Genomic DNA, 72,089 nt, shown 5'->3' on the forward strand with positions numbered 1-72,089 from the left:
GTGGATCAAGGAATCACCAGCAGCGAGAGCGACATCATTGATGTATACAGAGAAGAGAGTCGGCCCGAGAATTGAACCCTGTAGCACCCCCATAGAGACTGCCAGAGGTCTGGACAACAGGCCCTCCGATTTGACATAGTGATATTTACTTAGTGATATTTTGTGTTTTGTAGCACTTGCAGCCTTAACAAAGGCTTCTAAATTTACAGTGACTACAGGGAAAAACAGATCAAAAGGACACACAACGAGTAAAAGGTTTGCAACTTGCGGCCACTCTGATCTGTTTCCTACATACAAATAATTGTTAAGGAACCACTACAACATATCACTTAAACTGTTACAGGACTCTCACTAACGGGTGCAACAAGTATAGGCTCTTACAATACACGCCTAAAATTATGTTAATGAGCAAGACACAACATTTTTGGTACTCAAAAAATGTGTTATGGTTCTGTATTCTGAAAACAGTCTATTACTGGCAGCAATAAGTTATTGTAGAGTTTCAGGATAAGGTTTGTATTTCTTTTTTAATACAGTTTTCCATATTCTGTGGGGGTACAGCATTCTCACGGGTGCAACAAAAATAGCCTCTTACAAAGCATGCCTTAAAATATGTAAATGAGTCAAAAACTCTATCCCCACCCAAAACATTTTCCTTCAATACACCATAATTAATACTGTAAAACACATTTAAAGTATTTTACTGTGCATTCTACAGTGTTTTACTGTTGAAATTACAGAAGGTCTTACCAATGTGCTGGAAAACAAATGTACGGTGTTTACTTTACATTCTATGGTAATCTACTGTATTTAGTTTATACAGTATCTTACTGTTGATTAATACAGTATGTTACTGACAAAATTACAAAACGGCCAGCATTGCACTTTTAAAAAGATGTCAGTAGTGCTAGTATGGTTATCCAAAATGGTTATCCAGATGTGCAATGTTACTGTATTAATCTGTACTATATCACAATGTACTATTTTAACAGGGCTAGATGTTCAGTGGGATACACACCTGCTGGTTTCGTCACTGTCTGACAAAAACCTTTTCTCCAAAACAGAAACTTTTCAGGCAATTGAAAATATGACCATATTTTCCTTTTAAAGAAACATACAATTATGATCTTTAGAAGATGTTCTGAATAAATGTTATTTGTCCTAGAGTCATTAAATGTTAAGAGCACATTGAGGGGAGTTTCCGCTTTCAATAACTGTAAAACAAAAGGAATATTGGCAAAAAATGTAGTTACAATGTTTATCAGACAGCCACGATTTGTATTTTTTCTGAATTTGTGATTAGCGCATTTGCCTACATTTGAGATTAGTTTAGCGTCTAGTCTAGCCCACTTCCAAGGCCTTAGTGAGGGTCTTAAAGAGGGTGTGTCTTCTGTTCTGTCAAGAGACTGCATTCCACAGATGTGTAATTACATGCAGATTTAGGTTCATTTGCATAGAAGACACTTCTTGTTTTAATCACTTGGAGTCTCTCTCAGTTGGGGCTGATTTAAATTGCTTTCCCCATGTATTTATCTATGCAATGAATCAGTGAGAGATGTGAAAGATACTTCCTGATCCCCTTAATGTGTTCTGGTAGAGGCCAGGAGGCCATGGCCGCGATGACATGGAGGTTAAGGGCGGTAGCACAGTTTCTCTGGACACCACACAAAAATCAGAGCTTTTTTTATGCGTCAGCCTCTCAGTACAGACTACCGATCACTGTCCATGGTTCTGAAATTGCGATATCTATGCGGCTGCCTATCGATAGGCTGTCAGATTATGTAGTGCTAGTAGTGCTTGTAGTATCCTATAGCTTTGCTTTACTGAATATATGTTTACTTGGTCATCATGTTAAGCCTAATGGTTACGTTTCACTAAGCTGTAGGCCAACGGTGAAGCAATGCTGATATTTAGAATGCTGGCTGGCTGCAATAATGTATCTCTATTTACTTGTTTAGTAATTAAACTGGGACATTCAAACATTGCAGATTGTTAAAATGAATGTTCATTGCAACAGCATACTAATCAGTAACCAATTGATTAAACATAAATAGCATACAACTGTCCTGTAGGCCTATAGCTTACCTTAGCCGTCCTTGTGCTCTCCAGCTTGGTTAGAAAGTCTGTGACAAATAATAAAATCATTCCACAGTCAAAACAATAGATTAGTAGGGATTGTTTAATTATGCAGACAATATGCAGTCCAGCCTACTAGCTACAGTACCGCTACAGTGCATTCGGAAAGTATTCAGACTCCTTGACTTTTTCCACATTTTGTTACATTACAGCCTTATTTTAAAATGTATAAAACATTTCTTTTCCCCTCATCAATCCACATAATAGCCCATAATGACAAAGCAAAAACAGTTTTTTTGAAAGTATTGCAAATGTATACAACCACCCCCGGAAATATCACATTTACTTAAGTATTCAGACCCTTTACTCAGTACTTTGTTGAAGCACCTTTGGCAGCGATTATAGCCTTGAGTCTTCTTGGGCATGAGGCTACAAGCTTGGCACACCTATCTTTGATGAGTTTCTCCCATTATTCTCTGCAGATCCTCTCAAACTCGGTCAGGTTGGATGGGATGTTGCTGCACAGCTATTTACAGGTCTCTCCAGAATGTTCTATCAGGTTCAAGTCCGGGCTCTAGCTGGCCAACACAAGGACATTAAGAGACTTGTCCCGATGCCACTCCTGCATTGTCTTGACTGTGTGCTTAGGGTCACTGTCCTGTTGGAAGGTGAACTTTCACACCCATTCTGAGGTCCTGAGCACTCTGGAACTGGTTTTCATCAAGGATCTCTTTGCACCGTTAATCTTTCCCTCAATCCTTACTAGTCTCCCAGTCCCTGCTGCTGAAAAACATCCCCACAGCATGATGCTGCCATCACCATGCTTTGCCATAGAGATGGTGCCAGGTTTTCTCTAGACATGACACTTAACATTCAGGCCAAAGAGTTCAATCTTGGTTTTATCTGACCAGAGAATCTTGTTTCTCATGGTCTGAGAGTCCTTTAGGTGCCTTTCGGCAAAGTCCAAGTGGGCTGTCATGTGTCTTTTACTGAGGAGTGGCTTCCATCTGGCAACTCTACGATAAAGATCTGATTGGTGGAGTGCTGCAGAGATGGTTGTCCTTCTGGAAAGTTCTCCCATCTCCACAGAGGAACTCTGGAGCTCTGTCAGAGTGACCGTCGGGTTCCTGGTCACCTCCATGACCAAGGCCCTTCAACCCCCGATTGCTCAGTTTGGCCGGGCGGCCAGCTCTAGGAAGAGTCTTGGTGGTTCCAATCTTCTTCCATTTAAGAATGATGGAGGTCACTGTGTTCTTGGAGACGTTCAATGCTTCAGACATTTTTTGGAACCCTTCCCCAGATCTGTGCCTCGACACAATCCTGTCTCGGAGCTAAACGCACAATTCCTTCGACTTTATGGCTCGTTTTTTGCTCTAACATGCACTGTCAACTGTGAGACCTTATATGGACAGGTGTGTGCCTTTTTCAAATCATGTCCAATCAATTGAATTTACCTCAGGTGGATTCCAATCAAGTTGTAGAAACATCTCAAGGATTATCAATGGATACTGGATGCACCTGAGCTCAATTTTGAGTCTCATAGCAAAGGGTTGGAATATTTACACTACCGGTCAAAAGTTTTAGAACACCTACTCATTCAAGGTTTTTTAAAAATGTTTCCTATTTTCTACATTGAAGAATAATAGTGAAGACATCAACGCTATGAAATAACACATACGGAATCATGTAGTAACCAAAAAAGTGTTAAACAAATCAAAACATAAGGAATGACAAGAATGCGCAAAGCTGTCATCAAGGCAAAATATGGCTATTTGAACAATCTCAAATATTAAAATATATTTTGATTTGTTGAACACTTTTTTGATTACTTCATGATTCCATATGTGTTATTTCATAGTTGTGATGTCTTCACTATTATTCTACAATGTAGAAAATAGTAAAAATAAAGAAAAAACGTTGAATGAGTAGTTCTAAAACCTTTGACCGGTAGTGTATGTAAATAAGGTATTTTTGTTTTTTTATTTTCAATACATTTGCAAAAATTTCTAAAAACCTGTTTTAGCTTTGTAATTATGGGGTAGTGTTTGTAGATGGATGAGATGTCTGAATGGAAAAAGTCAACGGGTCTGAATACTTTCAGGATGCACTGTATATAGCCTATTTATATTACACATTGAAACTCGGACTCCACGCTGTCCGTTTCATCACTCCTAGGCTTTCCAGTGTTCACAGAGGAGGTCCGCTGCGTCTCTGGCAGTACTTGTCAGATTGGTTTTCTGGGAGAGATGGAGGCCAGGCACTAAAAGAACTGTCACGTTCTCAAGGAAAGGAAAAAGAGAAGGAGAAAAGCCACTGTCAATCCCGGACCGGGCAATGAAGTCTCTGTCGGGACTCAGAAGCTGCTAGGACTAGCTGCTGCATAAGGCCTACTAACTTCCACCTGCGATGGTTTGTCGTCAGTCGAGTACGAGGTGGTAGCTTTGCTGATGTGGTAATTTGGCATGAGCTTAGTCAGATAAAGCTTTTTTTGCTGCATTTATCAATCTTGAACAATACACTCACTCTCCATCCGAGTCAGACTTGATTCATTTAACTTTTTTGAACTTGATAGCCATTTAGGTGAGGAGGCCGAGGCAGTCTGCCGCCGGCGTCGCTGAGAAATAGGCTAATTAGATGCATGAAAACCATATCATCAGTCTGAGTCACCTACTAGCCATGTAGATTGGACTTGCTACGTGTGGAAATTACATGTATAATCATATTTTGACAGGTGTGAGATGACTGGTGCATGGGCACCCAGAGCCTTGCAGGGGCTGTGGGGGTATTCCGCTATGCCAGTGGAGGGGTATGGGTGGGGATGATAGTGAGGTGAAAGATTAAAGGGGGGTATGGGTGGGGGGTGATGGAGTTGGCCAGGGGTCAGGGGTTATTGAACCCAATTTCCCCCAGTTAGACCCACTTTGGAGAGGAGCAACTGTCCAATTTCCAGCTGTCATTTGACTGGACTTATTTGGAGGGTTTTTGACACCTCAACAGCAATAACATTTTTATGGAAGCCCAACGGCCATTTTTTAAGAAATCGAACGGTAAATTCACTCCAAACTGTGTTCAAAAAAGTTTGAAGGTGTTTCTTGATGCTCTGAATACCATCTTAGGAATGTTTCTACCAACACAAAGTTTAGAGGAAAAAAGGTGATCTGGTTGACTGATTCTGACTAAACCAAAACTGCTCCAATTATAAAGCCATGATAGCTGTAAAGCAGATTAACAAGTCGTTGATGGGTTCCTAATAGGTTGGCCCTGTAAAATCATTTCAATAAAATTACAAGACTCATAAAAAAACTTCCTGATTCTGTTTTCTGTTAAGGCCCAGAGGGAGATATTCAGAAGGTCAAATACTCTTAGTCTAAAGTATGCTAAATATAACCTCATACTGTATGTGTGTCTTCCTTCAGGAACTGAATCATAGATCCTGTCACGTCCTGGCCAGTATAAGGGTTAATTGGAATTTTAGTTTGGTCAGGACGTGGCAGAGGGTATTTGTTTTATGTGGTTCGGGGTGGTGTTTTGGTAAAAGGGCGTTTGATTTAGTATTTCCGGGTTTTGGTTTATGATCTATGTTTATGTAATTCTATGTTGAGTCTAGTGTGTCTGTTTCTATGTTTGGGTTCATTGGGGTTGGGACTCTCAATTGAAGGCAGGTGTTGTCTATTTGCCTTTGATTGAGAGTCCCATATATGAGGGTGTGTTTGTGTTTGTCTGTTGTGGGAGGTTGTTTTTGCACTGCGTTAGGATAGCCTGCAAAACTGTTGCACTGTCATTGTTTATTGTTTTTTGTATAGTGTTCACGTGAGCGATTAATTAAATAAAAAATGAACACGACATCTGCTGCGTATTGGTCTACATTTTCAGACGACGATTTCGCTATATCGTCAGAAGACGAAGACAGCCGTGACAGATCCTCATGTCCTCATGGGATCAAGTGTAAGGCAAATGGTCAAATCAATCAGAGTTTTATCTCCCACCATTAAAAACTTAAACAGATTCTATGAATCATTTTCCATAATGGTAATGATGTTGGTTATTGAAGTGGTTGGCTGAAGACAAAAGAGATGAGCAATATTACTGTACTATAGGCTCTTCGGAATGTACGTACTTATCTTACAATTAGGGTTGAGGGCACAACCTTATTATGTTTGAAATCTTTTCAAGGCGTTCATTACACATTGCTGCATCATTACTCTCGATTTCAGTGTCATTTAGTAATGTAATGACAGTTATTTGGCACTTACAGAGTTCAAATAACGTCCACGTTTTGCCGCTCCCATTAAGGTATGACATGTCATTTTCAGTTTTTATTATTTAAAGCTTATGATGTTCCTTCTCAAATATGCCAAGTTAGTTCCAACTCCATCACTAGCTCGTTGAAATACACGCCCGGATGCTGGCTTGTGACTGAAATGAATAATGATGGAAAGCAAATAAAAGTGAAAAACCTCTTTGTTCTTCAATATACTCCTTGGAATGGTCCACCACTGAAATGGCTAGCTCGCTGGTCAGTCTGAAGTTTGAATTAAGTGAAATAAAGAAAGACTGTCGGAGTTCTGTCTCAAATCAAAGAGCTTGTTGTTTTCACTTTCGAATCACTCTGTCTGGTTGTCAGACCATCTGTCGACGAGCCTTGAGGCAGGGCTCAGTTGTGATTCTGTGGAGATGAAAGCAGAAATCACTCCTATATGAAAACTCAGACCCTGAGTTAGTTTGGGATCAAAGTTTCAAGCTTTTGAGCATGGTGGTACTTTGTGTGTCAAGTCAAAACAAGGTTTGAGTTTCAACATTCAACTTTAATTTTGAGAGAAACAGCAATCTAACCGTGGATTAGTTGAACAGGCAGTCTGACAAGCTGACCACACCACTCGAGTCGCAAAATAAATGTACAAATACATGTCATTCAATCATTGCACCCACACTGCTCGCGAGCGTCTGTGTGGCCTGGCTTTAAAATAGAACTTAGTTCTATTTGTGACGCTCAACGCACTGCAAGTCCTGCCTCTACCATCTCATGGGTTTTTAGGAGCATATACCGATGTGGGTAATTGAAAGTTGAACTGAAGTCCACACTTAGTTCATCTTTGTGGTATTGCACCGTAAAGTTGGTTGCCAACCGCCATATAAAGTCCAAAGAAGAAAAAGAAGCCTGAAGGAAGGAGGAAAGATGACGAGAAACTAATTCAATTTATTGTTTTATCTGTGGATTAATTGTCGGAGTAGAGGACCTTGTGCATTTCAGGTAAAATAACAACCCAATGTTTATATCCCAGGACAAATTAGCTAGCAACAGCAAGCTATCTAGCTAAATTGCTATAAATGTTGCCAAATTAATATAATTGTTTCAGAGTTTGTTTTGATATTTCAATCTGTGTGTCCTAATCGCGTCTGGTGTTTGTGAACAAAATCAACTTGCGCGCGATGGAGTACTAACGCTCGAGTGCGGTTTGGTCAGCATGTAACCTTGGGGCAGTCGAGCTGGCAGTCTAACCGTGGGGTAGTCGAGCTGCCAGTCTAACTGTGGTGAGCGTGAGATGGATAGATATTCCATGTCATCTTGAGGAAATAAGATAAATGCCTCCAATGCTTTAACCAGACAAGTAGATCCAGGTGTTTTTTGGAAAATATGTGCACTGATCTAAAAATGTCTGAGTACGTGTAGGGCCGTCAGGGGCCAACCCTCCTACCAAGCCAGATGGTCAGCCTGGAACGCAGCCATCAGCTTGAAACCTTGGGATAGGTCATTGTTGGTCCCTCATGAGAAGAAGGGAGTGTGGTGCCTTGAGGGACGGACAATTAATGTCCACACCCTCACCAGCACCACAAGCAATGTAGCCCTCCGGGAACGCGCCCACTGGCTTGAAGATGAACAGGCAAGGATGACTTCAATAGTCTCATTAAGGGTGTGGCTGGCTACTCAATCAGGCACCACACTTATCAACTACTGGTTTCCCCTCACGTTGGAGGAGAGGACTGAGAGAGCAGGTAGCTCTAGCAGCAAGTTTTATTTTATTCTTGAATAGATCATTTAGGTTGGAACCTTATAGGCAATTAAAGCTATTTTGTTAGGAATTTAACCTGTCTCTTGAGCCTCTGTATTATAAACCTAGCCTAGCTCTGGTCAGTGGCAGCACACCTCCCCACTGGCTGTGGTCTACTGACAAAACAGCAGTGTGTTAGTAATTCAGATGATTTGGACAGATTGAATCCCGACAGTTGCTAGTTGGAACAGGTTTGTGCTTGCCATATTAGAACCGATGTAAAACAGTTTGAATGATGTTGATTTAAATGTTGTTGGTTTGAAAAGTTTTCATTTCCTCGGCTCCTTTCCTACCTCTGATTTTAATGTCATTGAATATGTTAAAGCGCCCACCGTTACTTGCACATGAATAAACAATCCATTGACATCAGCGACGGATTTCAGTTGCATTTTGAGACACTGAAGCATACCTTATCTCTAGTTAGTATTTGTCCCAATGTCCTTAAATGGCTATGTGTATTGTTTCCTAGACAGATTAGATTCTGAACAGTGGTTCTACCCTGCTGCACAATGCCTTTTAGATAGAATGCTGTCTTATCCACTCAACGGACTGGATGGGAAATACTGCAGAATGAAACAGGAAATGTATGAAAAACTGAGAGTGACTAGAACACTATTTCAGTAACATCACAGTGGAGATGGACATCCTGCTTACACTGCCAGAACAAATGAATTTTGGCACTCAGCCAGACCTGAATGAGGGAGCTTGGTTGTTGTGATCTTTCTTGTTGCTTCATGTGATTGACTGAGTTCAAACCTGGGTTTTTTGTCTGCGCTTCAAACTGAGTTACTCATCATGCTAGCATACAGTTGAAGTCGGAAGTTTACATACATTCAGGTTGGAGTCATTAAAACTCGTTTTTCAACCACTCCACAAATTTCTTGTTAACAAACTATAGTTTTGGCTAGTCGGTTAGGACATCTACTTTGTGCATGACACAAGTCATTTTCCCAATAATTGTTTACAGACAGGTTATTTCACTTATAATTCACTGTATCACAATTCCAGTGGGTCAGAAGTTTACATACACTAATTTGACTGTGCCTTTAAACAGCTAGGAAAATTCCAGAAATTATGTCATGGCTTTAGAAGCTTCTGATAGGCTAATTGACATAATTTGAGTCAATTGGAGGTGTACCTATGGATGTATTTCAAGGCCTACCTTCAAACTCAGTCCCTATGCTAGACATCATGGGAAAATCAAAAGAAATCAGCCAAGACCTCAGAAAAATTCAATTGTAGACCTCCACAAGTCTGGTTCATCCTTGGGAGAAATTTCCAAGCGCCTGAAGGTACCACGTTCATCTGTACAAACAATAGTACCCAAGTATAAACACCATGGGACCACGCAGCCGTCATACCGCTCAGGAAGGAGATGCGTTCTGTTTCCTAGAGATTAATGTACTTTGGTGCGAAAAGTGCAAATCAATCCCAGAACAACAGCAAAGGACCTTGTAAAGATGCTGGAGGAAACAGGCACAGAAGTATCTATATCCACAGTAAAACTAGTCCTATATTGACATAACCTGAAGCCACTTCTCCAAAACCGCCATAAAAAAGCCAGACTACGGTTTGCAACAGCACATGGGGACAAAGATCGTACTTTTTGGAGAAATGTCCTCTGGTCTGATGAAACAAAAATAGAACTGTTTGGCCATAATGACCATCGAGGAAAAGGGGGAGGCTTGCAAGCCGAAGAAGACCATCCCAACCGTGAAGCTCGGGCGTGGCAGCATCATGTTGTGGGGGTGCTTTGCTGCAGGAGGGACAGGTGCACTTAACAAAATAGATGGCATCATGAGGAAGGACAATTATGAGGATATGTTGTAGGAACATCTCAAGACATCAGTCAGGAAGTTAACGCTTGGTCACAAATGGCTCTTCCAAATGGACAATGACCCCAAGTATACTTCCAAAGTTGTGGCAAAATGGCTTAAGGACAACAAGGTCCAGGTATTGGAGTGGCCATCACATCTATATGCATCTATAATTATCTATATGCATCTATAATTATCTATACCATCTTTAATTATCTATACCCATCTATAATAATCTATAATTAACTAAACCCATCTATAATTATCTATAATTATCTATACCATCTATAATTATCTATACACATCTATAATTATCTATACCCATCTATAATTATTTATAACCCTCTATAATTATCTATACACATCTATAATAATCTATAATTATCTATACCCATCTATAATTATCTATAATTATCTATACCACCTATAATTATCTATAGACATCTAGAATTATCTATACCATCTATAATTCTCTATACACATCTAGAATTATCTATACCCATCTGTAATTATCTATACCAATCTATAATTATCTATAATTATCAATACCCATCTATAATTATCTATACCAATCTATAATTCTCTATACACATCTATAATTATCTATACCCATCTTTAATTATCTATACCAATCTATAATTGTCTATACCCATCTATAATTATCAATACCCATCTATAATTATCTGTATTTTTCTATACCCAGCTTTAATTATCTATACGCATCTATAAGTACCTATAACCATCTATTATTATCTATAATTATATATAATGATCTATAACATCTATAATAATCTATTCACATCTATAATTATCTATACCCATCTATAAGTTTCTATAATTATCGATACCTATCTATAATTATCTATAATTATCTATCCCCATCTATACCTATCTAGAATTATCTATACCTGTCTATAAATATCTATATGCATCTATAACTATCTATACGCATCTATAATTATCTATACACATCTATAATTATCTATACCATCTTTAATTATCTATACCCATCTATAATTATCTTACCCATCTATAATTATCTATAATTATCTATAATAATTTATACCCATCTATAATTAACAATACCCATCTATAGTTTTCTATAATTATCTATGCCCATCTATAGTTATCTTTAAGTATCTATATAATATCTATATCTATCTATAATTATCTATACCTGTCTATAATTATCTATACCTATATATACCCATATATTATTATCTATACCCATCTATAATTATCTATAGCCATCTATAATTATCTATACGCATCTATAATTATCTATACCATCTATAATTATCTATACTTATCTATAATTATCTAAACTCATCTATAATTATCTATAATTGCCTGTACCTTACAGTGAATTGTACAGCACCAATGGGTGAGTAAACATACAAAATTATGTGTTAATCTAAACACTGAAACAAATGGTTCTATATTGTACCACATAAGGTGTCTTTGGCTTGTAACCATAGGGGAACCCTTTTTTAGTACTGTTTAGATTTTTTTTAAAGGTTCTATAAAGAACCATGCTCATAAGTCTCTAAATGTAACCTTTATGGTGCTACAAAGACAACTTTCCTAAGGTTCTACAAAGAACCATTAAAAAAAGGTAATACATACCACTGCTATGGTTCCAACCCTTTTTGGGGCAATATGAAGAATTGTGCTGTAAATAACCTGTCTCAATGGATTAAATGTTAGTCATTTAGCAGACACTCTTAACCCAAATTGCACCTGTAAGTTTCTCTATAAAAGTGCCTTGCTCAAGGGCACATCGGCAGATTTTTTTTTACCTAGCCAGTTCGGGGATTCGAAAAAGCGACCTTTCGGTTACTGGCCGAACGCTCTTAACCTCTATGGGCTAGGTGGGACGCTAGCGTCCCACCTACGTAACAGCCACTTGCAGCCTGTGGCGCGATTTTCAAAACCTTAAAAATCCTATTACTTCAATTTCTCAAACATATGACTATTTTACAGCTATTTAAAGACAAGACTCTCGTTAATCTAACCACACTGTCCGATTTCAAAAAGGCTTTACAACGAAAGCAAAACATTAGATTATGTCAGCAGAGTACCAAGCCAGAAATAATCAGACACCCATTTTTCAAGCCAGCATATAATGTCACCAAAACCCAGAAGACAGCTAAATGCAGCACTCACCTTTGATGATCTTCATCAGATGACACACCTAGGACATTATGTTATACAATACATGCATGTTTTGTTCAATCAAGTTCATATTTATATCAAAAACCAGCTTTTTACATTAGCATGTGACGTTCAGAACTAGCATACCCCCCGCAAACTTCCGGGGAATTCGCTAACATTTTACTAAATTACTCACGATAAACGTTCACAAAAAACATAACAATTATTTTAAGAATTATAGATACAGATCTCCTCTATGCACTCGATATGTCCGATTTTAAAATAGCTTTTTGGTGAAAGCACATTTTGCAATATTCTAAGTACATAGCCCAGGCATCACGGGCTCGCTATTTAGACACCCGGCAAGTTTAGCACTCACCATAATCATATTTACTATTATAAAAGTTTGATTACCTTTTGTTGTCTTCGTCAGAATGCACTCCCAGGTCTGCTACTTCAATAACAAATGTTGGTTTGGTCCAAAATAATCCATCGTTATATCCAAATGGTAAAGAAGTGTCGCGCGCATGGCGCAATGGCGCATGGCGCAATTCGTGACAATAAAATTCTAAATATTCCATTACCGTACTTCGAAGCGTGTCAACCGCTGTTTAAAATCAATTTTTACGCCATTTTTCTCGTAGAAAAGCGATAATATTCCGACAGGGAATCTCCTTTTCGGCAAACAGAGGAAAAAATCACAAAGGCGGGGGCGGTCGGGTCACGCGCATAAGCCCAGAGTCCCTTGATCGGCCACTTGAGAAAGGCGATAATGTGTTTCAGCCTGACTCTGGAATGACGACATTCTGTTTTTTCCCGGGCTCTGAGCGCCTATGGAAGACGTGGGAAGTGTCACGTTAGAGCAGAGATCCTTAGTAAAAGATAGAGATGGAAAAGAAGTTCAAGAAATGGTCAGACAGGCCACTTCCTGTAAAGGAATCTCTCAGGTTTTGACCTGCCATTTGAGTTCTGTTATACTCACAGACACCATTCAAACAGTTTTAGAAACTTTAGGGTGTTTTCTATCCATATGTAATAAGTATATGCATATTCTAGTTACTGGGTAGGAGTGGTAACCAGATTAAATCGGGTATGTTTTTTATCCAGCCGTGTCAATACTGCCCCCTAGGATCCGCCCCTTTTTTTTCAATTTTTGCCTAAAATGTCATACCAGAATCTAACTGCCAGTAACTTAGGCCCTGAAGCAAGGATATGCATATTCTTGATAGCATTTGAAAGGAAACACTTTGAAGTTTGTGGAAATGTGAAAGGAATGTAGGAGAATAACACATTAGATCTGGTAATACCAAGAAAAAACCAACCGTTCTTTTGAATTTTTTGTACCATCATCTTTGAAATGCAAGAGAAAGGCGATAATGTATTATTCCAGCCCAGGTGCAATTTAGATTTTGGCTACTAGATGGCAGCAGTGTATGTGCAAAGTTTTAGACTGATCCAATGAACCATTTCATTTCTGTTCAAAATGTTGTATCAAGACTGCCCAAATGTGCCTATTTTGTTTATTAATAACTTTTCAAGTTCAAAACTGTGCACTCTCCTCAAACAATAGCATGGTATTCGTTCACTGCAATAGCTACTGTAAATTGGACAGTGCAGTTATATTAACAAAAATGTAAGCTTTCTGCCAATATAAGATATGTCTATGTTCTGGGAAATGTTCTTGTTACTTACAACCTCATGCTAATCGCATTAGCCTACGTTAGCTCAACCGTCCCATGGAAGGGACACTGATCCCAAATGAACCACTAGGTTACCTGCTGCCCCTTTTGATGAACCATACAGGGATTTTGATTCTGGTGATATTATATTGTTAAAATTCCATAGGTGCTGACATTGTGTTGGGCTCCTGAGTGGTGCAGCGCTCTAATGCACTGCATCTCAGTGCAAGACGCGTCACTACAGTCCCTGGTTTGAATCCGGGCTGTATCACATCCGGCCGTGATTGGGAGTCCCATAGGGCGGTGCACAATTAGCCCAGGTTTGGCCGGGGTAGGCCATCATTGTAAATAAGAATTTGTTCTTAACTGACTTGCCTAGTTAAATAAAGGTACAATTTAAACATTTTAATAATAATTGACACTCACTCAAGGATGCACAAAAAGAGCTGTGCCCAAACCATGCCTCAAAATATTTGAATGAGACGCCCCTAAATTTGAATTATCACTGAAAGAGGAAATAACCTTTTTTTGAACTGCAAAATACCTTTGAACGGTTCAAAGGGTTCAATGAGTCAGTATGATTTCACAGAGAACCACCGCCCTTTCCAAGAACATAGAACCACCACCCTTCCCAAGAACCCTTGAGGAACCATATTTTCTTAGTGTTTATCGGAAAATGAATTGGAAATTTGATGAATGTAAGAAAGCTGTTTGGCGCTGTCATCAACTACAGTAGTAGTTGGTCAGAAGGGAATGCATATTTAGATTCGTTTTTTTTAGATGCAGATCTTTACTTTCCCGAACCAAAATTAGCTTCTAGACATTCCCTCTCTCCCATTGATGAAAATTCCACAGACAACATTTCAGCCACTTATGTATGATTTGTTGCCTTGATGTACAATGATTCAGATCCAACTGGGGATTTTGCAACACATTACTGTGGCAAACATTCAGCAAACAGCAATTTGAAACCAATTTAATCCCATTTATCAGTTGCCCTCAGATGACCACCAACTGAAAAGAGCAAGTGAGGCAGGCCAAAAACAACATGGCCATGGACAGTGGTGGCTGAGCTGGAAGAGATGGGTCTATCATGGTACAGGGCACAAGCTGTGGCCAAAAACAGACTCAAGTCGCCAGACAGACTAAAGATTGTTGCAGCCTTATGTCCCACCTGGGATGAAGATGACTAAGTAAGTAAGTTATCAACTCTGGGTGTTGATTTAAACGTACATCACGGCAGGGAGCTTTAGCAGACCATAGAGAATAAGCAGTCAATTGAACCCATTCCTCATCAGTGCGCGTGATTGATGGCTATGGGGTAATTTATCCAACATTATGAGTCAGGGGACTAGGACTGTGTTTGCAGACATAGCCCGAAGGCATTGTCATGTTTTGACTGAATTGACAAAAATATTTACCCTAGAAGCGCCAACAGAAGTCATAATTCCTGACCCTTTTTTTTATTATGAATTTGTAGGACTTTATCAAGCAATTAGTTACCCTAAAAAAAGTACCATGATCTCTGTGTTAATATGGAGGAATAAAAAAGAATCTCTATTTTGTATACTAGTAGTGCAGGCTAAAATGAAAATGGTGACTCCATAGTACACGTTGTGATAAAAGCACCACATTTGGCACAGAGGCAGATGTACATTATTTACCATGAAAAGATGGAGACACCTCAGATTTGGCCCCTGGGGGCGTGGCAGCGACTATAACTGAAAAAAAGAAAAATAAAGAATGTAAATACATAGTTTCCAGTCTGTCACGACTTCCGCCGAAGTCGGTTCCTCTCCTTGTTCAGGCGGCGTTCAGAGGTCGACGTCACCGGTCTTCTAGCCATCGCCAATCCACCTTTCATTTTTCCATTTGTTTTGTCTTGTTTTCCCACACACCTGGTTTACATTCCCTCATTATTTGACGTGTATATAACCCTCTGTTCCCCCCATGTCTGTGTGTGGAATTGTTTGTTGTTACGTGTATGTGCACATTAGACTGATTTGCACCAGGTTATGTCAACCCGTATTTTGTTTAGTGTTCTTAGTACCGTGTGTTTGTTCGCTGAATTAAAAGGCTCTGTTTGCTATCCAAATTCTGCTGTCCTGCATCAGTTACGCACACCTTACACAGTCAATATCTCTATACAAAGTTCACAGTTTTATCTTTCTGATGCAATTGGAGCTAAGTTGATAGCCCATAGCGTCCACGTTGCCAATATCGCCCACATCGGTGGCCGTTTTAGGTTGTACCGTTGTGTCCGATTTGCTCAATCGCCTCTGAGTATCACATAAACGTAACACTTTGAATGAAACATTTCATGACAAGTAACTATGTAAGGGAATACCCCCGTGAAATGGACAAAAATGAATGGGATCTTATTGGCACCGTACGAAACATATACACGATGTACAATACCACTCAATTGGACGCCGTTTCATTCAAAATATATTGCAAATGCCATATGGCAAATGCCAAGTGTCACACAGCAACAATCCAATAGATAGCGAGTGCGCTCCACTGTAAATTTTCATATTGCAAATGCACATCAAGTCAAGACCCAAGGGTCAAATTTAGAAAATTTGAAAAACAAATTCAAAAACGTATCACCCCCTTAATAAAAGTGCTTTCAGGACCGTTTTTCAAAATTCTTTCGATTTTTTTGTCAATTATACATGTATATGATCTGTATGAACATACTTTTGTCATATTTTATTGTCATAATATATTTTTTTAACTTGTCCATAAGGCATATGTTTTGTCCATTTGCAAGATGATTTCATAGGAAGTCAAAAGTCAAAGTCAAAAGTCAGTGAACCATTGCCAAATACAATAAGAAATGTCCAAATGCAATATGAAAGTATTGAAAGTGCGAAATCAGGATGTTTTGTCCATTTGCAATATGATTTCATAGGAAGTCAAAAGTCGAAGTCAAAAGTCAGTGAACTATTGCCAAATGCTATAAGAAATGTCCAAATGCAATATGAAAGTATTGAAAGTGCCAAATCAGGATGTTATGTCCATTTGCCATGTACAATCATAGGAAGTCAGTTTCCAAACCCAAAAGTCAGTGAACCATGTCCAAATGGCATTTATACTGCCCAAATGATATATAGCACTATGTTAAGCCATGAATCAACCTAGATGATCTATTTGTCATGAATGATGAGGGAGAAGTGGGACTGTTTTTTAATGATTTTTTTGAAAAACGTCCAAAATGACCAGGGGCGCCCCCTATTGGATGGGCACGGGTGGGGGGTGCCCCTTACCCAAACGTAGACCCCTTGCTCCTAAAGGCATTAAAAACCATTTAAAAAATGTGCTCCTGGTAATCCATTCCAATCACCAGGTGCACGGCTGTCCATTTCCAATATGTTTCAATGGGCATTTACCATCCCGAATTTGACATGCTCAAAAATACTGCAGAAATGCAAAATTTACTGGCCCGATGAACTCGGGATGGCCAGGCAGTGATAGTGGTTCCTCTCCATCGCTCATTGTGTTGATTTCATCATGTCCATTTGGTGATGTTTTTTTCACTGTTGAATCTTATTGCAAATGGACAAAAGTCAGCCTGCAAGTCACCGTCCATCAGGCAATTAGATACCATTCTGACACCAAACTGATACAAACTGACACCACACCCACTTTTTCCAACTCGTTTAGAAGCCAACTATCACATATTTCAGAGTAGGCTCGGAAAATCCACATTTTCCGGGCGTTACTACGGGGTCCTTGAATGAGCTATAGGACAGAATCATTAGGGTCCGTCTCTATGGGACGAGGCAGTTTCAATGCACCTAGTCTTGCGACATTGGGACTTTTCTAAATGTTGTCGTTTTCGTGATGGTCAAAATTAATTGAAGTTATTGCAAATGTACGAGGCTGTTTCTCGGTCTGAGAACCTTCTAGAGCCACATAACTCACCGTGCACTTTTGACTTGAGCTCTAGAACGGGTTTCTCAAGTTTCAGAGCTCTAGGTCTGACAGTTCTTTGATAGTTCGAACAAAGGAAACTATTGCAGGTTCTGTGTGTCTGTTAGCCCCACACTATGTCCTTGCTGTGTTTGTGTGTGAGCTTTTCTTGGAAATCTGAGTGGAGAAATGACTGATTTACAGTTCATGAGTGTTACCTAGTCACACATGTGAAGTTTTGGAAAGATGTGACTTTTTTAACCCTTCGAAACAGCCCCTCTGCCCCCAATTTAAGGCACTTCCGGTTGGCACAGGAAGCTTAAAGTAAACACATATCCTCATTGGGGTAGGCTTTTACAGAATCCTGAGTTTTAAATCTTTACGTTAAGAACTGACAGATTTACACAGGGTTGAATGCAATATTTCTCACAAACTGCAGGTTGGGTATGGCAAAACAATTTAGGGTGATTTTAACCACTTTTGGTTGCTCCAGGAAGCTTAGAATCGACACAGTAGACCTCATAGTGGCCTGATGGATTGTCATTGAAGAAAGTTTCATAAGGCATTCATAACCCACATAGACTTCAGGTTGAATTTAGGGGAGCAGGCAATGTATTCCTATGGGGAGAGATGTCATTGTAATCTGTGAGATGAAAAAAAACTTGTTTTCACTGTTAAGGGTTAATGCCACACGGTCAAGGTTAGGCTTGCACAGATTGGGAGGACCTTAGGAACATTCCTGTGGTTGAATTGTCCTTCTAACCCTAATGGGTCCGCCGCTGTCCCCCAAAAGCACCTGAAATTTAGGGACAGGCTTCATTATGGGCCTACATTTTTTCACGTTCGCTGCGCTCAGACCGAGCCAGCTATGGTCAAGCGGGGCATCTCGTTGAACTTGGCACTGCCTAGAGATTATGGTAATGCCATTGCAGGCTCTGTGTGTCTTTAAGCTCCGCACTGTGTCACTCCGTCCTTGCTGTGTGTGTGTGTGTATGTGAGAGAGTTTTTTCTTTGATCTGTTGGGAGAAATTTCTGATTTACAGTTCATGAGGGTTGCCTAATCACACATATAACGTTTTGGAAAGATGTAACCTTTTTAACCCTTCAAAACAGCCCCTATGACCCCAATTTAAGGCACTTCAGGTTGACACAGGAAGCTGAAAGTGAACACATATCCTACTTGGGGTAGGCTCTTACAGAATTTTGAGTTTTAAGTCTTTACATTAAGAACTCACTTATTTACAGAGGGTTGAATGATTGAGTGTTATTTCAGAAAATCACAGAAAATCACAGAAATCACATAGAGTTCTGAAACCCATCTTAAAACCTGTTAGGGCTAGGGGGCAGCATTTGCACGTCTGGATAAAAAAAATGTACCCGATTTAATCTGGTTACTAATCCTACCCAGTAACTAGAATATGCATATACTTATTATATATGGATAGAAAACACTCTAAAGTTTCTAAAACTGTTTGAATGGTGTCTGTGAGTATAACAGAACTCATTTGGCAGGCAAAACCCTGAGACATTTTCTGACAGGAAGTGGATACCTGATGTGTTGTATTACCTTTAAACCTATCCCATTGAAAAACACAGGGGCTGAGGAATATTTTGGCACTTCCTATTGCTTCCACTAGATGTCACCAGCCTTTACAAAGTGTTTTGAGTCTTCTGGAGGGAGATCTGACCGAACAAGAGCCATGGAACGATGATGTCCCATTAGACACCTGGCGCGCGAGTTCATGTTGGGTACCCTCGTTCCAATACGTTATAAAAGAGTATGCATTCGTCCACCTGGAATATTATTCATGTTCTGGTTAACCTCTTGGGGCTAGGTGGGACGCTAGCGTGCCACCCGTGGTGCACTCCATCAACAGCAGGTGCATTTCAAGAGCGGCAAATTTGAATCCAAATAAATGTCAAAATTCAAATTTTTCAAAAATACAACTATGTTACACCATTTGAAAGATAAACATCTCCTTAATCTAACCACGTTTTACGATTTCAAAAAGGTTTTACGGCGAAAGCATAAATTTAGAGTATGTTAGGACAGTACATTTACAAGAGTTGTGTGTAATGTTTTGTCAAGTCAAAGACAGGGTCACCAAAACCATAAAACCAGCTAAAATGATGCACTAACCTTTTACAATCTCCATCAGATGACACTCCTAGGACATTATGTTAGACAATGCATGCATTTTTAGTTCTATCAAGTTCATATTTATATCCAAAAACAGCGTTTTACTATGGCATTGATGTTGAGGAAATCGTTTCCCTCCAATAACCGGCAGTCAAGTCAGCGTAACAAATTAAATAATTAAAATTAGAAAACATTGGTAAAATATTATATTGTCATTTAAAGAATTATAGATTTACATCTCTTGAACGCAATCAACTTGCCAGATTTAAAAATAACCTTACTGGGAAATCACACTTTGCAATAATCTGAGCACTGCGCCCAGAAAAATACGCGTTGCGATACAGACTAGACGTCATGTTGGGGAGATCTAAAATCGAAAATACTATGTAAATAATCCATTACCTTTGATTCTCTTCATCAGATGTCACTTCCAGGTATCACAGGTCCATAACGAATGTAGTTTTGTTCAAAAAAGCTCATCATTTATGTCCAAAAATCTCCGTCTCGTTAGCACATGATGTAAGCCAGCCGGACTTCTCGTCATGAACGAGGGGAAAAAATATATTTCCGTTCGTTCAAACATGTCAAACGTTGTATAGCATAAATCATTAGGGCCTTTTTTAACCAGAACATGAATAATATTCAAGGTGGACGAATGCATACTCTTTTATAACGTATTGGAACGAGGGTACCCAACATGAACTCGCGCGCAAGGTGTCTAATGGGCCATCATCGTTCCATGGCTCTTGTTCGGTCAGATCTCCCTCCAGAAGACTCAAAACACTTTGTAAAGGCTGGTGACATCTAGTGGAAGCAATAGGAAGTGCCAAAATATTCCTAAACCCCTGTGTTTTTCAATGGGATAGGTTTAAAGTCAATACAACACATCAGGTATCCACTTCCTGTCAGAAAATGTCTCAGGGTTTTGCCTGCCAAATGAGTTCTGTTATACTCACAGACACCATTCAAACAGTTTTGGAAACTTTAGAGTGTTTTCTATCCATATATAATAAGTATATGCATATTCTAGTTACTGGGTAGGATTAGTAACCAGATTAAATCGGGTACATTTTTTTTATCCAGACGTGCAAATGCTGCCCCCTAGACCCAACAGGTTAAAAAAGGCCCTAATGATTTATGCTATACAACGTTTGACATGTTTGAACGAACGTAAATATATTTTTTCCCCTCGTTCATGACGAGAAGTCCGGCTGGCTTAGATCATGTGCTAACAAGACGGAGATTTTTGGACATAAATGATGAGCTTTTTTGAACAAAACTACATTCGTTATGGACCTGTGATACCTGGAAGTGACATCTGATGAAGAGAATCAAAGGTAATGGATTATTTACATAGTATTTTCGATTTTAGATCTCCCCAACATGACGTCTAGTCTGTATCGCAACGCCGTATTTTTCTGGGCGCAGTGCTCAGATTATTGCTAAGTGTGATTTCCCAGTAAGGTTATTTTTAAATCTGGCAAGTTGATTGCGTTCAAGAGATGTAAATCTATAATTCTTTAAATGACAATATAATATTTTACCAATGTTTTCTAATTTTAATTATTTAATTTGTGACGCTGACTTGACTGCCGGTTATTGGAGGGAAACGATTTCCTCAACATCAATGCCATAGTAAAACGCTGTTTTTGGATATAAATATGAACTTGATAGAACTAAAAATGCATGCATTGTCTAACATAATGTCCTAGGAGTGTCATCTGATGGAGATTGTAAAAGGTTAGTGCATCATTTTAGCTGGTTTTATGGTTTTGGTGACCCTGTCTTTGACTTGACAAAACATTACACACAACTCTTGTAAATGTACTGTCCTAACATACTCTAAATTTATGCTTTCGCCGTAAAACCTTTTTGAAATCGTAAAACGTGGTTAGATTAAGGAGATGTTTATCTTTCAAAGGGTGTAAAATAGTTGTATGTTTGAAAAATTTGAATTTTGACATTTATTTGGATTCAAATTTGCCGCTCTTGAAATGCACCTGCTGTTGATGGAGTGCACCACGGGTGGCACGCTAGCGTCCCACCTAGCCCATAGAGGTTAATGGATTCGTCTGAACTTACCACAACTGGATCTGTAAGTTTTTAGAAAAAATAAAAATTCTTTGAGCATCACCAATTGTACATTGTACTATTTCTTTTAAATTACGATAGATAAATGTCTGGTTCATTTTTTCCTGACACCGTAGGTTCATGCACTTTGACGTGAAGTGGTCAAATTAGCACTCTTTTTTCGTTTTTGACCTTTAATCCCAGAAAAATGGCCTTAACTCAAAAAGCATTGAGGCCTCGACGCCATCTTGTTCGGGGCTAACTGCCCATTATGCCAAAACTATCCTCACCAAGTTTTGTCTTCGAAGACTTTTCCATTTAGGAGAAATGGCCATGTCGTGATTGGTGATGTTTTGTACATTTGCAATAAGATTCCATTCGCCATCTGCTGGAATTTACCGGGACAGCGGAAAAATGACCAAAATGTGAACATTTTATAAAACAGAAACCGAATGTCCGAGAGACTTCGTTCGATGACTTCCCGGAAGATCTGGCCCCGGTGCACGGCCCGCCGGCATCGGCGAATTTTACAAACATTCGCGGACATCTAGTAAGGGACCGCACATTTGCAATATGGAGTTTCTCATCGATCATACAGCAAATGCCAAAAATTGCCCTTTATGTATGGAATGCAATTGATGATACTATCTTTGCAAAACATGAAAAACATAAATAAATGTTGATTTTGAAATGTCAAATTGGACTATAAATGTGTGAACACCTAAAAATATATGCTTAGTTTGGGGGAATTTAAACCATTTACTTGTGTTACAAACGGTTAATACAATAAACAGTGTTACTGCTTGAAAGACAGTGCAATCGTTACCAATTTGTGGTAAAAAATTATTGCATGTACACTTTTCATAATGGTTGTTTTTAGAGGGCTGTAATCCAATACTAACCCAGAATAACATAAAATACTGGCACAGAAATATCTTACCTTTACTTATTCAAGGTTTTCTCCCAAATTTTTTCTCATGTCTTATTTTTAATCCTGGTGGGTCTGTCCTCTTACCAGAACCTATTTATCAATACCTTAGTATAACGTCAGAGACGTGGGTGGATGTTTATTTTTTACTTTCACTGGTAAAACCCCAATGCCAGAACCCCTGCAATCTGTTCCGTGGAGAGGTTTTAACGGTAATGACGATGACTGATATGTATCTGGCTGTCACGGAGCTCCGGGGCCGATGTATACGGGGGTCACACACACACAGACACACACCGCTGCCACTCACAGAGAGCCATTCATCGTTCATTATTTATTTGGAGCCAATTCATTAGTGGACATTTCTCCCTGCTGCCCCCACAGTGTGGCAAGCCTGCAATGTTACTTGTTAATATGTGACATTCTGACAAACAGCCCAGATAGTGATACGATTCTGATGAACACCACACACACACACACACACACACACACACACACACACACACACACACACACACACACACACACACACACACACACACACACACACACACACACACACACACACAGAGAGCTAAGGATTTCCTAGGTTTCATAGTAGATTTTAGTATTTTATTCTGCTTATTTGTCTTTGAGTTTGTAGGCAGTTCTGTTAATCTTTCCATCTTCTCTGGTTTTTGAACGTTGGAGGGTGAGGATAAAGTGTGATCGATGACATTCAGGAGATTTTGGGACTCTGAGAAAATTGACTCACTCCACAATCCTGAACCCCTAAGGACAGTTCCCACTGTCTCTCTGCAGGTCTGTGGCTAAGAACTTAATCTACTGAAAATAAAGAAAACAAAATAACAAACTGAAAGAAATGCCAACAGTAAAGTCTCTTTTCAACCTGTCTTTGTTATTATAAACCTACAGCTACTGGAGAAATAAAACAACGATCAATCAATAAATAATTAAATCAATCACGGTTTTCTCCCAAATGTCACTTCCTGTCTTATTTCTCATACCAGATCATCATTGGCAATACTTTACTATGACGTCAGAGACGCACAAACACCCACATGATCACACCCATTATCACAGACACATTATCGCACCCACATTATCACACACACATTATCACACATGTATAGGGCACCTACAACTACAAGAGAAGTACAACACGACACTGGTCTTCTAAATGTTGTGACTAAGCTGTTGAAAACTTGATGCTGTCTGTTTCTCTTAACCCTCTCCCTAAATCTGCACTCTCTCTGTCAACCTGTCCTCTAACCCACTCGCTCTCTCTGCCAACCTGCCCTCTAACCCACTTTCTCTCTCTCTCTCAACCTGTACTCTAACCCACTCTCTCTCTCTCTCTCTCTCTCTCTCTCTCTCTCTCTCTCTCTCTCTGTCAACCTGTTCTCTAATCCACTCTTGTCTCTCAACCTGTCCTCTAACCTGCTCTCTCGCTCTCTCTCTCTGTCAACCTGTCCTCTAAACCACTGTCGTCTCTCAACTTGTCCTCTAACCCACTCTCTCGCTCAACCTGTCCTCTAACCCACTCTCTCTCTCGTTCAACCTGTCCTCTAATCCACTCTCTCTCTCGTTCAACCTGTCCTCTAACCCACTCTCTCTCTCTGTCAACCTGTCCTCTAACCCACTCTCTCTCTCTGTCAACCTGTTGTCGTGTCTTTGGCTATGCCGGATTAAGTGATATGACATGCTAACCTATAAAATCCTTTCTCTGTAATTAATATTACCTGATTAAGCTAATCATGTAAATGTAATTAACTAGAAAGTCGGGGCACCACGGAAGAACGTTTATAGAGCCGTTATCTTCCGAATAAACTCTTAAAATACTTAGTAATATTTTACATCGATAGCAGTCAATATTAACCCTTATCTTATTTTCAGTCTCATAATGAAAGTTGTAAATTCTTGGCTATCTTCACGAACCCTGGCTAACAAGTTGAATCAGCAATACAAAATTGGGTTTAATTATTTATTTACTAAATACCTAAACTAATCACACATAATTACATATACACAGAATACAAATGATGTCATACAGAAAACGTCCTGGTGGACGGAACCTGTATGAAAGCTGGTTACACAAAGGAAAGGGAGTTGGGCTTGAATGAAAGAGCGGGAAGATTTAGGAACGAAGAAACAGCAGCTATGCTATCGTAAATACATTATCTTATGCATTCTAAATTACCGCCCATTTGGAAAAGGAAAATGCAATAAATATTTACTCTGAGCTGCGCTTCGGTAGATTGGTCATAGATGCTGGCCGGGTTGGCCAACAGATCTCCCTGTACTTGGAAGAATGTCTCTGGTGGTGAATTGGATACGTGGTGGTATCTTCGTCCGTCTGTTAGACTGGATCCGTCGTCCGTCCTTTCCTAGCCCACGTCTACAGCGGCCGCTGCTAACTCAACGGCTAGGAAGTAGCACTTCTGTAGTGAATAAGCTCAAAGTTCATACCAGTTCATACCATAGCTCACGCCGAGGTTGGCTTAGTTCTGTTCTTGACATGTGTGTCCTTCTAACGTAGAGGCTGCAGACCTTACGTACTGGAACAACGTGGTTATCTTTTCGTCAAAGGCTTATATAGTGGAGAGGGGGAGGGATGTGTTTCATCGTTTATAACCCCTGTCTCTTCACAGGGGTGGGCCACTGATCAAGCAGGGCACTTTCCTTATGAAAACCCAATTCTCTCATTTGGAAGCCAAAATTACATTTAATCTCCTAACAAACAATTCCAATATCAAACATTTCAATTGCATAACAATTCCATGTTACTCTGATAACTAGAGGGTGTATACTTTCTCAGGTACAGTTTATGTCGTCCTGTCATCAGTCATAATGTCTCAGATAACAATGAACTGACATCCATACTCATTACGTTCCAAAGCATATTTCCTACTGGTTTTATTACCAAAATATGGTTCCTTTCCCCATTTGTTTGATGTTCCCAGACTCTCTATATTTAACACAGGCTATTCAAGTCCTTCAGTAGGGTCAGAGAGGGGAAGGGAGAAAGGTATTTATGGGGGGGGGGTCATAAACCTTACCCACAGGCCAACGTCATGACACTGTCCTCTAACCCACTCTCTCTCGCTCTCTCTCAACCTATACTCTAACCCACTCTCTCTCGCTCTCTCTCAACCTGTCCTCTAACCCACTCTCTCTCTCTCAACCTGTACTCTAACCCACTCTCTCTCTCTCTGTCAACCTGTTCTCTAATCCACTCTTGTCTCTCAACCTGTCCTCTAACCCACTCTCTCGCTCTCTCTCTGTCAACCTGTCCTCTAAACCACTCTCTCTCTCAACTTGTCCTCTAAACCACTCTCATCTCTCAACCTGTCCTCTAACCTACTCTCTCTCTCAACCTGTCCTCTAACCCACTCACTCTCTCTCTCAACCTGTCCTCTAACCCACACTCTCTCTCTCTCTCTCTCTCTCTCTCTCTCTCTCTCTCTCTCTCTCAACCTGTCCTCTAACCCACTCTCTCTCTCAACCTGTCCTCTAACCCACTCACTCTCTCTCTCTCTCTCTCTCTCTCTCTCTCAACCTGTCCTCTAACCCACACTCTCTCTCAACCTGTCCTCTAACCCACTCTCTCTGTCTCTCAACCTGTCCTCTTTCTCTCTCTTAATCCATTCTCTCCCACCCTCCATTCCCCTCCCAGCCTCCCTCTCTCTCCCCCCATCAGTATACTGTATATTGACAGCCACTGCAGATGAAGGGGGAATTAGCAGTAGTGTTCGCTGGGCAATGAGCGGCTACCATTCTCCAGTCTTTTATCAGTAACAAACTGGGACAACGAGGGTCTGACTAGGTAGTTAGAACCTTTCCTCTCCAAATAACTTAGACCGATTAATCTCTGAAAGTGTCAAAGCTGTGATGTCACCTTGTTACTCTAATCACTAGCATTTGGCAGTATTTTCACAAGACACATATTGAAGGTTCATCCCTGTGTCAATAAAAAAAGGGACATATCGATGATGGTTTGAATGCCAACCCTACATTGATGTGATCTCATTTCAGAACAATCCCCACTTCTCTCAAATGTGGAAAAACTAAATTGTGCTGGACAGTTTTTGCTGATTGGCCATTCCAACCGCACCACGAACCTTTAACAATGACTCACTTGTTTTGGCTTGGTGGTCTATGGTCTTCACTACCTGACAAGCAAAAGTATTTTTGAGTTTCTATTTCTTTCTATCTGTATCTCACTGTGTAGTTGCAATCTAATCAAACGTCTTAATTTATCTCAGAAAGCTCCTGCCTGCCTTCATCATAAATCAATACTTCAAATTGGATCAGAGAGAAGAGGAGAGGAAGAGAGGACATAAAAAAAGTTAACTTGTGTCCACTCAGCAGTTGCAGCACAGCCAGATTCGGAAGGTCTTACTTTGTTACTTGTTTCATGTCCTTAGAAAGATCCAATGAATGTTCCTCTGGAGAGTAACAAGAGCAACCCAATATTAATTGATACATTAATCATTCATTTGTTTGAATAATGGAGTTATGTTTTAGATTAGTATAATTGCCCTGTTACAATTATTTTTAACAGGTTCATTCTTTTGCCATAGTTGCCCCGACCCAGATGGAATTGGGACTATTTGATAGACGGTTATGTACGATGTTGTATTGTCACAGGACTGTGTTCTGCAATGAAACTGTGGACCCACATTTTATTCTGGACAGAAGGATATGTCATAGATTATCATTATGGAGGTGTGGTTGGCGTGTAAACTCTCTTTGTCTCTCCCACACACGTGCATGCCCGCCCGCCCACCCGCACGGTGGTTTGTGGAGACGCAAGGTGATTATGGATAGGGCTTGTGGAATTTGGAATGTGATTGTCTTTGCCGGCTGACTGGTCACAGAGTGGAGAGGTGACAGAGAGAGAGACAAACCGCCCACACATCAAATGGCCTGAAACACTGTCTCTCGTTGTCTGTGTCTGCCTTTCTCTCTCCATCTCTGTCATGCTTGACATCTCTCTCTTTTTTAATCTCCCCCCCCCCACTCTCTCCTGTCAATAGGTAGACTGAAACGTGGGAAGTATTTTAAAGCTGCAATCTGTCATTTTTTGGGTCACCTGACCAAATTCACAGAGACATGTGAGTTATAGATCTGTCATTCTCTTTGAAAGCAAATCAAAGAAGCAGTAGATCTGTTCTATGTGTGCTATTTCTATGCTTCCTGTGCTTAAGTTGAGTTTTTTGCGTCTTTAGCTATTCGTTTTTGTACAATGATGGTACAATGATTCTCTACACTATACTTGCTTGTTTTGTCACATTAACTGAACTACTAGAATTTAAGCAACCGGAAATGGTGGAGCGATTTCTGAATAGTGCATATTTAATTTAAGTTGATTTGAGAAAAAGAAGAGGGCGGGAATGTTTGGAAACTATTGATTATCCATCCCCCATCGCCCAACCCCATTCTGGAGTTCCAGCTCCAGAGAAAATCCACAAATCCCTTTCAATTACAATCCCATGACCAGTAATAAGTTCCTCCGGTCTGCTTTATGGTTCCTTAAGCATGTCATGTATTGTCGCCCACACAAAATCAATTGTTTCTTAAATCCATGGAGGCAACAGGTGTTGCACGACCATGCATAACAATAGGGCAGGGTTCCCCATCTGGGGGCAAATTTGGACTGCTGATGATTTTATTTGGCCCCCCAAGTTTTCTAAGCAAAAAATAAATACAAACATGTACAATTGTTGGACATAAAAGATAGTAAATCAGCTCAGAGTGATTTTCATTTGGAAATCTGTCCCAAAGTGTTCCCACCCAACAAATCAAATCAATGTACATTGGTCACATACATATGTTTACCAGAAGTTATTGCAGGTGTAGCGAAGTGCTTGTGCTTCTAGCTCCAACAGTGCAGTAATATCTAACAAGTAGCGTCTAACAGTTTCACAACATATACCCAAAATACACGTAAATCTAAGTAAGGCATGCACGTGCAATTAGAGGTTATGCTTTCCTGTATATGTAACCTATACCTTATGTCATTTCCGGTCTCAACTTGCAGACTTGTTTACGTGCTGCTGTGCAATTTTGTTGCCAACCTTACTTTGCTACCTGACAACTTTACGGTTTTTACTTTTTAATTACCGTTTATATTTACACTTCACTACATTACAACGGCTTGATTTGTTTGATCTGAGCAATTCTTCTTAGCTAGCTACATAGCCGTCTTTGTATCAAAGATAATCGTGTAGTTTAGAGTAATTAGAGTAATTATCGAGGCTAGCTATCTTCGTCCTCCTAACGTAGTCAACACTGCTAGCTGCTAGCTAGCTAGTCATCACTGCTAGCTAGCCAACTTCTACCGACTAGCAGCACTGCAGAAACTATTACATTACAACGTAACGACTTGATTAGTGTGGTGTTAGTGTTAGTTAGCCAGCTACATAGTTGTCTTTGCTGTCTCTGTATCTAAGATAATTGTGTAGTTTGAGTAATTATCGAGGTGAGCTAGCCAGCCGCGATGCGGCGCCAGACTTAGTCAACACACCTAGTCATCATTAACCCACTGCTAGCTAGCCAACCGTTACCGACTAGCAGCGCTGTAGATACTAATACTTTACAACGGAACGATTTGACTAGTGCAGTGTTAGCTAGCTAGCTACTTAGTTGTCTTTGTCATAGCTTGATAATTGTGTAGTTTAGTAATTATCGAGGTTAGCTAGCCAGCCATCGAGGTTAGCTAGCCAGCTATTTCCGTCCCCCGCGACGTCATTTTTCCTAACCCAGCCAACTATTACCGACGAGCAGCATTGTAGAAACTAAATACATTACAAGGACGTCTTGATTAGTGTTATGTTAGCTAGCTAGCTACAAAGTTGCTTTGTATCATGACAAGGTGCAGTACTGAAACTATCGAGGTTACCTAGCCAGCTACACGTTCAAAGTCAACAACGCAGCCACTGCTAGCTAGCCTACTCCACCAGCCAGCAGTACTGTATCATTTTCGTCATTTTAGTCAATAAGATTTTTGCAACGTAAGCTTAACTTTCTGAACATTCGAGACGTGTAGTCCACTTGTCATTCCAATCTCCTTTGCATTAGCGTAGCCTCTTCTGTAGCTTGTCTACTATGTGTCTGTCTATCCCTGTTCTCTCCCCTCTGCACAGGCCATACAAACGCTCCACACCGCGTGGCCGCTGCCACTCTAACCTGGTGGTCCCAGCGCGCACGACCCACGTGGAGTTCCAGGTCTCCGGCAGCCTCTGGAACTGCCGGTCTGCGGCCAACAAGGCTGAGTTCATCTCAGCCTATGCTACCCTCCAGTCCCTAGACTTTCTGGCGCTGACGGAAACATGGATTACCACAGATAACACTGCTACTCCTACTGCTCTCTCCTCGTCTGACTACGTGTTCTCGCATACCCCTAGAGCATCGAGCCAGCGGGGTGGTGGCACTGGAATCCTCATCTCTCCCAAGTGGACATTCTCTCTTTCTCCCCTGACCCATCTGTCTATCTCCTCATTTGAATTCCATGCTGTCACAGTTACCAGCCCTTTCAAGCTTAACATCCTTATCATTTATCGCCCTCCAGGTTCCCTTGGAGAGTTCATCAATGAGCTTGACGCCTTGATAAGTTCCTTTCCTGAGGATGGCTCACCTCTCACAGTTCTGGGTGACTTTAACCTCCCCACGTCTACCTTTGACTCATTCCTCTCTGCCTCCTTCTTTCCACTCCTCTCCTCTTTTGACCTCACCCTCTCACCTTCCCCCCCTACTCACAAGGCAGGCAATACGCTTGACCTCATCTTTACTAGATGCTGTTCTTCCACTAATCTCATTGCAACTCCCCTCCAAGTCTCCGACCACTACCTTGTATCCTTTTCCCTCTCGCTCTCATCCAACACTTCTCACTCTGCCCCTACTCGGATGGTATTGCGTCGTCCCAACCTTCGCTCTCTCTCTCCCGCTACTCTCTCCTCTTCCATCCTATCATCTCTTCCCTCTGCTCAAACCTTCTCCAACCTATCTCCTGATTCTGCCTCCTCAACCCTCCTCTCCTCCCTCTCTGCATCCTTTGATTTCCTCTGTCCCCTATCCTCCAGGCCGGCTCGGTCCTCCCCTCCTGCTCCGTGGCTCGACGACTCACTGCGAGCTCACAGAACAGGGCTCCGGGCAGCCGAGCGGAAATGGAGGAAAACTCGCCTCCCTGCGGACCTGGCATCCTTTCACTCCCTCCTCTCTACATTTTCCTCTTCTGTCTCTGCTGCTAAAGCCACTTTCTACCACTCTAAACTCCAAGCATCTGCCTCTAACCCTAGGAAGCTCTTTGCTACCTTCTCCTCCCTCCTGAATCCTCCTCCCCTCCTCCCTCTCTGCGGATGACTTCGTCAACCATTTTGAAAAGAAGGTTGACGACATCCGATCCTCGTTTGCTAAGTCAAATGACACCGCTGGTCCTGCTCACACTGCCCTACCCTGTGCTTTGACCCCTTTCTCCCCTCTCTCTCCAGATGAAATCTCGCGTCTTGTGACGGCCGGCCGCCCAACAACCTGCCCACTTGACCCTATCCCCTCCTCTCTTCTCCAGACCATTTCCTGAGACCTTCTCCCCTACCTCACTTCGCTCATCAACTCATTCTTGACCGCTGGCTACGTCCCTTCCGTCTTCAAGAGAGCGAGAGTTGCACCCCTTCTGAAAAAACCTACACTCGATCCCTCCGATGTCAACAACTACAGACCAGTATCCCTTCTTTCCTTTCTCTCCAAAACTCTTGAACGTGCCGTCCTTGGCCAGCTCTCTTGCTATCTCTCTCAGAATGACCTTCTTGATCCTAATCAGTCAGGTTTCAAGACTGGGCATTCAACTGAGACTGCTCTTCTCTGTGTCACGGAGGCTCTCCGCACTGTTAAAGCTAACTCTCTCTCCTCTGCTCTCATCCTTCTAGACCTATCTGCTGCCTTTGATACCGTGAACCATCAGATCCTCCTCTCCACCCTCTCCGAGATGGGCATCTCCGGCGCGGCCCACGCTTGGATTGCATCCTACCTGACAGGTCGCTCCTACCAGGTGGCGTGGCGAGAATCTGTCTCCGCACCACGTGCTCTCACCACTGGTGTCCCCCAGGGCTCTGTTCTAGGCCCACTCCTATTCTCGCTATACACCAAGTCACTTGGCTCTGTCATATCCTCACATGGTCTCTCATATCATTGCTATGCAGATGACACACAATTAATCTTCTCCTTTCCCCCTTCTGACAACCAGGTGGCGAATCGCATCTCTGCATGTCTGGCAGACATATCAGTGTGGATGACGGATCACCACCTCAAGCTGAACCTCGGCAAGACGGAGCTGCTCTTCCTCCCGGGGAAGGACTGCCCGTTCCATGATCTCGCCATCACGGTTGACAACTCCCTTGTGTTCTCCTCCCAGAGTGCTAAGAGCCTCGGCGTGACCCTGGACAACACCCTGTCGTTCTCCACTAACATCAAGGCGGTGACCCGATCCTGTAGGTTCATGCTCTACAACATTCGTAGAGTACGACCCTGCCTCACACATGAAGCGGCGCAGGTCCTAATCCAGGCACTTGTCATCTCCCGTCTGGATTACTGCAACTCGTTGTTGGCTGGGCTCCCTGCCTGTGCCATTAAACCCCTACAACTCATCCAGAACGCCGCAGCCCGTCTGGGGTTCAACCTTCCCAAGTTCTCTCACGTCACCCCGCTCCTCCGCTCTCTCCACTGGCTTCCAGTCGAAGCTCGCATCCGCTACAAGACCATGGTGCTTGCCTACGGAGCTGTGAGGGGAACGGCACCTCCGTACCTTCAGGCTCTGATCAGGCCCTACACCCAAACAAGGGCACTGCGTTCATCCACCTCTGGCCTGCTCGCCCCCTTACCTCTGAGGAAGCACAGTTCCCGCTCAGCCCAGTCAAAACTGTTCGCTGCTCTGGCACCCCAATGGTGGAACAAGCTCCCTCACGACGCCAGGACAGCGGAGTCAATCACCACCTTCCGGAGACACCTGAAACCCCACCTCTTTAAGGAATACCTGGGATAGGATAAAGAAATCCTTCTAACCCCCCCTTAAATGATTTAGATGCACTATTGTAAAGTGGTTGTTCCACTGGATATTATAAGGTGAATGCACCAATTTGTAAGTCGCTCTGGATAAGAGCGTCTGCTAAATGACTTAAATGTAAAATGTAAATGTAGTTTTTCCCTCACTCAACTTTTTCACTCCGGATGTTTTATCTGGACATGGTTCGTCAGGACCTCCAACAGCCGAAGCTAAGTAACATTAACATGATGCCTTCTAATTGCAGTCGCTGTACTCATAATATACAGGAGAACGATCGCCTTACGGCGATGATAGCTGTGCAGCAAGCCCAGCTTCAGACGCAATTGTTAGGCAAGGGTAATTTCAGTGTAGGAAAGGATGAAACAGCCTCTGTGCCACCAGTAAGTACAGATATTTACGTTAGTATAAATCCCCTCGCACGGTCCCCACAGCCGGACAAGTTTCTCATGGCTTCTGGAGGGAAATACTGTAGGAATGCTCAACCGGTGTCGCTCATTTAGCTGACAGAAATTTTAAACCGGTTCTCCCCTTAAGCAGCGAGTCGGAGTCAGATGCCGAGCCTTCTCTGGTCTCCACTCCTCCCGTTCCGGTGTCTGAGAGGCCGAAGCTTCCCACCGTTAGCTCCGACAAATTGAAAACCCTAGTCATTTGCGACTCCATTACCCGCAGTATTAGACTTAAAACGAATCATCCAGCGATCATACACTGTTTACCAGGGGGCAGGGCTACCGATGTTAAGGATAATCTGAAGATGGTGCTGGCTAAAGCTAAAACTGGCGAGTGTAGAGAGTATAGAGATATTGTTATCCACGTCGGCACCAACGATGTTAGGATGAAACAGTCATAGGTCACCAAGCGCAACATAGCTTCAGTGTGTAAATCAGCTAGAAAGATGTGTTGGCATCGAGTAATTGTCTCTGGCCCACTCCCAGTTAGGGGGAGTGATGAGCTCTACAGCAGAGTCTCACAACTCAATCGCTGGTTGAAAACTGTTTTCTGCCCCTCCCAAAAGATAGAATTTGTAGATAATCGGCCCTCTTTCTGGGACTCAACCACAAACAGGACCAAGCCTGGCCTGTTGAGGAGTGACGGACTCCATCCTAGCTGGAGGGGTGCTCTCATCTTATCTACGAACATAGATAGAGCTCAAACTCCTCTAGCTCCACAATGAAATAGGGTGCAGGCCAGGCAGCAGGCTGTGTGCCAGCCTGCCAGCTTAGTGGAGTCTGCCACTAGCACAGTCAGCTCAGCTCAGCTATCCCCATAGAGACCGTGTCTGTGCCTCGACCTAGGTTGGGCAAAACTAAACATGGCGGTGTTCGCCTTAGCAATCTCACTAGAATAAAGACCTCCTCCATTCCTGCCATTATTGAAAGAGATTGTGATACCTCACATCTCAAAATAGGGCCACTTAATGTTAGATCCCTCACTTCAAAGGCAGTTATAGTCAATGAACTAATCACTGAACATAATCTTGATGTGATTGGCCTGACTGAAACATGGCTTAAGCCTGATGAATTTACTGTGTTAAATGAGGCCTCACCTCCTGGTTACACTAGTGACCATATCCCCCGTGCATCCCGCAAAGGCGGAGGTGTTGCTAACATTTAAGATAGCAAATTTCAATTTACAAAAAAAACAACGACGACGTTTTCGTCTTTTGAGCTTCTAGTCATGAAATCTATGCAGCCTACTCAATCACTTTTTATATCTACTGTTTACAGGCCTCCTGGGCCATATACAGCATTCCTCACTGTCACGTCCTGGCCAGTATAAGGTTAATTGGTATTGTAGTTTGGTCAGGACGTGGCAGAGGGTATTCGTTTTATGTGGTTCGGGGTGGTGTGTTTTGTTGAAGGGGCATTTGGTTTAAGTATTCCGGGGTTTTTGGGCACTGTTTGGTTTTCAGGTATTCTATGTTTAATCTAGTATGTCTGTTTCTATGTTTGGTTAATTGGGGTTGGGACTCTCAGTTGAAGGCAGGTGTTGTCTATCTGCCTTTGATTGAGAGTCCCATATATTAGGGTGTGTTTGTTATTTGTGGGTGATTGTTCTGTGTTAGCCTTGTGCCTTGCAGACTGTCAGTCGATCGTTATTTCTGTTTGTTATTTTGGTGTTCATTTTGTATTCATTAAAACGTCGAGATGAGCATTCACATACCTGCTGCGTTTTGGTCCTCTTTAACCGACGACAAGCGTGACACTCACTGAGTTCCCTGAATTCCTATTGGACATTGTAGTCACAGCAGATAATATTCAAATTTTTGGTGACTTTAATATTCACATGGAAAAGTCCACAGACCCACTCCAAAAGGCTTTCGGAGCCATCATCGACTCAGTGGGTTTTGTCCAACATGTCTCTGGACCTACTCACTGCCACAGTCATTCTCTGGACCTAGTTTTGTCCCGTGGAATAAATGTTGTGGATCTTAATGTTTTTCCTCATAATCCTGGACTATCGGACCACCATTTTATTACGTTTGTAAATATCAACAAATAATCTGCTCAGACCCCAACCAAGGAGCATCAAAAGTCGTGCTATAAATTCTCAGACAACCCAAAGATTCCTTGATGCCCTTCCAGACTCCCTCTGCCTACCCAAGGACATCATAGGACAAAAATCAGTTAACTTCTTTGGGCTAGGGGGCAGTATTTTCACATCCGGATAAAAAACATACCCGATTTAATCTGGTTACGACTCCTGCCCAGTAACTAGAATATGCATATAATTACTGGCTTTGGATAGAAAATACCCTAAAGTTTCTAAAACTGTTTGAATGGTGTCTGTGAGTATAACAGAACTCCTATGGCAGGCAAAAACCTGAGAAGGTTTCATGCAGGAAGTGGCCTGTCTGACAAGGTGTTGTTGTTCTTGCTTCTGTGTATTGAAGAGTCAGGATCTTAGCTGTAACGTGACATTTCCTAGGGCTCCAATAGGCTCTCAGAGCCCGGGAAAAACCTGAACGATGACGAGGCAGCCTCAGGCTGAAACACATTATCGCCTTCTCCAAGTGGCCCATCAGAGGACAATGGAATTAGGCGCGTGCCCGATTCGACCCCGTGCAGTATTTTCCTTCGGCTGTTTAGCTAATTGCAGATTCCCGGTCGGAATATTATCGCTTTTTTATGAGAATAATGGCATAAAAATTGATTTTAAACAGCGGTTGACATGCGTCGAAGTACGGTAATGGAATATTTAGACATTTTTTGTCACAAAATGCGCCATGCGTGCGACCGTTATTTACCATTTCGGATAGTGTCTGGGACGCACGAACAAAACGCCGCTATTCGGATATAACGATGGATTATTTTGGACCAAACCAACATTTGTTATTGAAGTAGCAGTCCTGGGAGTGCATTCTGACGAAGAACAGGAAAGGTAAGACCATTTTTGTTATAGTAAATGGGATTTTGGTGAAGGCTAAACTTGCCGGGTGTCTAAATAGCTAGCCCTGTGATGCCGGGCTATCTACTCAGAATATTGCAAAATGTGCTTCATCCGAAAAGCTATTTTAAAATCAGACATATCGAGTGCATAGAGGAGTAATGTATCTATAATTCTTAAAATAATTGTTATGCTTTTTGTGAACGTTTATCGTGAGTAATTTAGTAAATTGTTAGTAAATTCCCCGGAAGTATGCTTTTTCTGAACGTCACATGCTAATGTAAAAAGCTGGTTTTTGATATAAATATGAACTTGATTGAACAAAAAATGCATGTTTTGTATAACATAATGTCCTAGGTGTGTCATCTGATGAAGATCATCAAAGGTTAGTGCTGCATTTAGCTGTCTTCTGGGTTTTTGTGACATTATATGCTAGCTTGAAAAATGGGTGTCTGATTATTTCTGGCTGTGTACTCTGCTGACATATTTTAATGTTTTGCTTTCGTTGTAAAGCCTTTTTGAAATCGGACAGTGTGGTTAGATTAACGAGAGTCTTGTCTTTAAATAGCTGTAAAATAGTCATATGTTTGAGAAATTGAAGTAATAGCATTTCAAAGGTTTTGAAAATCGTGCCACAGGATTCAACTGGCTGTTACGTAGGTGGGACGAATTCGTCCTGCCGGTCCCATAGAGGTTAACCACCTAACTGAAGAACTCAATTTAACTTTGCGCAATACCCTAGATGCAGTTGCACCCCTAAAAACTAAAAACATTTGTCATAAGAAACTAGCTCCCTGGTATACAGAAAATACACGAGCCCTGAAGCAAGCTTCCAGAAAATTGGAACGGAAATGGCGCCACACCAAACTGGAAGTCTTCCGACTAGCTTGAAAAGACAGTACCGTGCAGTATCGAAGAGCCCTCACTGCTGCTCGATCATCCAATTTTCCAACTTAATGATTTTTTTGATACTGTCGCAAAGCTAACTAAAAAGCAGCATTCCCCAAGAGAGGATGGCTTTCACTTCAGCAGTAATAAATTCAATAACTTCTTTCAGGAAAAGATCATGATCATTAGAAAGCAAATTACGGACTCCTCTTTAAATCGGCGTATTCCTCCAAAGCTTCATTGTCCTGAGTCTGCACAACTCTGCCAGGACCTAGGATCAAGGGAGACACTAACGTGTTTTAGTACTATATCTCTTGACACAATGATGAAAATAATCATGGCCTCTAAACCTTCAAGCTGCATACTGGACCCTATTCCAACTAAACTACTGAAAGAGCTGCATCCTGTGCTTGGCCCTCCTATGTTGAACATAATAAACGTCTCTCTATCCACCGGATGTGTACCAAACTCACTAAAAGTGGCAGTAATAAAGCCTCTCTTGAAAAAGCCAAACCTTGACCCAGAAAATATAAAAAACTATCAGCCTATATCGAATCTTCCATTCCTCTCAAAAATTTTTAAAAAGCTGTTGCGCAGCAACTCACTGCCTTCCTGAAGACAAACAATGTATACGAAACGCTTCAGTCTGGTTTTAGACCCCATCATAGCACTGAGACTGCACTTGTGAAGGTGATAAATTACCTTTTAATGATGTCAGACCGAGGCTCTGCATCTGTCCTCGTGCTCCTAGATCTTAGTGCTGCTTTTGGTACCATCGATCACCACATTCTTTTGGAGAGATTGGAAACCCAAATTGGTCTACACGGACAAGTTCTGGCCTGGTTTAGATCTTATCTGTCGGAAAGATATCAGTTTGTCTCTGTGAATGGTTTGTCCTCTGACAAATCAACTGTAAATTTCGGTGTTCCTCAAGGACCATTATTGTTTTCACTATGTATTTTACCTCTTGGGGATGTCATTCGAAAACATAATGTTAAATTTCACTGCTATGCGGATGACACATAGCTGTACATTTCAATGAAACATGGTGAAGCCCCAAAATTGTCCTCGCTAGAAGCCTGTGTTTCAGACATAAGGAAGTGGATGGCTGCAAACTTTCTACTTTTAAACTCGGACAAAACAGAGATGCTTGTTCTAGGTCCCAAGAAACAAAGAGATCTTCTGTTAAATCTGGCAATTAATCTTGATGGTTGTACAGTCGTCTCAAATAAAACTGTGAAGGACTCCGGCATTACTCTGGACCCTGATCTCTCTTTTGAAGAACATATCAAGACTGTTTCAAGGGCAGCTTTTTTCCATCTACATAACATTGCAAAAATCAGAAACTTTCTGTCCACAAATGATGCAGAAAAATTTATCCATGCTTTTGTTACTTCTAGGTTGGACAACTGCAATGCTCTACTTTCTGGCTACCCGGATAAAACACTAAATAAACCTCAGTTAGTGCTAAATACGGCTGCTAGAATCCTGACTAGAACCAAAAGATTTGATCATATTACTCCAGTGCTAGCCTCCCTACACTGGCTTCCTGTTAAGGCAAGGGCTGATTTCAAGGTTTTACTGCTAACCTACAAAGCATTACATGGGCTTTCCGTACATACCTACATGTACGCTACGGTCACAAGGCGCAGGCCTCCTAATTGTCCTTAGAATTTCTAAGCAAACAGCTCAATTTTTATGGAATGGTCTGCCTACCCATGTGAGAGACGCAGACTCGGTCTCAACCTTTAAGTCTTTACTGAAGACTCATCTCTTCAGTGGGTCCTATGATTGAGTGTAGTCTGGCCCAGGAGTGTGAAGGTGAACGGAAAGGCTCTGGAGCAACGAACCGCCCTTGCTGTCTCTGCCTGGCCGGTTCCCCTCTCTCCACTGGGATTCTCTGCCTCTAACCCTATTACAGGGGCTGAGTCACTGGCTTATTGGTGTTCTTCCATGCCGTCCCTAGGAGGGGTGCGTCACTTGAGTGGATTGAGTCACTGACGTGGTCTTCCTGTCTGGGTTGGCGCCCCCCCCTTGTGTTGTTCCGTGGCAGAGATCTTTGTTGGCTATACTCGGCCTTGTCTCAGGATGGTAAGTTGGTGGTTGAAGATATCCCTCTAGTGGTGTGGGGGCTGTGCTTTGGCAAAGTGGGTGGGGTTATATCCTTCCTGTTTGGCCCTGTCTGGGGCTATCGTCGGATGGGGCCACAGTGTTTCCTGACCCCTCCTGTCTCAGCCTCCAGTATTTATGCTGCAGTAGTTTATGTGTCGGGGGGCTAGGGTCAGTCTGTTATATCTGGAGTATTTCTCCTGTCTTATCCGGTGTCCTGTGTGAATTTAAGTATGCTCTCTCTAATTCTCTCTTTCTCTCTTTCTTTCTCTCTCTCGGAGGACCTGAGCCCTAGGACCATGCCTCAGGACTACCTGACATGATGACTCCTTGCTGTCCCCAGTCCACCTGGCCGTGCTGCTGCTCCAGTTTCAACTGTTCTGCCTGCGGCTATGGAAACCTGACCTGTTCACCGGACGTGCTACCTGTCCCAGACCTGCTGTTTTCAACTCTCTAGAGACAGCAGGAGCGGTAGAGATACTCTCAATGATCGGCTATGAAAAGCCAACTGACACTTACTCTTGAGGTGCTGACTTGTTGCACCCTCGACAACTGTGATTATTATTATTTGACCATGCTGGTCTTTTATGAACATTTGAACATCTTGGCCATGTTCTGTTATAATCTCCACCCGGCACAGTCAGAAGAGGACTGGCCACCCCTCATAGCCTCCTTTTGGCCTTTCTAGGGAGTTTTTCCTAGCCACCGTGCTTCTACACCTGCATTGCTTGATGTTTGGGGTTTTAGGCTGGGTTTCTGTACAGCACTTTGAGATATCAGCTGATGTAAGAAGGGCTTTGTAAATAAATTTGATTTGATTTGTTTGTCCTAATCTATGTCTATAGGCAGCAGCCTCTGATGTGCTGGAGATGGCTGTTTAACAGTCAGTGGTGTAGTATAGAATACAATACAGTATATACATATGAAATGGGTGATGCACTATGTAAACACAATTTAAAAGTGATTAAGATACCGCAGAACAGTGAGGAGTGCAGTTTATACATATGAGATGCTCGATACGGAAACATTATTAAAGTGGCTAGTGTTTCATTTCCTAAAAGTGGCCAGTGATTCCTAATCTATGTCTCCAGGCAGCAGCCTCTGATGTGCTGGAGATGGCTGTTTAACAGTCTGATGGACATGAGATAGAATCTGTTTTTCAGTCTCTCGGTATCAGCTTTGATGCACCTGTACTGACCTCACCTTCTAGAGGATTATTATTATTATTATATATATATATATATATATATATATATTTTATACCTTTATTTAACTAGGCAAGTCAGTTAAGAACAAATTCTTATTTACAATGACAGCCTACTGGGGAACAGTGGGTTAACTGCCTTTTTTAGGGGCAGAACGACAGATTTTTACCTTGTCAGCTCGGGGATTCAATCCAGCAACCTTTCGGTTACTGGCCCAACGCTCTAACCACTAGGCTAACTGGCGCCCCTGATAGCAGGGTCAACAGGCAATGGCTCGGGTGGTTGGTGTCCTTGACAATCTTTTTGGCCTTCCTATGGCATCGGGTGCTCTAGGTGTCCAGGAGGGCAGGTAGTTTGCCCCCGGTAATGCGTTGGGCAGACCGCACCACCCTCTGGAGAGCTTTGCGGTTGTGGGTGGTGCTGTTGCCGTACCAGGCGGTGATACAGCCCAACAGGATGCTCTCAATTGTGCATCTGTAAAGTTTGTGAGGGTTTTAGTAAAGCCACATTGCTTTAGCCTCCTGAGGTTGAAGAGGTGCAGTTGCGCCTTCTTCACCACACTGTCTGTGTGGGTGGGCCATTTCAGTTTGTCAGTGATGTGTACGCCGAGGAACTTGACGCTTTCCACCTTCTCCACTGCGATCCCATCGATTTCGATAGGGGGGGTGCTCCCTCTGCTGTTTCCTACAGTCAACGATCATCTCCTTAGTTTTGTTGACGTTGAGTGAGAGGTTATTTTCCTGGCACCACACTCCCAGAGCCCTCACCCCCTCCCTGTATGCTGTCTCATCGTTGTTGGTAATCAAGCCTACTATTGTTGTGTCGTCTGCAAACTTGATGATTGAGTTGGAGGCATGCTTGGCCACGCAGTCTTGGGTGAACAGGAAGTACAGGAGGGGGCTGAGCACGTTCCCTTGTGGGTGTACCCTTGTGACTGTTGAGGATCAGCGAAAATGAGGTACTGTTTCCTACCTTCACCACCTGGGGGCGGCCCGTCAGGAAGTCCAGGACCCAGTTGCACATGGCGGGGTTCAGACCCAGCGCCTCGAGCTTGATGATGAGCTTGGAGGGTACTATGGTGTTGAATGCTGAGCAATAGTCAATGAACAGCATTCTTACATAGGTGGGATGGGATGGGATAGGGCAGTGTGCAGTGTGGTGGCGATTGCATCGTCTGTGGATCTATTGGGGCTGTAAGAAAATTGAATTGGGTCTAGGGTGGCAGGTAAGGTGGAGGTGATATGATTCTTGACTAGTCTCTCAAAGCACTTCATGATGACAGAGGTGAGGGCTATGGGGCGATAGTCATTTAGTTAAATTACCTTTGCTTTCTTAGGTACAGGGACAATGTTGGCCATCTTGAAGCATGTGGGGACAGTAGACTAGGATAGGGAGAGATTGAATATATCTGTTAACACAACAGCCAGCTGGTCTGCGCATGCTCTGAGGACGTGGCTAGGGATACCATCTGTCGCCAGCAGCCTTGTGAGGGTTAACACGCTTAAAAGTCTTACTCATGTTGGCCAAATAGGAGAACCCACTGTCCTTGATAGCGGGCCGTGTCAGTGGCACTGTATTATCCTCAAAGCGAGCGAAGAAGGTGTTCAGCCTGTCCGGAAGCAAGACATCGGTGTCCGCGACGTGGCTGGTTTTCATTTTATAATATGTGATTGTCTGTAGACTCTGCCACAAACATCTCGTGTCTGAGCCGTTGAACTGGGACTCAACTTTGTCCCTATACCGATATTTAGCCTGCTTGATTGCTTTTCGGAGGGAACAACTACACTGTTTGTATTCTTCCATATTCCCAGTCTTCTTTCCCTGGTTAAATGCGGTGGTTCGCGCTTTCAGTTTTGCGCGAATGCTCCCATCTGTCCATGGTTTCTGGTTGGGGTAGGTTTTAATAGTCACAGCGAGTACAACATCTCCTATGCACTTCCTGATAAACTCATTCACCGTATTGGTATATGTGTCGATATTATTTTTTGAAGCTACTCTGAACATATCCCAGTCCATGTGATCAAAACAATCTTGAAGTGTGGATTCCGATTGGTCAGACCAAAGTTGAATAGTCCTCACCACGGGAGCTTCCTGTTTGAGTTTCTGCCTATAGGAGGGGAGTCCGATTTGCCGAATGGAGGGCGGGGGAGGACCTTATATGTATTCTGGAAGGTAGTATAGTAATGGTCGAGGGTTTTAGCAGCGGGAGTACAACAATCAATATGTTGATACAATTTTGTGAGCCTTTTCCTCAAATTTGCTTTGTTAAAATCCCCAGCTACAATAAATGCAGCCTCAGGATATGTGGTTTCCAGTTTGCATGAAGTCCAGTGAAGTTCTTTGAGGGCCGTCGTGGTATTCGCTTGGAGGGGGGGATATTTACCGCTGTGGCTATTATTGATGAAAGATTATCTTGGGAGATAGTACGGTCAGAATTTGATTGTGAGATATTCTAGGTCGGGTGAACAGAAGGACTTGAGTTCCTGTATGTTATCTCAGTTACACCATAAGTCGTTAATCATAAAACATATACCTCCACCCTTCTGCTTCCCAGAGAGATGTTTGTTCCTGTCGGCGCGATGTACTGAGAACCCAACTAGCTTTAGACTCAGACAGTATATCTCGAGAGAGACATGTTTCAGCCAAGCAGAGAACGTTACAACCCTTGGTGTCTCTCTGAAAGGCAACTCTCGCCTTGAGCTCATCAATTTTATTATCCAGAGATTGGACATGAGCGAGTAAAATAATCGGGAGCGGTGGGTGGTGTGCACACTTCCTAAGTCGGACCAGAAGACCGCCTCGAGTACCTCTTCTCCACCGGCGTTGTTTTGGGTCAGCCACTGGAATAAGTTCAGTAATAATAGAAATATGTGATCGTATTCAAATGTAGGCAATGTTTGTTTTATTTAAATATTATATCTGTTTGGGGTTCTTGCGGTCAATTTGCAGTCTACAGAAAAAAACAGCCCATGGCAGAATCTACAATAGTTGATCCCTGCAATAGGGGATGGAATATTGCCTGGTTACACAAATGCTATGCCTACGGACGTTAGTTTCTTCTCCACAATGAGTCTGGATCTGAGTACCTTACTGACGATTTCTAGAATGCACACACATTCCAAATGTTCTGATTGGTCCCAGAAACCAATGGGTTGGGCCAGAGGACACACGTGGGTAAAAAGGCATTTTGAAAAATGTGTCATAGGCTTTGATACTCTGATTGTTTAGAGATTATTCAAATGCTGATGACTTTGTACAACACCCTCATTTTGACATCCCCACAAACAATGTCAACGATGGCAGTCTCAGACTGAAGTATGTAGCGAACAATAGAGAAGCGGAAGAATTCAAATCAAAGTTTATTTGTCACGTGCGCTGAATACAACAGGTGTAGACCTTACAGTGAAATGCTTACTTACAGGCTCTAACCAATAGTGCAAAAAAGGTATTAGGTGAACAATAGGTAGGTAAAGAAATAAAAACAACAGTAAAAAGACAGGCTATATACAGTAGCGAGGCTATAAAAGTAGCGAGGCTACATACAGACACCGGTTAGTCAGACTGATTGAGGTAGTATGTACATGTAGATATGGTGTTACGCACGCCTCTAGAAAGAGGGAACGCAACACCCTGCTACAACTTAACTCTCCGTGGTGTGAAAAAGGTATAGAAGTGTAGGTGTGAGCAAGGATGACAAAAAGGCAGAGAATACCGTTAACAGGGAATTTATTCCTTCACGCGGTAAGGTTGGGGAAAAGGGGCTGGACGGAACCAAAGCAAAGAAAGTAAATATCAAAGCCCCCTCTCCTACCTTACCTGCCTACCCACTACTTACCTAACTAGCACCACCTGGTGCACTAACCAAAATACAGGGGATGGTCCACCCAGGTCTTTCCTAGTGTGCATAGACAATAAATTACTACGGGTATATGTATGCCCGCGGGACTCTTGCCTAAGCACTCCCTAGGTGCATTCCCCTTCCCCCCTGGGAACAAATGAAACAGAATATTCCAAATGTCTTTACAACAAACTGAGAAAAAAAACCACTAACTCAGGACATTAAAGAAGCTCTCTGAGCAACAAACTAACACAGAAAATTACAATCAGCTCTCACAGCAACAACTACACAGTACATACCAAATGTCTTAGCAACAACCAACATGCTATAACTCTCAGCCATTATCTGTGTCTCCCAGCAAATATCTCTCTGCCATCATCTGTGTGTCTCCTCCTCTGAGCAACAGCACACTGGCTTATATAGCTTTAGGTGGGGTTGTTAATTGGAGACAGCTGCGTCCTGACGAGGGGGCGGGGTCAGCTCTCCAAAAAGCAATGGGGCCGACCAATCAGCTGCTTGGAGAACTTCAGGAAGCCATTACCTGAAACAAACTACAACACAGAAACTGGGGAATGTAACATATGGTTAAAGTGACTATGCATATATGATGAACAGCGAGTAGCGGTAGTGTAAAAAGAGGGGTTGGCGGGTGGCGGGTGGGACACAATGCAGATAGCCCTGTTAGCCAATGTGCGGGAGCACTGGTTGGTCGGCCCCAATTGAGGTAGTATGTACATGAATGTATAGTTATAGTGACAATGCATATATGATAAACAGAGAGTAGCAGCATCGTAAAAAGAGGTGTTGGGGGGGGGCTCACAAATTCAAATAGTCCGGGTAGCCATTTGATTACCTGTTCAGGAGTCTTATGGCTTGGGGGTAAAAACTGTTGAGAAGCCTTTTTGTCCTAGACTTGGCACTCCGGTACCGCTTGCCATGCGGTAGTAGAGAGAACAGTCTATGACTGGGGTGGCTGGGGTCTTTGGCATTTATTAGGGCCTTCCTCTGAAACTGCCTGGTGTAGAGGTCCTGGTGATGTACTGGGCCGTACGCACTACTCTTTGTAGTGCCTTGCGGTCAGAGGCCGAGCAATTGCCATTCCAGGCAGTGATGCAAACAGTCAGGATGCTCTCAATGTTGCAGCTGTAGAACCTTTTGAGGATCTCAGGACCCATGCCAAATCTTTTTGTATCCTGAGGGGGAATATTCTTTGTCGTGCCCTCTTCATGACTGTCTTGGTGTGTTTGGACTATTCTAGTTTGTTGTTGATGTGGACACCAAGGAACTTGAAGCTCTCAACCTGCTCCACTACAGCCCCGTCGATGAGAATGGGGGCGTGCTCGGTCCTCCTTTTGCTGTAGTCCACAATCATCTCCTTAGTCTTGGTTACGTTAAGGGATAGGTTGTTATTCTGGCACCACCTGGCCAGGTCTCTGACCTCCTCCCTATAGGCTGTCTCGTCGTTGTCGGTGATCAGGCCTACCACTGTTGCGTCATCTGCAAACTTAATTATGGCTTTGGAGTCATGCCTGGCCATGCAGTCGTGGGTGAACAGGGAGTACAGGAGGGGACTGAGCACGCACCCCTGGGGAGCTCCAGTGTTGAGGATCAGCGTGGAAGATGTGTTGCTTCAGTTGGTGTCATCAGGCAAGATGGAAAAGCCCACACTGCATTAGGTTTGGTCTGATCTAGCCAGATGCTACGCTAAAATCCCCAACCAAATCTCTAAGATAATTGTAATTGTCGATAAAAGTATAATGACTTGACTGTGATTGTATGATTTGTGTTCACGATACCTGATCATATTATGTTTATGGGGACCATGACTCTAACATACCTTCCTGATTGTGACATATCTCTGAAAGTAGTTGCTGACGAACTGCGCTTTGTTTGATTTAGAGATATTGTGTTTTAGAGAACACGTGGTTGTCTGCGGTTATTGGCTGGATTACAGTGGAGTACCTTTCTGGATGTCTTCCAATGATGGCAACACAGGGGGTTGATGTAATATCTAGGGGACGTGACGTTACCATCAGCGTTAACAGAAAGGAAGGAAGGAAGGAAGGAAGGAAGGAAGGAAGGAAGGAAGGAAGGAAGGAAGGAAGGAAGGAAGGAAGGAAGGAAGGAAGGAAGGAAGGAAGGAAGGACTGACGGACGGATGGAAAGAACGGATGGAAGGAACAAGGAAGGAAGGAAAGAAGGAAAGAAGTAGCAAAAGGAGAAATAGAACATTTAACATTCTCAGATGGGTAATCCAATATCTAATGTCTCTCTCCAGCTGGACAGAAGAATCCAGATCCTAATGCAGTCTTTTCAACCTTTAAATAATAGACTGGATTAGGGGACATTGCAACAGCAGGCAACAGACAGAAATAACCACTCTGGAAAATAAACATCTAATTTAGATGCAATTTGAAATGAATTACGGTCGAGCAATTGCACCCGCGGAGGGACATCTTGGAGAGAGAGAACAGAAAGAGGGAGAAGAAAGAATATCAGAGAATTATAGAATCTAATTTTGCTCAAGGCATTCTCATCTCTTTTAATTTCCTTCTATCACTCAAAAAACACTTCCCACTGGGCACAGACATGAGTTCAGGATTTAATTTTGATTTATATTTGGTTGAGTTGTCAACTATTGTGAATTCAACGCTAAATCAACTAAATATGTCACCATGCCCTTACGCTGATGACCTTTTACAAATCCGATGAGTTTTCCACGTCGATTCAACAACATCACATAGATTATTTGGGAGTTGAAATGATGTGGAAACCACGTTGATTAAACAAGTTTTTGCCCAGTGGGTTGTTGCGAGAAGATGGAACGTTGGGCTTAATCGAAACTGCCCTGTTGCTGTCTTTCATGTATTTAGTCATTCATCTGTAAAAATGACCCATTTCTCACATACTAGGTTAGATGTTTCACTTGATAAACACAAAGGGCTTCTGATGGATCACTATTGAACTTCTAAAATATTGGGAAAGGGAGATACCTAGTCAGTTGTACAACTGAAATGTGTCTTCCACATTTAACCAAACCCCTCTGAATCACAGAGGTGCAGGGGGCTGCCTTAATCGACATCATCGGCTCCCGGGGAACAGTGGGTTCACTGCCTCGCTCAGAAAGACAGATTTTTACCTGGTCAGCTCGGGAATTCAATCCAGCACCCTTTCGGTAACTGGCCCAATGCTCTAACCACTAGGCACCCTGCCGCCCTGAGCTACATTTACATTTCTCTCTACCTGGTCAATACTGTACTCAGGTCAGGATGGGTGCTTTCATTTCTCTCTACCTGGTCAATACTGTACCTTCAGGTCAGGATGGGTGCTTTCATTTCTCTCTACCTGGTCAATATTGTACCTTCAGGTCAGAATGGGTGCTTTCATTTCTCTCTACCTAGTCAACACTGTACCTTCAGGTCAGGATGGGTGCTTTCATTTCTCTCTACCTGGTCAATACTGTACCTTCACGTCAGGATGGGTGCTGTCATTTCTCTCTACCTGGTCAATACTATACCTTCAAGTCAGGATGGGTGATTTCCAAAATCTCTCATCTGAGAAAACACAGTTTCTTCAGAAAGTATTTATACCCCTTGACTTATTCCACATTGTGTTGTGTTACAGCCTGCATTCAAAATGGATTCAAATGACCCATCTACACAAAATGCCCCATAATGAAAAAGTGAAATGCAGATATATCTAATTTACATAAGAATTCATACCTCTGAGTCAATACTTTGTAGAAGCATCTTCAGAAGCGATTACAGCTGTGAGTCTTTGTTGGTAAGTCTAAGAGCTTAGCACACTTGGATTGTACAATATTTGCACATTATTATTTTCTAAATTCTTCAAAACATTTTCAGGTCTTACCATAGTTTCCAAGCAGAATTAAGTAAAAACGGCCATTCAGGAACATTTACTGTGTTTTTGGTAAGCAACTCCAGAGAAGATTTGATCTTGTGTTTTAGGTTATTTTCCTGCTGAAAGATTAATTCATCTCCCAGTGTCTGGTGGAAAGCAAACTGAACCAGATTTTCCTTTAGGATTTGCCTGTGCTTAGCTCCATTCAATTGATTTTATCCCGAAAAACTCCCCAGTTCTTAAAGATTACAGTCATACCCATAACATGATGCAGCCACCACTATGCTTGAAAATATGGAGAGTGGTACTCAGTAATGTGTTGCATTGGATTTTCCCTAAACATAACACTTTTTATTCAGGACTACATATCCTTAATGCATTCATTGCACATCTATAATAATTTCATGAACATGTTATAACAGGTCCTAAGCACATTATTAAAGGTTAATGAAATGGATCCATAGCATCTCTATAGCGCATTCATGTCATGCTACGCAAGAGCTCATAGTTAGGTATCTTAAGAGATAAATAATTACAATGACAGTGTATTGTCATCATTATGTCTGTTCTCAAAAGTGTGCTTCTGCCATACCAGTTTTAGTGAATAAGAAGGTAAGTCACGGGCCTTTACCGGCTGGTGGGGGAAATAGGGCTGCTACAGGCTATATATCAGCATAATTTTCAAAACGTGTAAAGGCCAAACCACTTTTTGAAAATGATGCTGATATATAGCCTGTAGCAGCTCCATTTCCCCCACTAGCCGGTAAAGGCCTGTGACTTAATTTCTGCTTCTTCTTCTCACTGAGGTCAATAGTGCATGAAGATCTCCTCAGGGTTGAATCTTCAGGATAATTTTTACAGATCAAATCGTTCTTATCAACTTACTGTGTGATTGAAATGTTGATGTACATGCTGGCTGGCTGGTTTTCTCGATTTGCCCCGTGTTTTGTGGGTGGAAGAGAATCTCTGAATGACACTGTATTGAGAGCTTGTGAAGAAAGGAGAAGAGAAGTGAAGAGCTTCAGAAACATAATTGTCTAGCTCCTTCTGACAGGATGAGAGGAACCGAAAAGAAAGTTGCAGTCAAATTAGAAAGGGATGAGAAGACTTCCTCACGTTATTAGTCTTGTACCCATTTTTGGTCTATAACTGAATAAAGTTTTAAGTTCCAGTAAGGAAACAGAAAATGTGTACAATGTGCATCAAACACTTATATTGATTTGGACAAATTAATATATTCTATAACATATTTAATATATTTATCTTGGATGTTGTGGACTAATAACCTATGTAAGGAAAAAAATATGTTCAAATTCATCAGTGTTTGAGTGAGTGAATCTGGAGATATAGTGGGAAGCTCTAATGTTCTGTTGGTATTGTCTGAAGACAGATCCACTCCAACTTCATTAGATCCATAGATATCAGATTTATGTAGAACCTTTCAATTAGGGACTAGATTCAATCAGATTGACATCCACGTACCGTTGTTTTGCCGGTGTCGGAGGTTGAACTGCGTTAGAGCTGTCAAATCCACAAGTAGCATTACCTTATCGCGGACACTGTCATTGGATGCAATGAAACTACACCTGACTAGACAAATCCCATGCAGTTGCATTATAAGTTCATGCAGCCGCGAAACAAGTTCAAACACTTGAATTAGACTGATGGGCATAAATCCCCCCATCTAAATTAACAAGAGAACATGTATTATCTTAACAACAATGGTTTGACATTTGAGAGACATTATTTCTAGCATTGATAGAGCCTACACTTTCTGCCGCTGTTTGGAACTTCTAACACAGAAGGGATAATAAGGAAGTGGAGTGGTTTGTGACACACAAAAGCAGCCGCTCACTGATATGTCAGCTCATAGTTACACATCCATCGAGGATGGTGCTTGCAACACCAGGGTTGCGGGTTTGATTCCCACAGGGGACTTGTATGAAAATGTATGTGGCTCTGAATAAGAGTGTATGCTAAATGACTAAAACGTAAATTTGAGTTCACGGTATGTCACAAAACTGTGTCCGTCATCATCCCGAAGAAGAATGCTTCAGATCCCAATAACTCAGTTAGCTAATGGAGAGAATAGTAGAGCTACAAGAGAAATGAACACAGTCACCTCATCACACACACAGTCACCTTATCACATATTGACCAACTGTGTTAAACGGTCCCCAGCAGCTCTCTGACCTGTTAGCCAACAGGCTCTTTAGTTGCTCCCAGCATGGTGAAATAAAAGGATGGAAAATAAGTGGGTGGGACCTACTCTGCCAACTCTATCGCTCTCCCACCTTCTCCTCTCTCTCTCCCACTTTCTCTCTCAGATGAAGTGAACCGATCATGTCACCTTTCTGAGTATCCCAGTGGTTGTCATTATTTCATTTCAAGCTGATGGAAACCTTGAAAATAGGAAAAAATAATATGCCCATCATAATTGTATCATAGCATTTAAATACCATGTAGGTATTTAACATTGAAGTCAGAAGTTTACATACACTTAGGTTGGAGTCATTAAAACTTGTTTTTCAACCACTCCACAAATTTATTGTTAACACACTATAGTTTTAGCAAGTCGGTTAGGACATCTACTTTGCGCATGACACAAGTAATTTTTCCAACAATTGTTTACAGACAGATTATGTAATGGCTGTCATACGTAGTAGACCAAGGCGCAGCGGGTTGAGTGCTCATTTTTAATTTTATTAGAGACATGTAACAAAAACAAGAAAACGAACGAACGACAAACAGTCTTGCAGGCTACACACAGCAGTGCAAAAACAACTTCCCACAAACGACAGATGAAAAAGGGCTACCTAAGTATGACTCCCAATCAGCAACAACGATGAACAGCTGTTCCTGATTGAGAGCCATACCAGGCCAACACAAAGAAATATACAACATAGAAAAACCATAGAAATACAAAACATAGAACAAAACCCCAACAACACTGTAGGGCGACTCTGGCTGCGCCGGTTCCGGACTGTAGGGCGACTCTGGCTGCGCCGGTTCCGGACTGTAGGGCGACTCTGGCCGCGCCGGTTCCGGACTGTAGGGCGACTCTGGCTGCGCTGGTTCCGGACTGTAGGGCGACTCTGGCTCAGGGCTGAGGAGTGTCTCGGCAGGCTCCGGAATGTGGGCCGTTTCGGCAGACTCCGGACTGTGGGCCGTCTCTGCTGGCTCCGGACTGTGGGCTGTCTCTGCTGGCTCCGGACTGTGGGCCGTCTCTGCTGGCTCCGGACTGTGGGCCGTCTCTGCTGGCTCCGGACTGTGGGCCGTCTCTGCTGGCTCCGGACTGTGGGCCGTCTCTGCTGGCTCCGGGCTGTGGGCCGTCTCTAGACGGGGCACTGTCACCGGAAGCTCTGGATGGGGCACTGTTGCCGGACACTCTGGACGGGGCACAGTTGCCGGAAGCTCTGGACGGGGCACTGTTGCCGGACACTCTGGACGGGGCACTGTTGCCGGACCCTCTGGATGGGGCACTGTTGCCGGAAGCTCTGGACGGGGACTGCGCACTGAAAGCCTGATGCGTGGGGCTGGCTTAGGAGGCGCCAGCCTAAGGACACGCACCATAAAACCCCAAAACCCCGACAACACAAAACAAACACACCCCTGCCACGCCCTGACCAAACGACAATGACAAATAACCCCTTATACTGGTCAGGACGTGACAGATTATTTCACTTATAATTCACTGTATCACAATTCCAGTGGGTTAAAAGTTTACATACACTAAGTTGACTGTGCCTTTAAACAGTTTGGAAAATTCCCTAAAATATTGTCATGGCTTTAGAAGCTTCTGATAGACTAATTGACACAATTTGAGTCAATTGGAGGTGTACCTGTGGATGTATTTCAAGGCCTACCTTCAAACTCAGTGCCTCTTTTCTTGACATCATAGGAAAATCAAAAGAAATCAGCCAAGACCTAAGAAAAAAATTTTGCAGACCTCCACAAGTCTGGTTCATCCTTGGGAGCAATTTCCAAATGCCTGAAGGTACCACGTTCATCTGTACAAACAATCTCAGGAAGGAGATGTGTTCTGATACAGCCCGACAGGATGCTCTCGGTTGTGCATCTGTAAAAGTTTGTGAGTGTTTTTGGTGACAAGCCGAATTTCTTCAACCTCCTGAGGTTGAAGAGGCACTGCTGTGCCTTCTTCACCACGCTGTCTGTGTGGGTGGACCATTTCAGTTTGTCCGTGATGTGTATGCCGAGTAACTTAAAACTCTCCACCTTCTCCACTCCTGTCCCATCGATGTGGATAGGGGGCTGCTCCCTCTGCTGTTTTCTGAAGTCCACGATCATCTCCTTTGTTTTGTTGACATTGAGTGTGAGGTTATTTTCCTGACACCACACTCCAAGGGCCCTCACCTCCTCTCTGTAGGCCGTCTCATCGTTGTTGGTAATCAAGCCTACCACTGTAGTGTTGTCTGCAAACGTGATGATTGAGTTGGAGGCTTGCATGGCCACACAGTCATGGGTGAACAGGGAGTACAGGAGAGGGCTGAGAACACACCCTTGTGGGGCCCCAGTGTTGAGGATCAGATGGGTGGAGATGTTGTTACCTACCTATTTAGCTCAGTTACCTTAGCTTTCTTGGGAACAGGAACAATGGAACAGGAACAATGGTGGCCCTCTTGAAGAACCTTCCCTGTAGCTCAGTTGGTAGAGCATGGTGTTTGCAACGCATGGTGTTTGCAATGCCAGGGTTGTGGGTTCGATTCCCACGGGGGGCCAACACTGGAAGAAAAAAAAATGTATGAAATGTATGCAGTCAGGAAGGATGTTTAAGCTTGTTTGCAAATGGGTCTTCCAAATGGATGATGACCCCAAGCATACATCCAAAGTTGTGGCAAAATGGCTTAAGGACAACAAAGTCAAGGTATTGGAGTCACAAAGCCCTGACCTCAACCCTACAGAAAATTTGTGGGCAGAACTGAAAAAGTGTGTGTGAGCAAGGAGGCCTACAAACCTGACTAGGTTACACCAGCTCTGTCAAGTGGAATTGGCCAAAATTCAAAATTGTGGGAAGGTTAGCTGAAACATTTGACCCAAGTTAAACAATTTAAAGGCAGTGCCACCAAATACTAACTGAGATTATGTAAACTTCTGACCCACTGGGAATGTGATGAAAGAAATCAAAGCTGAAATAAATCATTCTCTCTATTATTCTGACATTTCACATTCTTAAAATAAAGTGGTGATCCTATCTTACCTAAGACAGGGAATTTTTACTAGGATTAAATGTCAGGAATTGTGAAAAACTGAGTTTAAATGTTTTTGGTTAAGGTGTATGTAAACTTCCGACTTCAACTGTATTTGATGTTTGGTTGAGAGGAAGTCCATCAATTTTCCCCTTGAGAAATATATATTGCAGACCTGTGAAGGACATATCAGAGAGCTGTGAAAGAATACAAAGCACTGACAGTACTCCTACAATTAATCCTTTGCTCCCAAGGTGAGTTTTGCAACCTCAGACGACAATTTCCCGGGAAGCACAATTCCCCATTCAAACTAAAGAAAACCCCTCACAATGACCTCGAACTGTGTTTTTAACATTATAAAACCTTGTTCACCTGCTCATAAGCCACTCATCCCTAACTAGAGGTTCTGCGTTCTTTCAGGCCCTGAACAGTGCAGGCCTCTGTTTGCTGGATCTAGGACAGAATTCCGCTTAAAACATCAACACCGTCCTTATAATGCAATTATAAAACATTACGATATTAATTTAATGGTTATTATTTGAATAGATAACCTCACAAAAACAAAATAATGATGACCATGTTGCCATCCCGAAAAAAGATTGCAGTCAGAGTTTAGTATAACTGCAGTATGCTGCAAATACGGTGTCCAAAATAACACTTTCTTTTTACTGCAGTAATTTTGCAGTGTAACTGCAGTTACAGTGCAGTATAAATGCAGTTTAACTGCAGTACACTACAGTTCTTATGCAATTACTGCGTTTAAAATACCAGAGTCGACTGCAGTTACTGCACTTTTAATGAGTTTCAAAAATGCAATATTATTTTGTAAGGTATCTCTTTTATTAATTTCAAACTAAATTAAAAAGACTACCCCTTGCCAATCAGGAAACCTTTGGATATGTTGTGGTGGACTGTCATTACAATTGCTTCACGGGTAAAATGTAAAAGGTTTAGTGTGGCTAGCCACTGGATGACTCTGAATTCACTGTGTCAGCATGCAGTCAAAGCTACTAACCACTTTTGGATGCTCTCCTGATGGGGACAGCAGATTAAAGTTATATTCATAATATAGCTAGCTAACATTCATTTGGAGGAAAGAATTTATATGACAGTTTTTCCCAATTGTTTACACACTACAACTGGCCAATGAGGCACAATGACCCACACCTGTAGCTCATTTAGCAGAACCATACACCAAATCTGCAATACTACTGCCACGTGTTTTGCTTTACACTCAGATTGCAATTCTGTAACAAACATTTGGCAAAACACAACACACAGTTCTCTACCTTTGGCACAACCTTCACAACTAAAAGGTATTGTGTTCAAATGCAAAGCAACACTGTTCAACAAGCTAAGCTTAATTACCAATTGATCACTTTCACTCGTCACATGTGCAAACACTAATTGCGTAAACTTTCACTTTGATATCACACTTTTGGTACAGGTAAAAAGGCTTCAGGTGAGAACGCCTGTGTTTGGAGAACAATGGAAGCAAACTTAGCAGGGGGAGGTGGAGGTAGAAATCAAATGTTATTTGTCACATGTACCTAATACAACAGGTGTAGACCATACCGTGAAATGCTTACTTCAAGCCCTTATCTAGTAGTACAGTATAAAGCACAGTAAAGACTGTAGGGTAAACAAAGTAAATGTTTCGTGTGTCACGAAATGTCTCAAAGTTCGTAACAAAAAGGGAGACAACGTGGAGACAAGGAATAACAAAATATATTTATTAACTAAAGTAAACTAAATACAATTAACAATGGTGTGTGTAGTCAGTAATCAGTAGTGTAAGTGAGTGGTTCCGTGTGTACATGTGATAATAAGGGGTGTTGAAAGGTGCCAACGCAAACAAACAAAAACAGCCACAAAAGTGCCACAACCAAAATCTATCAGTGTCTGCATGGAGAGAGTCTCCCCAATGAATGGGGAAGAGGTGCATTTATCCTGGGACACACCCGAGCCCAGGTGTGTCCCATTTCACTGACGACCCTCCCGGCTCTGCCCACCGACATCCTATTAAGGAAAACAAGAGCAAAGCGACAGAATTCAGCAGACAGAGTGGGAGGGTCGTCACATATGTATTACTGTATGTATGAAATTGGGAGCTATACTATTTTTTAACATGTTTATCTTGTATACTGTATTACTGTAGTGTTTACTGTACTGTATGCTAAGTTGTTGTTGTAGAACTGAAAGACGACCACCACATGGCGGTAGAACACATCTATTTACAGACGAACAGGAGGCTGCCATTGTGAAAATGGTCGTTGAAAATAATGCCATAAGAGTGCGAGAAATCCAACAACAGATTATTGAAAACCCTGCCATCTTCCATAACATGATAGTGAGCTTCTCAATCATAGCCTGCATCCTTAAGAAACACCATTTCTGGATGAGTCCCATTTGAAAGGAATTCCCAAACAGTGAAGGTAAAACGGTACAAATATGTGCAAGTAAGTAATGCACTAGTATTACACTCTAAATACATTAGAGACTCTTTAATGTTGCCAGTGAACTTTACTATACAGCAATTACAGTACTTATTGTCATTTCAGAGATTCATGGAGTTGGATGTCCGTCCCATCCCCCAGGAACTCATATTCATGGATGAGGCTGGATTCAACTTAGTGAAGAGGAGGAGGAGAGGAAGGAACATCATTGGTCAACGCATCGTCCACCGCCATGCCACCCTTGGACCATACAACACTGCCCATCTCCTTGATTTCCTGAACACCTTACATGAAAATCTTTTTCAGCCAGAGCAGAGAGGGCCAAGTGATCCTGAGCAGCAAATGTATGTTCTAATTTGGGACAACGTGAGTTTCCATCGGGCTGCTCATGTCCACAACTGTTTCCATGACCATCCCAGGTTTACAATTCTCCATCTCCCACCATATTCCCATTTTTCAACCCCACCGAGGAGTTGTTTTCAGCATGGCGGTGGAAGGTGTATGATCACAAACCCCATGAACGTATGACCCTTCTCCAGGCAATGGAGGAGGCCTGTGGTGACATTCCAGCAGAGTTCTGTGAGGAGGGATGCGTCATGCAAGAAGATATTTTCCCTGTTATCTGGCCAAGGAGAATACCGCCTGTGATGTTGATGAAAATCTGTAGCCGGACCAAAACACAAGACATGACTGATTTTGTTTTCGCAAAGGAGTATTTGTGTCTTGACTTATGATTTTGATGTTACTGTATTTTGACAGTTTCTTTATCTATTCCGTACAATTGATCTAACACATGGTACTGTAGCACAAGTAGGCCTATTTTTCTTCCTTTGCATATGCAAAATATATTTACTGTATGTTTGCATTTTTACTGTATGTGTGCTTACAGTATGCTGTTAGACACGTATTGAGTCATGCTGAAATATAGAACTAAAATGTTTGCATTTGTGTTCCTTTCTTATTTGAGTACACACAAACAATATACACTTTAACTACACAATATTAGTCTTTTCACTGAAATAGCTTATGATAGTAGTGTTTTGAATATGTTACATTAGTGTGATCTCGGTTGTCACTAAGTTAGATTCATTTGATGTGTGTGTGTGTGTCTCATTTGCATGCAGAGTTTCATTTTGAGCACAGAGTACATGATTTTGATTGCTGTGTTTAATTTTGCAAGATGTCTGTGGGGTTAGGGGAAATTGGCTAACTGTTTTGTGCTTAGAGTTTTACATTTACATTTACATTTAAGTCATTTAGCAGATGCTCTTATCCAGAGCGACTTACAAATTGGTGCATTCATCTTATGATATCCAGTGGAACAACCACTTTACAATAGTGCATCTAAATCTTTTAAGGGGGGGGGTTAGAAGGATTACTTTATCCTATCCTAGGTATTCCTTAAAGAGGTGGGGTTTCAGGTATCTCCGGAAGGTGGTGATTGACTCCGCTGTCCTGGCGTCGTGAGGGAGCTTGTTCCACCATTGGGGTGCCAGAGCAGCGAACAGTTTTGACTGGGCTGAGCGGGAACTGTGCTTCCTCAGAGGTAGGGGGCCAGCAGGCCAGAGGTGGTTGAACGCAGTGCCCTTGTTTGGGTGTAGGGCCTGATCAGAGCCTGAAGGTATGGAGGTGCCGTTCCCTTCACAGCTCCGTAGGCAATCACCATGGTCTTGTAGCGGATGCGAGCTTCAACTGGAAGCCAGTGGAGAGAGCGGAGGAGCGGGGTGACGTGAGAGAACTTGGGAAGGTTGAACACCAGACGGGCTGCGGCGTTCTGGATGAGTTGTAGGGGTTTAATGGCACAGGCAGGGAGCCCAGCCAACAGCGAGTTGCATTAATCCAGACGGGAGATGACAAGTGCCTGGATTAGGACCTGCGCCGCTTCCTGTGTGAGGCAGGGTCGTACTCTGCGAATGTTGTAGAGCATGAACCTACAGGATCGGGTCACCGCCTTGATGTTAGTGGAGAATGACAGGGTGTTGTCCAGGATCACGCCAAGGTTCTTAGCACTCTGGGAGGAGGACACAAGGGAGTTGTCAACCGTGATGGCGAGATCATGGAACGGGCAGTCCTTCCCCGGGAGGAAGAGCAGCTCCGTCTTGCCGAGGTTCAGCTTGAGGTGGTGATCCGTCATCCACACTGATATGTCTGACAGACATGCAGAGATGCGATTCGCCGCCTGGTTATCAGAAGGGGGAAAGGAGAAGATTAATTGTGTGTCGTCTGCATAGCAATGATAGGAGAGACCATGTGAGGATATGACAGAGCCAAGTGACTTGGTGTATAGCGAGAATAGGAGAGGGCCTAGAACAGAGCCCTGGGGGACACCAGTGGTGAGAGCGCATGGTGCGGAGACAGATTCTCGCCACGCCACCTGGTAGGAGCGACCTGTCAGGTAGGACGCAATCCAAGCGTGGGCCGCGCCGGAGATGCCCAACTCGGAGAGGGTGGAGAGGAGGATCTGATGGTTCACAGTATCAAAGGCAGCAGATAGGTCTAGAAGGATGAGAGCAGAGGAGAGAGAGTTAGCTTTAGCAGTGCGGAGAGCCTCTGTGACACAGAGAAGAGCAGTCTCAGTTGAATGCCCAGTCTTGAAACCTGACTGATTAGGATCAAGAAGGTCATTCTGAGAGAGATAGCAGGAGAGCTGGCCAAGGACGGCACGTTCAAGAGTTTTGGAGAGAAAAGAAAGAAGGGATACTGGTCTGTAGTTGTTGACATCGGAGGGATCGAGTGTAGGTTTTTTCAGAAGGGGTGCAACTCTCGCTCTCTTGAAGACGGAAGGGACGTAGCCAGCGGTCAAGGATGAGTTGATGAGCGAGGTGAGGTAAGGGAGAAGGTCTCCGGAAATGGTCTGGAGAAGAGAGGAGGGGATAGGGTAAAGTGGGCAGGTTGTTGGGCCGCCGGCCATCACAAGACGCGAGATTTCATCTGGAGAGAGAGGGGAGAAAGAGGTCAAAGCACAGGGTAGGGCAGTGTGAGCAGGACCAGCGGTGTCGTTTGACTTAGCAAACGAGGATCAGATATCGTCAACCTTCTTTTCAAAATGGTTGACGAAGTCATCCGCAGAGAGGGAGGAGGGGGGGAGGGGGAGGAGGATTCAGGAGGGAGGAGAAGGTAGCAAAGAGCTTCCTAGGGTTAGAGGCAGATGCTTGGAATTTAGAGTGGTAGAAAGTGGCTTTAGCAGCAGAGACAGAAGAGGTGAATGTAGAGAGGAGGGAGTGAAAGGATGCCAGGGAGGCGAGGTTTCCTCCATTTCCGCTCGGCTGCCCGGAGCCATTCTGTGAGCTCGTAGTGAGTCGTCGAGCCACGGAGCAGGAGGGGAGGACCGAGCCGGCCTGGAGGATAGGGGACAGAGAAAATCAAAGGATGCAGAAAGGGAGGAGAGGAGGGTTGAGGAGGCAGAATCAGGAGATAGGTTGGAGAAGGTTTGAGCAGAGGGAAGAGATGATAGGATGGAAGAGGAGAGAGTAGCGGGAGAGAGAGAGCGAAGGTTGGGATGGCGCAATACCATCCGAGTAGGGGCAGAGTGAGAAGTGTTGGATGAGAGCAAGAGGGAAAAGGATACAAGGTAGTGGTCGGAGATTTGGAGGGGAGTTGCAATGAGATTAGTGGAAGAACAGCATCTAGTAAAGATGAGGTCAAGCGTATTGCCTGCCTTGTGAGTAGGGGGGGAAGGTGAGAGGGTGAGGTCAAAAGAGGAGAGGAGTGGAAAGAAGGAGGCAGAGAGGAATGAGTCAAAGGTAGACATGGGGAGGTTAAAGTCACCCAGAACTGTGAGAGGTGAGCCATCTTCAGGAAAGGAACTTATCAAGGCGTCAAGCTCATTGATGAACTCTCCAAGGGAACCTGGAGGGCGATAAATGATAAGGATGTTAAGCTTGAAAGGGCTGGTAACTGTGACAGCATGGAATTCACATGAGGAGATAGACAGATGGGTCAGGGGAGAAAGAGAGAATGTCCACTTGGGAGAGATGAGGATTCCAGTGCCACCACCCCGTTGGCTCGATGCTCTAGGGGTATGCGAGAACACGTGGGCAGACGAAGAGAGAGCAGTAGGAGTAGCAGTGTTATCTGTGGTAATCCATGTTTCCGTCAGCGCCAGGAAGTCTAGGGACTGGAGGGTAGCATAGGCTGAGATGAACTCAGCCTTGTTGGCTGCAGACCGGCAGTTCCAGAGGCTGCCGGAGACCTGGAACTCCACGTGGGTCGTGCGCGCTGGGACCACCAGGTTAGAGTGGCAGCGGCCACGCGGTGTGAAGCGTTTGTATGGCCTGTGCAGAGGGGAGAGAACCGGGATAGACAGACACATAGTCGACAAGCTACAGAAGTGTTGTTTCTTGTATTATTGTCTCTTGTGTCTTTAGAGAACTGTTTCACTTTGATATCCGTTTTCTTCTGTCCTGATTTTCTCTTTCTTTTCTTCTGTTAACTAGATATTCTCTGTTGTTCTTCGTTAGCTAGCTACCTTCTTCCAGTACCTTTTAAGTACCTGAGATGTAATTTCAGCAAACGTGTGTTAACAATTGGGAAAAATTATAACTGGCTAGATAGCTAGCATTAGTAGAATTTTCAATGGTGGCCAGTGAAGATAGCTAACCAGCTAGCAAACAATGTAACAAAAGTATAAATTCAGATTTGAAAAATACTCCAACAGGCTCTGCATTTTAAGAATCACAGCCGCAGGTATCCCTGGTACATTGTTAAATTATCTAGCCATATAAATATTATTTTGAAACTAGAGCTTGTCTGAAGGTTGGTCGAACATGAGCTTGGTTAGTGACAGTTGCTATCCATCGGAGCACTGCGATTGGTTGCCCACAATTCTGGGGCGTGGCTTAGCGAAGAGTCAATTGTCTTCCATTGTCATAGCCACTGTCAAACCATTATACTGTATGGAATTGTTCAGTTCAGTTCCAAGTATGCTTTGCATAGGGAATTTCTCGTCTGTGCTATCAAATAAGTATGGGTTTCACAGAGCTTTAGCCAAAAGTAAAGTATTATGTGGGTTAAACAGTGTCATCTGAGATTTGCATGGTGTCACATTGATGGGAAAACTAAACTAGGTTGGGCTGGAATAACAATATAATTGATTATCAAGAGTACTGATTTTGAAAGTTGTGACTTGTTATAACACAGATGGTGTGTGTGCAGACGTTTTAACAGTAACACATCTGATTCTAATATTCTACTGATCAAGGTCTTAAAGTTGGATCACAATTATTTGAAACAGATGTGTTAGTGTTGGGCTCTTGAAGTTGGCCATCCAGAGTTGGCTACCCCAATTGGCCTACGTTAGATCAGTCACCACAACTTGTCACACAGGCTGTCACCTGAGACCTTGGATACGTCTGGGTCTGTCTGGGTTAGTAGCTGTTATATTAAAACCAGAATCCAGAAGAAGTTTCTAGGTCAGGCAAAACCATTTTCTCCTCTATCTCAGAGAGAAGCATTTTTGTAACTATCAGAGAGAAAGTCAAGAAGTAGTAAAGAGGATTTTCCTAAATAAATCTTTTCCTAAAAGAAGCCTGGAAACCTTCTGATGATAGCATAGGTACCAGAATCCTTGGGACCAAACTGCAGCACTGTGTGTGTGTGTGTGTGTGTGTGTGTGTGTGTGTGTGTGTGTGTGTGTGTGTGTGTGTGTGTGTGTGTGTGTGTGTGTGTGTGTGTGTGTGTGTGTGTGTGTGTGTGTGTGTGTGTGTGTGTGTGTGTGTGCAATTTAATTAGTCATTTTTATTAGGATCCCCATTAGCTAATTCTGTAATGCTAGCTAATCATCCTGGGGTCCAACACCAATTAATAAGACATTACAAACAATTACAAATCAAGACTTCACAAACATTCAACAAGAAGACAATACACACAATTAAAATACCTGACAGGAAACCCATTTAATATTCAGTTGATGCTTTCTATTTCCTGTCCAGTCATAAAGTCTGTCACATTAAATTGTTCTTAAATTTTTTTTTCTTGAAGGTGGATTTACTTTTTATTTGGTAAAAAGGTCCATTCAGCTATGGCTCTATATAAAACTGTAGATTTAAGGCGATTTGTCCTTGGCGTGTGTGTGTGTGACTTCATCGGCACAGCGAGTAGCAGACTAATGAGTCACATCTAAGAAAACATCTGCTGAGACACCAACATGCAATTGACCTGTGAGGGGAGAGAGGGAGGGAGGAGAAGGGACTAGGAGGGGGCTTGAGAGGTAAAAAAAAAAGTCCAAAAGATGGCGTCTTGAATGAGAGAAAGGTAGGGTCAACAGGGAGGAGAGAGAGGGAAACCAAGAGAGGGAGCTCTGAGAGGGTTTCTAGAACCCTTAGCCACACTCTGCCTCAGGAAACCAGCTAGTCAAAAGAAAAAAGCTACATTCACTTTATTATAAGGAGAAGATGGCTCCGACGAAGAAAGGCGACATCAAATGAGTTTCGTGTTTATCTTTAAAAATAATCTACAGAATGTTCATAGTATTATCACATATGACAGCCAAGCACTTCTGGACATCCGATCGACTCTGACTCAGCTGTTCAGCTGTCCATGCCGAACCCTATTTCTTTGTTCCATGGGGTACCAAAACGCTGCAGGCGTAAACGTGGGAGACCAGGTGGAGTCCTACTGAAATTGAGGCAAAGAGAAAAACGAACTACACTCCCCTCCGTTCTATTGGAAAATGTCCAGTGACTCGAGAATAAGATGGATGAGCTTTGTTCGAGAGTCTCTTATCATAGACACTTGAAAAGCTACAATATTATAGGTCTTTCTGAAATGTGGCTGGATGACGCTATGCACGTAGTACTCGGTGGATTCTCCATGCAGCGGCAGGATCGAACACTGCTTAGTGGAAAACTGAAGGAGGCGGTGTCTGTATTTTCATAAATAACAACTGCTTCAAGTGTGAAGAAAATCTACAGCTTTTGCTCACCTGATATAGAATACCTCATGGTAAGCTGCAGGCCCTTTCATCTACCAAGAGAGTTCTCATCCGTAATTATCACGGCTGTCTACATCCCTCCACAGGTCAACACCACTCTGGCACTCAACGAACTGTATGGGGCCATAAACAAACAGGAAACTGCTCATGCAGAGACAGCATTGCTGGTGGGCAGAGACTTTAAAACTTCTTTGGGCTAGGGGGCAGTATTTTGAAGTCTTGATGGCAAGCGTGCCCAAAGTAAACTGCCTGTTACTCAGGCCCAGAAGCTAGGATATGCATATAATTGGTAGATTTGGATAGCAAACACTCCAAAGTTTCTAAAACTGTTAACCTGTTAGTGACCCCTTAACATGCGAATCCCGTTAGCGGGATTGATTTGACAACAGCCAGTGAAAAATCAGAGTGCCAAATTCAAAACAGCAAAAATCTCATAATTAAAATGTCTCACACATACAAGTATTATACACCATTTTAAAGACAATATTCTCCTTAATCTAACCACATTGTCCGATTTCAAAAAGGCTTTACGGCGAAAGCAAAATATTAGATTATGTTAGGACACCACATTAACAAGAAAAGCCACGCAGCCATTTTCCAAGCAACTAGATGCATCACAAATACCATAAATACAGCTAAAATATTCACTATCCTTTGATGATCTTCATCAGATGGCACTCATAGGACTTCATGTTACACAATACATGTATGTTTTGCTCGATAAAGTTCATATTTATATCCAAAAACCCCATTTTACATTGGCGCGTAATGTTCAGAAATGTTTTCCCTCCAAACAATCCGGTGAATGAGCACAATGAGCGCACATATTACAGAAATATTCATCATAAACTTTGATCAATATAGAAGTGTTATGCACAGAATTATAGATACACTTCTCCTAAATGTAACTGCTTTGTCAGATTTCAAAAAAGGTTCACGGCGAAAGCACAATTTGCAATAATCTGAGTACAGCCCAGAAGACACCAACAACAAGCAAACAGAAACCCGCCATTTTGGAATCAATAAAATTAAGAAATTACATTATAAATATTCACTTACCTTTGATTATCTTCATCAGAAGGCACTCCCAGGTACCCCAGGTCCATAATAAATGTTCGATAAAGATTATCTTTATGTCCAAATACATCCATTTTGTTCACGCGTTAGGTTCACTATCCAAATCCACAACGCGCATGCTTACTCAGTCCAGACGAAAAGTCCAAAAAGTTATGCTACAGTTTGTAGAAACATGTCAAACGATGTATAGACTCAATCTTTAGGTTGTTTTTAACATATATCTTCAATAAAATTCCAACCGGACCTATCCGTTCTCTTTAGGAGTGAATATGAACTCAGCTCACTCCCAAGTCCTTGCGCGTGACTGAGCCCATGCCTTATAATGGGACACCTACTTCCTTGGGCTGTTATTCCCATCAAATTCACAATAGAATCTTCAAACAACGTTCTAAAGACTGTTGACATCTAGTGGAAGCCTTAGGAAGTGCAAAATGAACCCTAAGTCACTGTATACTGTAAAGGCAATCACTTGAAAGAACTACAACTCAGATTTCCCACTTCCTGGTTGGATTTTTCTCAGGTTTTTGCCTGCCATATGAGTTCTGTTATACTCACAGACATCATTCAAACAGTTTTAGAAACTTCAAAGTTTCAAAATCTACTAATAATATGCATATCCTACCTCCTGGGCCTGAGTAGCAGGCAGTTTAATTTGGGTACGTTTTTCATCCGGCCATGAAAATACTGCCCCCTATCCCTAAGAGGTTTTAAAATGTCTGTGAGCATAACAGAACTGATATGGCAGGCGAAAACCCGAGGAAAATCGATCCAGGAAATGGAAAATGTGTTTTATGTGAGTGGTTTTCCATTGAAAGCCTATTGACTATGTAAGGGTTTAGGGCCCAGATTGCAGTTCCTATGGCTTCTACTAGATATCAACAGTCTTTAGACATGGTTTCACGCTTGTTTTCTGAAAAATGATGAAGAATAAGACCTTTTGGTAAGTGGTCTATGGAATCATGTAGTACTGGTTTGTGCGTGTGACTGTGTGCGCGCTCTTTGTTCTTTTTCCTTTCTATTGAATACGCTATTGTCCGGTTGAAATATTATCGATTATTTAGATAATTGACAAACTGAGGATTTATTATAAACATCGTGTGACATGTTTCGACGAACTTTACCAGTACTATTAGGATATATTCGTCTGCATGTTTTGACCGCCTTTGAGCGAGTGGATTACTGAACAAAACGCGGCAACAAAGTATTTGGGACATAAAGAGGGACTTTATCCAACAAAAGGACCATTTATTGTGTAGCTGGGACCCTTTGGATTGCCAACAGAGGAAGTTCTTCAAAGGTAAGCGATTTATTTTATCGATATTTCTGACTTTCGTGACTCCTCTGCTTGGTTGGAAAATGTTTGTATGCTTTTGTGTGCGGGACGCTGTCCTCAGATAATCGCATGTTATGCCTTCACCGTAAAGCCTTTTTGAAATCTGACAAAGCGCCTCGATTAACAAGACGTTAATCTTTTAACTGATGTATAACACTTGTATTTTCATGAATGTTTATTATTACTATTTATGTAATTTCAATTTGGCTCTATGCAATTTCACCGGATGTTGTCGGGGTGGGTCGCTAGCGGCCTTGCCCAAAGAGGTTTTAACGCAGGGAGATTGAAAACAGTCCCACCTCACTTTTACCAACACATCTCCTGAGCCATTAGGGGTGCTAAAACTTGAGACCACTTTAATTCTACCCACAGAAACGGACACAAGGCCCTCCCTCATCGTCCCGTCTGCAAATCTGACCATGTCTCCATTCTCCTGCTTCCTGTTTAAAAACAAATGCTCAAACAGGAAGTACTAGTGATGTGCTCAATATGGAAGTGGTCGGACGACACAGACAAGAGGCTACAAGACTGTTTTGCTAGTACAGACTGCGATATGTTCCGGGATTCATCCAATAACATTGAGGAGTTTACCACAACAGTCACGGGCTTCATCAATAAGTGCACAGACAATGTCATCCCCAGTGCGACTATAAGAATGTATCCCCAACCAAAAAACACAGATTACAGGCAACATCCTCACTGGGCTAAAGTAGGCTAGAGCTACTGCTTACAATGAACAGGACACAGAGATGGACACATACAAGAAATCCAGCTGTAATCTCCAATGAGACATCAAACATGCAAAAGGACAATATAGGAGGAAGGTAGAATACTATTACACCGGCTACACCACTTGTCGCATGTGGCAGGGCTTGCAGACAATAACAGATTGCAAAGACAAATCTACCCATGAGCTGCCCTAAGACAGCTAATGTAACTGAGCTAACTGACTACTGCCCTGTAGCACTCACTTCCGTCATCATGAAGTGCTTTGAGAGACTAGTCAAGGACCATATCACCTCCACCCCATCTGACACCCTAGACCCACTCCAATTTGCTTACCGACCCAATAGGTCCACAGACGACGCAATCGCCATCACACTGCACACTGCCCTAACCCACCTGGACAAGAGGAATACCTATTTAAGAATGCTGTTCATCGATTACAGCTCAGCATTTAACACCATAGTACCCTCCAAACTCGTCATTAAGCTCGAGACCCTGGGTCTCGACCCCGCCCTGTGCAATTGGGTCCCGGACTTCCTGACGGGCCGCCCCCAGGTGGTGAGGGTAGGTAACAACATCTACACCCTGCTGATCCTCAACACTGGGTCCCCACAAGGGTGCGTTCTCAGCCCTCTCCTGTACTCCCTGTTCACCCACGACTGCGTGGCCATGCACGCCTCCAACTCAATCATCAAGTTTGCAGACGACACTACAGTGGTAGGCTTGATTACCAACAACGACGAGACGGCCTACAGAGAGGAGGTGAGGGCCCTTGGAGTGTGGTGTCAGGAAAATAACCTCACACTCAATGTCAACAAAACAAAGGAGATGATCGTGGACTTCAGGAAACAGCAGAGGGAGCAGCCCCCTATCTAAATTGACAGGACAGTAGTGGAGAGGGTGGAGAGTTTTAAGTTCCTCGGCGTACACATCACGGACAAACTGAAATGGTCCACCCACACAGACAGCGTGGTGAAGAAGGCACAGCAGCGCCTCTTCAACCTCAGGAGGCTGAAGAAATTCAGCTTGTCACCAAAAACACTCACAAACTTTTACAGATGCACAATCGAGAGCATCCTGTCGGGCTGTATCACCGCCTGGTACGGCAGCTGCTCCGCCCATAACCGGAAGGCTCTCCAGAGGGTAGTGAGGTCTGCACCACGCATCACTGGGTGAAAACGACCTGCCCTCCAGGACACCTACGCCACCCGATGTCACAGGGAGGCCAAAAAGATCATCAAGGACAACAACCACCCGAGCCACTGCCGGTTCACCCTGCTATCATCCAGAAGGCAAGGTCAGTACAGGTGCATCAAAGCTGGGACCAAGAGACTGAAAAACAGCTTCTATCTCAAGGCCATCAGACTGTTAAACAGCCATCACTAACATTGAGTGGCTGCTGCAAACACACTGACTCAACAACAGCCACTTTAATAATGGAAAAATGTATGTAATCAATTTATCACTAGCCACTTTATGTATATAATGTTTACTTACCCTACATTACTCATCTCATATGTATATACTGTACGCTATACCATCTACTGCATCTTGCCGTCTTGATGTAATTAAATGTATCACTAGCCACTTTAAACAATGCAACTTTATATAATGTTCTCATACCCTTCATTACTCATCTCATATGTATATACTGTACTCTATACCATCTACTGCATCTTGCCTATGCCGTTCGGCCATCACTCATTTATATATTTGTATATACATATTCGTATTCATTCCTTTACACTTGTGTGTATAAGGTAGTTGTTGTGAAATTGTTAGGTTATATTACTTGTTAGATATTACTGCATGGTCGGAACTAGAAGCACAAGCATTTCGCTACACTTGCATTAACACCTGCTAACCATGTGTATGTGACAAATACAAATGAACTAAATGCCTTTTAGGATTGCTTCGAGGAATATAACACTGTGCCTTGCTTGAAAGCCCCTGCCATTCCGGATGACTGTGTGATCTCGCTCTCCGTGGCCAATGTGAGCAAAATGTTTAAACCGGTTAACCTTTTGGGGCTAGGGGGCAGTATTTTCAGGCTGGATAAAAAAACGTACCCGATTTAATCTGGTTACTAATCCTACCCAGTAACTAGAATATGCATATACTTATTATATATGGATAGAAAACACCCTAAAGTTTCTAAAACTGTTTGAATGGTGTCTGTGAGTATAACAGAACTCATTTGGCAGGCAAAACCCTGAGACATTTTCTGACAGGAAGTGTATACCTGATGTGTTGAATTACCTTTAAGCCTATGCCATTGAAACACACAGGGGCTGATTAATGTTTTGGCACATCCTATTGCTTCCACTAGATGTCACCAGCCTTTACAAAGTGTTTTGAATCTTCTACTATGAGATCTGACCGAACAAGAGCCTTGGAACGGTGATGGCCGATTAGACTCTGGCGCGCGAGGTCATGTTGGGTACCCTCGTTCCAAAACGTTTTAAAAGAGAATGCATTCGTCCACCTTGAATATTATTCATGTTCTGGTTAAAAAAGGCCCTAATGATTTATGCTATACAACGTTTGACATGTTTGAACGAACGTAAATATATTTTTTCCCCTCGTTCATGAAGTGAAGTCCGGCGGGCTTAGATCATGTGCTAACAACACGGAGCTTTTTGGACATAAATTATGAGCTTTTTTGAACAAAACTACATTCGTTATGGACCTGGGATTCCTGGAAGTGACATCTGATGAAGAGAATCAAAGGTAATGGATTATTTACATAGTATTTTCGATTTTAGATCTCTCCAACATGGCCGTTTGTCTGTATCGCAAAGCGTATTTTTCTGGGCGCAGTGCTCAGATTATTGCAAAGTGTGATTTCCCAGTAAGGTTATTTTTAAATCTGGCAAGTCGATTGCGTTCAAGAGATGTAAATCTATAATTCTTTAAATGACAATATAATATTTTACCAATGTTTTCTCATTTTAATTATTTAATTTCTGGTGCTGACTTGACTGCCGGTTATTGAAGGGAAACGATTTCCTGAACATCAACGCCATAGTAAAACGCTGTTTTTGGATATAAATATGAACTTGATAGAACTGAAAATGCATGCATTGTCTAACATAATGTCCTAGGAGTGTCATCTGATGGAGATTGTAAAAGGTTAGTGCATCATTTTATGGTTTTGGTGACGCCTGTCTTTGAATTGACAAAACATTACACACAGCTATTGTCAATGTACTCTCCTAACATAATCTAACTTTATGCTTTCGCCGTAAAACCTTTTTGAAATCGGACAACGTGGTTAGATTAAGGAGATGTTTATCTTTCAAAGGGTGTAAGATAGTTGTATGTTTGAAAAATTTGAATTTTGACATTTATTTGGTTTCAAATTTGCCGCTCTTGAAATGCACCTGCTGTTGATAGGGTACACCACGGGTGGCACGCTAGCGTCCCACATAGCCCCAAGAGGTTAACATTTTCAAACTCTCCTTGTCCCAGTCTTGTCCCATTCCCAACATGTTTCAAGCTGACCACCATTGTCCCTGTTCCCAAGAGATCCAAGGTAACATGTCTAAATGATTACCACCCTGTGCCACTCACATCTGTAATTATGAAGTGCTTTGAAATGCTGGTCATGACACACTTCGACACCATAATCCCAGACACCCTAGACCCACTCCAATTCATATACCGCATCAACAGATCCACTCAGATCCCTCTCCCACCTGGACAAGAGGAGAAATAACTCTTAGAATGCTGTTCAGAGTACAGCTCAGTGTTTAACACCAAGCTCATTACTAAGCTAGGGACCCTGGGACTGAACACCTGCCTCTGAAACTGGATCCTAGACTTCTTGACTGGTCTGCCCCAGGTGGTGACGGTAGACAACAACACCTCTGCCACGCTGGCCCTCAACACAGGGGCCCCTCAGGGGTATGTGCTTAGTCCCCTCCTATACCCCTCCTAGACTGCAACACCATCATCAAGTTTGCAGTTGTAGGCCTGATCACCGACCGCGATGAGTCAGGCTATAGGGAAGAGGTCAGAGACTTAGCAGTGTGGTGACAGGACAACAACCTCTCCCTCAATGTCAAGAAAGACCAATGAGCTGATTGTGGACTATAGGAGAAAGAAGGGAAAGCACACCCCCATCCACATTGACAGGGGTGTTGTGGAGCAGCTTGAGAGCTTTAAGTTCCTTGGCGTCACATCACTGAGGACTTAACATGGTCCACACACACCCGCACAGTCACGAAGAGGACACAGCACCGCCTCTTCCCCTTCAGGAGGCTGAAAAGATTTGGATCCTCAAAAAGTTCTACAGCTGCACCATCGAGAGCATCTTGAGTGGCTGCATCACCGCTTGGTGTGGCAATTGCACCGCCCTTGACAGCAAAGCGATACAAAGGGTGGTGTGGACAGCCCAGTACATCACTGGGACCGAGCTCCCTGCCATCCAGGACCTCTATATCAGGCAGTGTCAGAGAAAGACCCGAAAAATTGCCAACGACTCCAGCCACACAATCTATAGACTGTTCACTCTGCTATCGTCCAGCAAATGATACCTGAGCATCGGCTCTAAGGACCAACAGGCTCCGAGACAGCTTTTACAACCAAGACATATGACTGCAAAATAACCAGACAGCTAAATAGTCAATTAATAGTACCCAATCTGCACTGACCCTACAGACACTCACTAGACGTTATATACAGTGCGTTCGGAATGTATTCAAACCCCTTTACTTTTTCAGAATTGTATTATGTTACAGCCTTATTCTAAAATTGATTAAATAGTTTTTTCCGCTCATCAATCTACACACAATACCCTATAATGACACAACAATATCACATTTAAATACTTTTTAGACCCTTTACTCAGTACTTTGTTGAAGCACCATTGGCAGCAATGACAACCTCATGTCTTCTTGGGTATGACGCTACAAGCTTCGCACACCTGTATTTGGGGAGTTTCTCCCTTTTGTCTCTACAGATCCTCTCAAGCTCTGTCAGGTTGGATGGGGAGTGTCGCTGCACTGTTATTTTCAGGTTTCTCCAGAGATGTTCGATCGGTTTCAAGTCCGGGCTCTGGCTGGGCCGCTCAAGGACATTCAGAGACTTGTCCTGAAGCCACTCCTGTGTTGTCTTGGTTGTGTGATTAGGGTCATTGTCCTGCTGAAAGGTGAACCTTCGCCCCAGTATGTGGTCCTCAACGCTCTGGAGCAGGTTTTCATCAAAGACCTCTCTGTACTTTGCTCTGTTCATCTTTCCCTCGATCCTGACTAATCTCCCAGTCCTTGCCTCTGAAAAACATCTCCACAGCATGATGCTGCCACCATCATGCTTCACCATAGGGATGGTGCCAGGTTTCCTCCAGACGTGACGCTTGGCAATCAGGCCAAAGAGTTCAATCTCGGTTTCATCAGACCAGAGAACCAGAGGTTCTCCCATCTCTACAGAGGAACTCTAGAGCTCTGTCAGAGTGACCATCCGGTTCTTGGTCACCTCCTGACTAAGGCCCTTCTCCCCAGATTTCTCAGCTTGGCTGGGCGGCCAGCTCTAGGAAAAGTCTTGGTGCAACCAAAGTTCTTCCATTTAAGAGTGATGGAGTCAACTGTGCTGCAGAATTTTTTGGTACCCTTCCCCAGATCTGTGCCTCGACACACTCCTGTCTCGGAGCACTACGGACAATTCCTTTGACCCCATGGCTTGATTTTTGCTCTAATATGCGCTGTCTTCTGTGGGACCTTACATAGACATGTGTGTGCCTTTCCAAATCATGTCCAACAATTGAGTTTACCACAGGTGCACTCCAATCAAGTTGTAGAAACATCTCAAGGATGATCAATGGAAAAAGAATGCACCTGAGCTCAATTTCGAGTCTTATTGCAAAGTGTCTGAATACTTATGTAAATAAGGTATTTCTGTTTTTTTAAAACCTGTTTTCTCTTTATCATTATGGGGTATTGTGTGCAATGATGAGGAAAAAAATGTTATTTAATTACTTTTGTAATAAGGCTGTAACGTAACACAATTTTGTAAAAGTCAAGGGGTCTGAATGCTTTCCGAATGCATTGTACACAACACATACACAACCATTCACACCCACTACACTGTCACTCCCACACAAATTCCTCACACATTCAAACACTACAAAGAAAAATACATACACGCACACTCACACACTCACACTTTTGCACTAATCATTTGCTGCT

The sequence above is a fragment of the Salmo salar genome, chromosome ssa19, assembly GCF_905237065.1.
Source record: "Salmo salar chromosome ssa19, Ssal_v3.1, whole genome shotgun sequence".
NCBI lineage: Eukaryota > Metazoa > Chordata > Actinopteri > Salmoniformes > Salmonidae > Salmo > Salmo salar.